The sequence below is a fragment of the Danaus plexippus genome (assembly GCF_018135715.1).
Source record: "Danaus plexippus chromosome 9 unlocalized genomic scaffold, MEX_DaPlex mxdp_26, whole genome shotgun sequence".
Lineage (NCBI taxonomy): Eukaryota > Metazoa > Arthropoda > Insecta > Lepidoptera > Nymphalidae > Danaus > Danaus plexippus.
In genome coordinates, this window is record NW_026869848.1 from 2,422,764 (window position 1) to 2,491,291 (window position 68,528).

The 68,528-nt window shown below is 29.9% G+C and overlaps 3 protein-coding genes across 6 annotated transcripts; 1 reads left to right on the forward strand and 2 right to left on the reverse strand.

The window, feature by feature from the left end:
- Nucleotides 1-316: 316 nt before the first annotated feature.
- LOC116767209 (armadillo segment polarity protein) lies at nucleotides 317-11,487 on the reverse strand. 3 transcript variants are annotated; one of them, XM_032657429.2, is made up of 16 exons: nucleotides 11,347-11,487; nucleotides 10,985-11,052; nucleotides 10,490-10,614; nucleotides 9,579-9,684; nucleotides 9,145-9,355; nucleotides 8,478-9,060; nucleotides 7,944-8,090; nucleotides 7,303-7,425; nucleotides 5,581-5,751; nucleotides 4,927-5,109; nucleotides 4,456-4,653; nucleotides 3,960-4,074; nucleotides 3,192-3,346; nucleotides 2,890-2,956; nucleotides 2,630-2,662; nucleotides 1,894-2,031 (listed from the first exon to the last, which is right to left on the reverse strand). In XM_032657429.2, the coding sequence occupies exons 2-15, from the start codon at nucleotides 11,019-11,021 to the stop codon at nucleotides 2,658-2,660; spliced, it is 2,226 nt and encodes a 741-aa protein (XP_032513320.1). In that variant the 5' UTR covers nucleotides 11,022-11,052; nucleotides 11,347-11,487; the 3' UTR covers nucleotides 1,894-2,031; nucleotides 2,630-2,657. The 3 variants fall into 3 exon arrangements, with proteins under 3 accessions (XP_032513319.1, XP_032513318.1, XP_032513320.1); XM_032657428.2 differs by lacking the exon at nucleotides 2,630-2,662 and having other exon boundaries at nucleotides 317-2,031; nucleotides 4,927-5,097; XM_032657427.2 differs by lacking the exon at nucleotides 2,630-2,662 and having other exon boundaries at nucleotides 317-2,031.
- A 574-nt stretch (nucleotides 11,488-12,061) lies between these two features.
- Nucleotides 12,062-22,623, forward strand: LOC116767544 (uncharacterized). 2 transcript variants are annotated; one of them, XM_032657913.2, is made up of 8 exons: nucleotides 12,062-12,441; nucleotides 13,201-13,356; nucleotides 13,733-13,856; nucleotides 14,178-14,281; nucleotides 16,065-16,214; nucleotides 17,520-17,600; nucleotides 20,486-20,644; nucleotides 21,602-22,623. In XM_032657913.2, exons 1-8 carry the CDS (start codon nucleotides 12,097-12,099, stop codon nucleotides 21,968-21,970), a joined length of 1,488 nt encoding a protein of 495 aa, XP_032513804.2. In that variant the 5' UTR covers nucleotides 12,062-12,096; the 3' UTR covers nucleotides 21,971-22,623. The 2 variants fall into 2 exon arrangements, with proteins under 2 accessions (XP_032513804.2, XP_032513805.2); XM_032657914.2 differs by lacking the exon at nucleotides 12,062-12,441 and adding an exon at nucleotides 12,661-12,982 and having other exon boundaries at nucleotides 21,602-22,622.
- A 28,913-nt stretch (nucleotides 22,624-51,536) lies between these two features.
- On the reverse strand, nucleotides 51,537-52,677 carry LOC116767611 (dynein light chain Tctex-type 5). Its single transcript, XM_032658015.2, has 3 exons — nucleotides 52,262-52,677; nucleotides 52,023-52,169; nucleotides 51,537-51,876 (listed from the first exon to the last, which is right to left on the reverse strand). Exons 1-3 carry the CDS (start codon nucleotides 52,442-52,444, stop codon nucleotides 51,640-51,642), a joined length of 567 nt encoding a protein of 188 aa, XP_032513906.2. The 5' UTR covers nucleotides 52,445-52,677; the 3' UTR covers nucleotides 51,537-51,639.
- Nucleotides 52,678-68,528: the final 15,851 nt, after the last annotated feature.

Below are 68,528 nucleotides of genomic sequence, written 5' to 3' on the forward strand. Positions count from 1 at the left end.
ATACATTTAATATACTTAATACAAATCCTTAAATATATTAAAATTATAATAAAAAAATGATAAATAGTAATATTGACAATTTACAAGCACTATATTTTATACGCTGGTTTTTGTTCGAGTACTATAAAATTTATTGCATTCTCATTATAAAAAAATGTTATGGACTTTTTTATAACCTTGATTATTAATTTATTTTTTCATTGTTACAGGCCAAGTTATCTCAAGCTGATTTAACCCAAATGCCAACTAAATATTTTATGTAATTAAAATTTTAGAATTAATTATAAATGTAAGGGCATTAATAAAACAAAATACATTTGTATTATACTTTAATATCCATAACTAAATGGACAAAAAACATGCTTCAGCAATGTCTTCATAATCGAATCGGTATAAAAACATTGGTAAAGATACTTAAGATTATTAAATAGAAAAATTATATATGAGGACCCTAGAGGAATTACGCAATTAATACTAGACCTTACGATATACGATTATAATATACTAATTCTACGTGTACGTTACGTTAGTGTGCATCTCCTAATATCATAACTGTAATACACAAAGCTACATACAATGTTAAGGTGTGTGTACATTACCGTTCATACAAAACGATGTTTCCCATTAAACTGGTGAGTCACTTCAGAAATGCCCTTTTATGCAGAATATTTTGAAGTTTACGTCCAGTTTGATGAGAACAAAATTCTTCGTTTGTTTTTGGCACTTGTGTAAACTAGTGTGTACACACCTTAACACAAACACTGATTTAGTACATTTCAAATCTTATGTCAGAAATAAAACGATTATTGTGAACTACATGTAATGTTCTCAGAGAAGGGTTAGTACGCACTGATTATTAACACTACATAATATTGATTGTTCTACTAAAAAATGTTTAAAATATTATATACTAGTACATTGATTATACTTCAGTGCGTGACATCGGAGTTATATGATATTTGAAATTATAATATTACTCCTAATACAGAACTAACCTGTTTAAATAGCGTATCATTCGTACACTGAATTTTTTTCATCTGTTTACACCACACTCACAGGCCAAAGTCGCTTGAATCGAATCAAGTGACATCCAATGAGGCGCTCATTGTTATCAGCAAACGTCAGTGTAAACCAGACGATGGTAAAATAAAAACAAAATGGCAGTCAAAAGCAATATAAAATACAATTCTTAGCAATCAAACAGTCTTATGAATTATTTAAATAAAACGTCATCCAGCCAATAGTTGTAATGAAACATATAAATCACACATCGTAAATGCACGTATTAAATAAGTCGAATTACGCTAGAAAATATTACCATTAAAGCCTATATCTTATAATGTAATGTATACCCTATAGTCCGATTACACGCATTTCATACGTTCCCGTACAAAACCCGATGTAACCAATGCCGGGGCGTTTGTTCGTTTAGAAATACAATACCGACCCAGGTATAGCACCCATCGCTTCCAATTTTATAACAGATGTTAAAATTGTTACGTCGTGAGACTATCACAGAAGTTGAGGATCGACGGCGTTCTGTTCGTGATTTTGGTAACGAATTGTTTTATATTTAATTATTTTGTGATAATAAAATATTGTGAATAAAACATATTTTTTTTATATATATTTTGACATAAACAAAAACTAGTAACTAGTTGAATTTTCATTACATATGTTTAGAAAGCTTTTACAACCGATAATTACACTCGAAGTGAGGTTTTAATATAGTTGACGAGTTGTTTGTTATGACAAGAAGTCAATACATCAGTTTACTCTACAAAATTATTACATTAAGTAAACTTAACTCAATAGTGTTACACGGGTGTCAAGTAATTAAAATGTCCAGATAAGCCAGGTCCCTCTAGAGGTCGGTGTCGTACCAGGCGGCTACGTTGTTGTTGTCGTGCGGCGGTTCAGGAAAGGCTAGCTCGTTGGTAGTGGCGCCCTCCTCGCCGATGTCCATGTCCATATTGAAACCGCTTCCGATGTCCAACCCCTGCATTGAGTCTATCGGGATTTGATCGTAGCCTGCAATGTGTTTAAGTTTTGATAATATTGTGTTATTAGACGTTAACAATCCATGTGGCGTGATTAATTTATCTTTGAAATTATTTAATGTTATGGAAACCTAGACTTACAATGATACGTACAAAATGTAGCGAATTGAATTAAATAAGTTATTAAATGTGATTTGTAAAATTTACTTATTATTTTTTAGAATATAGAGTTTAGAGGGAAAATGAGTGGTGGTTTACAGTGTGACTGAATGTGATGGAGCTGTGTGGTTACTTTAACTATACAAGAGACTGTATCTAAAAAACACACACACAAAATATTTAATAATAAAATTACAAACTATCATGTGCTTCAAGCAAATATGACTTGTTACAGTTAATTTTGAATAATTAATTGATTAAGTAAACATATTTTATATTAATTTGTTAGTAAATTCGTACGAATTCTCAACGACTGGTTACGCAGCGATCCAAAGCAGTTAAAAACATAGTAATCGGGGACGGATATCGGGCATACATATTAAATATTTATTACAAATATATGCTTAGAACACTCACAATACATAAATAAAAAAAACACACACACACAATAATAATAATATTCCCATCACCTGAGTTTAGTGATAAATAGGTCCCGGATTAAGCTGCGTGTAAAGAAGAGAGAAACATATTTTAAAGTTTACAAAAACATGTGCTTCATACTGGACATCGATTACTTAATATCAAATCAATCAATACAATGTTAGCCTACTCTTAATACATGTAACAGAACAATGCATATACTATATATCTATTATGAGATATTCTTATAATGATTTATCAATTTTTTTACCTCATATTACATATGTCACATAGTCAATATATAACTCACCTTGTTGGTGGAAAGATGGTCTCGTGCCGTATAGACCTTCGTAGCCCTGTTCCGGCCCGAGCATGTCCTATATGATACAACAGCAAACATACATCACACAAGCAGGTTCAAAACAATAACGCAAAATAATTAACAATAATTTTTATATGAAAATAAAAAAAAAAAAAATGCAAAATAAAAATTAATGTAAGGATATTAAAATACCTTGATACATTTAAATGAAGCTCACATAAATGTACATTTATATTTATATGCAAAATTTTATTGTTACATTTAAGTGTAGACGTGGGAAAGGATTATACCTGTAGGTCGGGTTGCATGGCGAGGTCGCTGGGCCACATCTGATGATCGTCTCTGAACAGCGAATTCGTCAACTCCATAGAGAGTCTCTTCTTGTAGTCGTGAGGTTTGTCTTCTGACATGCGGAACAGAACAGCTGCGGCGTATGTAGCCACACCTGGAAATTATACATCAGTGTGGGTTATATATACATACGGTATGACTCCCACTCGTGATGACGCTTAAAATCGGAATCGGGATGAAAAATTGCCTATGTTACTCCTTATAACATCAGCTACCTCCAATAACAGACCCGTTAAAACCCATCTAGCTACTTCAGAGATCAGCCGGAACGATCAGACAGACAAAAATTAAAAAAAAAGTTATTTATTTATATATATATTCATATCAATAAAACAAACAGACATTCCGATTTAATATATATGTGTAGATAATAGAGGTATGATTTTTAGGGTATATATATATTTTTCGTATTTTAGATTTTATAAAATCACTGATACACAGTATTGAAAGCTAATTCAAGTACAGGGTGGTCGCTTTCCTTTATATTGGAAAACAAATATAAGTAAATTTGTCTGGCAAGAACATATTTTACACTCATAATAGAAAATGTTGATGAGGCACAATTATTAAGCGATTTTGCGTAATATTTTGTATATTCCATTCAAGTTATTTTCATACAAAAATTAAATTTATAGTTTCTTCACAGTCTGATTTTGTATGTATATTTCATATATATGTATTAAATACAGGATAACTCTTACACATACCTTCATTCCTTGAATGCAGTAGTTCAGTGAGGGGTGCGGTGGCTCCCTCTGCTTCTATCATTTCCGCGCCCTCTTTATCAGCCGCGAGCTCACAGAGCACGCCCGCCGCTACACGCTGATAAGATAGACATTCAATATGAATAAAAGAAGTAAAATATTATCGGAAATGATTCATTATTGATTATACACTAGAGATAATGCTATTTCAGCTCAGACTCAAGTGCTTTCTGAAATAAATGGGAATTCTGCTACGGGTAGTGTTTCTAAATCAAATCTTATTACCTTTTGTATCCGTGCTCTATACCTTTTTTACTTGTTTGTACAGGAGGGAGGCTGGACTTGATTTGAGAACGAAAATATATCACAGCACTTAAAAATTGTCACAGTACATATCAAGGCGGCTTTTTCATCCGATATACTCAATCTTATAACAAGTACGAAACATTTATACGCTGTCAACATAAATTAAGACAAAAGTAAATTTAACATAACAAACCTGTATGTTTTCTATCTCATTGAACAGAAGCTGCACGAATATCGGAATAACGTTCTGTTGTCTTATGAGAGTGCGATTTAGTCCCTCCCTAGCGAGAATATGCAGGGCACCGACCGCGCCTTCCACAATCTCCTCCATACGGACGCCGTCTGCGTAAGCTCCGCCAGCACCCCCGCCTCCAGTTACAGATGTACGTTGCTGGAAAAATTTACAATTAGATAAGCGATAAAATTTTTCTTAAATTATTTATTAAGCTTTTGGTTGCTATATGAAAATCCTACTAAGGCATTAACAGATGACTAACAGTTAATATTCATTAATTACTAAATGTTCACATATATGGATATTATTTTAAATACAAATGATATAAACGAAACAAGTTGGCTACTTTCAATATTTATTTTTTATCATTAGCAATGAGATTTAAAACGTTTGTATTGCTAAGAGCTGTTTAATATTTAATTTACTAACCCTCTGAGTATCATTGAATGCGCGCAGCAGGAGTCTAACGAGATGATGTACAGCACCATGTTCTCGTAGCGGGGCATGGTTGGCTGGACACAGAGCCAGGTTACGTACTAGACCCACTACAGCCTTCACCAGCGGCCAGCGAGACGGGGGCTGCAGCAGCTTCACTATCACCTGGAAGAAGGACTTTCATAAACTATGTTGATTAATAGGAAAATTAAATGGTACATGCACATGACTGATATAAATGGAAATGAAGAGATTAATGAGCCGATGATATGGATATGATTGAATTCAAGAAAAAAGGGAATTTAAATTGAAATACTCGGTGTGAAAAAATATTTACAAATGATATTACAGATCAAGTAACGTCTCTACTTAAAACTTTAAATAAAGGTTAATTACTACGCTAAGTGTCATTCTCACAAGTTTTATTAAAGTTTTTGTAGCTGCTCACGATTATCACTACAAAAATTTTGTGTAAACATTTATAATGATCACTGAATTACAAAAAAAATATAAATATATATTAATATTATGGATTACGCATTAAATTCCTACATTACACTAAAATGTGATACTTAAAAGAAATATCACAAGTATTAGTTATTATGGATTTTTTTTTTAATTAATTAGATTAACTTTAATACAACATACCGGTAGTCCGTAGTGGAGTCTGACAGCGTTCTGAGCCATCTCACTCTCAACGTGCCTGGAGGTGAGGTGGCGGAGAGCACACACCGCTGGCTCTGTGATCTCCTCGCGGTCCCCGGCTGACACCACCGTACGGACCAGAGCATCCACACCACCAGCTTGACACACCGTCACCTGGGAAAGAAATGCAGATTATATAATTGTAACCTTTAATATCAGGGCAATATTTAACTATCTGAATTTTCATTGGAATAATAAGAAAACATAATATGAAAATTACATCAGTTTAATGAATCTAAAATGTATATGAAAAATTTTAATCATTATAAAACTTAATGAGATCTAAGACTTTCGCGAGTGTTCATTTAAATGAAACTAATATTATTGATCACGTTTAATAGAAACGTCGACAGTATGTAGGTTTTAAAATGATAAAATACACGTAGTCATACGAAAAAATATTATTTTCATTATAAAATGTTATAATTTCAATAATTATATTTTCGCCGTATTTAGCACTAGACAGACGGGGAGGGGTCTTTTGACCCATTTTGAAGTTTCCGATCATTTCGAAACTATTAGTTTGGTGCTCAACCACCCGTGACTTTTAATGAAATAGTTTATATCTCAATGTACTGTTGATGTTATTGTTATATTATCATCCTGAATTAAATTAACATAACGTTTACGTACAGAGACGGTGCCGGGTCATTGGACCTAAGCGGCGTTTATTAAGATAAACAGCATCCATTTGAGGGTTGCTCATAATATTTACATTATTTTTTTTCTAGCTGTGGATGTTACCTGTGAAACTAATTGTATAGAATCATACCAACTGTTACAGCGTCATTTAGTTATTTTACAATGTCTAGGCTGAGAGACCATCAAATATTATTACAAACAATCGTTACAATCGTTGCCTGAGGATCAGTCAGACGGTCAGACGGTGCGGGTGAAGATGTAGAAAGTGAATGCGATTCAGAAGAAGAGATAATTCCATCCGAAACGAGTTCTTCAAGCACTGGCGACTCAAACGACCACATGCCACTAGGATTTTATTATCTCTCTTATTTGATAAGAATATTTGCATCTATTGATTATTAGAATTACCGACGTAGATGATTTGACATATTATACAATAACTTTTAAATGTTTTTCGTTGTCTTTTCGGCTAATGTACAACGGCAAATAGCATAGGGGAAGAGGACGAAGGAGGCAAGTGCGTGAGATTCGCGAAATGCAAGCTGCGGATAATGCGGATGATAACAGTATGGTGTCGTCAGTGGGAGTGCCGTGGAAAAAAGCTCTGGGACTGAGCTTGGTCAAGTAGGTCGACGAGCACAGCACAACATTTTGACTGAACAGTCTGGACCGACTCCGTATGCAAGAAAGCATATTGGCGAAAAGTTTATTACTGCCTGGAAACTTTTATTGGATGATAATATTCTGCGTCATATACAAAAGGATTAAAAAAAATACTAACTGTAATAACAAATCCAATAAAATGTGTGATATTTGCAAAAAAACCATTATGTGGGTATTGGAATCAATCAAAAATATATATTTGTCAAAGTCCTAATTCGCATGGTCCAACTATTGAAATGAAGATATTTTAGTGCTTGTGATGCAGTGTAAAATCCATGCATCCAGAAAACATATCATATGTACAATGGTTCGATTTTGTTTTACTTATATGAAATTAAAAACAAAATCCTTTGACTTTACCTTATTGCGTTGATTGTTGCATGTCAAGTTAGAGAGTATTCCAGCAGCACAAGTCACAATGTTGACATCAGTCGAAGCGAGCACCTGCACTAGGCTTGACAGCAGAGCTTCCAAACCTTCCACCTGAAATTAATAATCATGAGGTGTTATATTCAAGAGATAACAAACCAAGCAATGGTACGGGCCCAAAGACCCGTGTAACATGACTTGAATTCCAAATGTGGTGAAGGAGATATATATTACTATACTAAATTTATTAATTACTTCTATAACTTGTTTCTTATCGACTTTTTTAAATTAAAATAAGCATATTGAAAAACATTAAGCTCTTTGAACGCCTATATAAGTGTAAATATGAATGGCATTTAAAGTATAACTAGAGGTGAAGTGAATATAAATTTTTTGAATGCAATCTAAAGCCGAGTCACAACTGGCTGACTTTAACTGAAAACTAATAGTTATGTGGTTCGTAAAAATGACTGCAATGATTAATTAATTTATTTAACTTTTATAATACAATTGTGATTGTACAGATTAAAAACTTGCTATGCATATATGTATTTCTTAAAAACATGTACATATAATGTAAAATCAGAATGTTAAAATATATTGCATGTTAAATCGTTCTTGGTTTAGCTTACCTTGGTGGCAGCATCAGACAAATTTCTAAGAGTCCAAAGACAGTTTTGGACCAAACGGCCGCTTGGGTTGCCGAGGTGCATGGCGAGGGCTTGCATGCCACCAGCTTCCACTATAGCCGGCTTATTACTAGAGCATACAGACAGCACCTGTAAGTAACAAAAATGATAGACTTCATAAAATCTTGAATAGTTCATATATGATTTTATTAGAAGAGAATGTTACTTCGTTACTGAATAATTTTTCACGTTATAGACTGATAAATAGGCACTGCATATGTGAAGTCAGTTAAGGTAGGAATATGCCTTTAAATTTGCTACAATATCATACAGTGCCTTCACATTAGAAAATGTAAATTGATTACAATTATTGTTTTGACTATAACATACTTCTGATGATCTAGAAAAGTACTTCTGTTTGAATTGAAATTGCTTACCTTTTCTTAAGAATCATGTATTGGTTTGATTCCCATATACTTTTTAGGTGTTTAGAAATATATTTGTATGTAAAAAAAAATCTGTTTTATTATAATTTACCTTCAGAACTCTGGATGTAGTCCACAGCAACTTCTCATAGTCGTAAGAGCGCATGATACGCACAAGTTCGATCGGTCCTTGAGACGCAAGGATGATTAGCTTGGACTCTTGGTTCCCGTATGCCAAGATCTGGAGACAATCAGTCACTATAGCCAAGAACTTGACGTTATTCCTCTGCAATAAAGCAACCATCTTTTGCAGTCCCCCAGCCAAGCGCACCGCCATTTTTGAACCATCTTGGTGCAGTAAGAGATTATGGAGTGTGGTGATAGCATAGAAGAGCACCGACTCTACAGGGGAACTTAGCAACTTCACCAGAGCGGGGATACCACCGCTCTTGAAGATTGCAAGTAAACCTTGTCTGTGGTGAGACAAGTTATGCAGGGTTCCCACTGCACCTTTAGTAGTCTCCAAATCATTGCTGTTAGAGATTGCTCTAACTAAAGCGGCAACCATCTGAGGTGAATTCATGATGGCGTGACGGGACGCCTCCTTCTTGGATAGCTGATGTACCATCATAGCAGCTTGAGACACAACCACTTGGTCTTCATCATTCAAGAGTTTGATCAATTCAGGTATGGCCCTGGAAGTTATTTTATTACTCAAAACCAATTTTCTTAGTGCATTAAACAATATATAGTGCAGAACAAATCATTTTCATACAAACCTTGTAGCCAAATCAGCGTCGTCCTGATAGTTAATAAGGTTAACAACAGCATGTTTAAGCATCTGAGATGGCTCAGATAGGCGTTGGACAGCAGTCGGTTGAGCGGGATCCAATTGGGTCGAAGGAATCTCTATACCTTCCTCCAAAGTCTCAGGAAACATAGCAGCGCGAACACGCTGGGACCGCGTCTGAGATAACTGCTGGTTCATATCTGTACAAGGAGATATACATATTATTTTTAAAAAATTAACAAATTCTTAAATTATAAAATGTTGTGATATAAAACTGTTAGTGTCCTATAATATATACATGTATGATGGCTTGAAGGAATTCACAAATTAGCAGATGGGTAATTCAGAAAGAAGGGACTTTCTTTTCTTGTTACCTGTTATTTTACCCTTAGTTGCAAAAAATGATTTATTTATTCAACTTACCATCAACCTGTTCTTGAGTAAAGCCTTGGGCAAAACCCTGGTCCAGGTCAAACATGAGCTGATCTCCTTCCATTTCATCATCTTCTTTGCCAGTAAGAGACGGTACCTATGAAGATACAATGAAATATAAACCTTTTTGAAAATCTTATTCTAAGCAGCCGCATGATAAAAGTTTATGAAATATTGTTTTAATTTTTAATGTTATATAAAAAATATTGCTAAGTTAATGATTTCAGCGTTAAATTATATTGTTTTTTACATCACACATTTGTTTACATAACTCATAACTTACTTAATTTTTAAATAAATATTTCTTAATAAAATCAATTTTTACAAATAAAGAAAGTTATAAACATAAAACGACTATTTAAATAAAAATACACTAGAAATAATTGTGATGTTAATTTGTTGTACATAGGAAATATGAATCCCAAGTACTACATAGTGTTTGATAGAGTATCAGATTTATAAACACATACTCAATAAGAAGTTCATGAGATGAACATGTTGACTTATCATTTTGTAATGTTTTAAATGTGCTGAGTTATAACATATTTACTTGTATAAAGAATTAAGAAAAACCACTTTAGCATAAGAAACAAGATGAATGTTATGAAGTCTAAGACTTTAGCGAGTATTCATTTATAAAAACTAATACTTTCCGATTACTATGCATTATTTTATTATTTTAAAAACTACATACTCCCCATGTTTATGACATAACAATGAAGAGGATTTCTTTATGTCTGCCTGTGATCACAGTTACTGCAAAGTAACCGAGATGTTGGGAGTATGTAGTTTTTAAATTAACACATAGTAACCCAAAAAAAAATTAAATTATTTATGATAAGCATAATTAAATAAATTTCATCAATCAATTGATCAATAGTTCGGAAGTAATAAACACATACCTGAGTAGCTGCACCAGAATTGATACCAGAATCCACCAAGTACGAGTTCTGTTGCCACATAAGGGTCTGCTGCTCCTTACTAGGTGCCATCGGCACATCAGACCCACCATAGTTGCTATGAGACACTGTAAGCATAATTATGATTTGGTTATACTAGGTTTATAAGATCAATAAATAAATAAGAGTAAATACACGAGGTTAAAATTGTGTAAAATATTAGAACTAATTACAATAGAATTTTATGAAGATATTTTTTAATTTTACTTTGTATATTTATAATAGTTTTTATAATTCCCAACAATTTTGATTAGACAGACATATTTCAATAGTAATTTTATACTCAAATAATAAATATTTATCAATGATTTTAACAACTTTCATAACTACTTTAGAAATAACAATATTGAAATATGTGATGTGAGTCACAAAAATACAAACTAGTTTCTGTAAGTAATTATTATTATTAGGATTATTTTTTTTTATAATATTACTTACTTGTGCGGCTCTGAGATGATGGTATCTGATAACTCATGTTTAAACGGATGCAGCGATGCACCCTGCGCCTATAAAAAATAAACTATGAAACTAGAATACGACGCAGCCGTGACTATCGATTTATAAGCAATTTGTCAATATTCTAAATTAAAGCTCAAGATATACATATATAAACTAATATATAATACTGTTTTATGTAATGAAAGAAAATAAAGTAATAATAATAACAAAATAAACAAAGTATATAATGCCCGTGTATCAAATGAACTAAATACCACACCCGACAATTTACACTAATTTGTTTCTTTATAAGTCTGCAAAATTGTTATACTAATATTAAATAATGGAAGTTCATTACATACCTTAAGTTTTTAAGTCCTAATCAATTGATAAATCACCAGTTTAGACAAATATAGTAAATAAAAAGCAAGTGCTTTCACCACCTTCACCTAACCTGACATTACAATATGGCGTCAACATCGGCAACCTTCGGTTGACTTCGCCCAGTCAGGACGCTGTTTATTTTACTCACTCGCTCTTTTGCTTATATTCTACTTCTATCTCTGTCCTATTTTTTTTTTATCATATTGGATGCCCTGTCAGATAAAAAACGTTCCATATCACGCATTAGAAGAACATTATCGCAATTTGTGATTGGTAAATTCTTTTAACAAGTTTATCTGACGGGTTATTTCAATAATTAACTTGTTAAAAAACTTTTCATAAAATGAAGTCGTATTTATGATACCATTTATTTCCACGAATAATGGTCGGCTTTAACTTATTTATTCTTACTTTTATATATAAAGCCTTACTATAATCCTCTCGTCTACCCTCAATACAATAATTGCACACTGCAAAGTAATCGAATTGAAAATCTAAGATATATCCTTTTATTTAAGACCATGTTACTCAATATTCATTAAATATCACTAAAATCCCTAAGTATTATTTCATAAATAATATCGTCATAAGTAAATGTAAAATATAAAAACTTTATTAAGTATTTTTCTAGTATTACTTCTTTACCTATTGACAGTTTTAATTTTAGCTGTCTCATATTTCCTGACGGATTTGTAAATAACTTACGATTATTTTGTTTAAGAAATAATATGGCGTCTAATCTTTTTAATATATCAACATACAGTCGATTTAATTTGTCAGAGAGTGAATCTGATATTCAAGTTTTTGTCAAAGAATATGGGTATCGCATAAAAAAACAACTTATTCGTGAGGATGAGAAGGGTCTCTCGGGCTTTGTTTCTTTTGCGGAGAGAAGTTTAAGTTTAACAGAATTGACTTGGTTACGAGACAATGAAGAAAGATTTTTTAAGGATACTCCTAATGAGAATTTGCTACGTTTGGACTATTTGTCCGAAACTGGCTTTATTACCTCTATGATATATAGTCCTGATGGCGAATTTTTAATCGTAGGTCACTCATCTGGTCTAATTCAAGTGAGAACATTTAAAACTATTATACTATGTTTTTACCTCCATAATAGTAATAAGTCTAGATATAATTTTAAACAGAAAGCTATGTATGTTATAGAAAATTAAATTCTATGTATAAAATTTATTCCTATTTACAAGGAATCCTTTTTGTTGAGCATGTAACTTAGGTAAACGAAGATTATATTAAACCTTCACTTTGCGCTTCATCGCAGTCGGGTAAAAAAAAACAATCGTACCTAAATCTAGTATCTTTAATATGGAGATATACAATGAAATCATTGCGGAATACGGAAAAAATATTCATTCATATTATGAAAATGAGGAATCTCCAAAACTTTGGTATCCAATGTTTTATCAAGGTCCAAAAGAAGAGCACAATCGTTTCGCATGGATGAAAGAAAACAGTGATAGATTTTTAAAAGGCACTCGAAATGAGATATTGTTCAATCGATGGTATTGTTCCGAATTGGGCGCTATAACGGCTTTGACCTACTCGCCTAACGGAGGCCACATTATTGTAGGCCATGCGTCAGGGATGGTGCAGGTAGTATTGTTTAGTTGAGCGGTTTACTTTTTGCAGATACAGGGATTGTATTCTTATTGATGATTTTTTTTTGAATTATTATTGAATGCAATGATTGATTCTATTTTAAAGTTATTCCGCTATCTAGAACTTCACATCTAAATGTGAATTTATAAGAAATGGGGCGTACAATTCATTCATATATTATTAATATTTATTGTAAAATAATGTCATTTCAGATGCGTCATGGTACTACAGGCGTAGTTCTCTGTACTCTGCGTAACATACAATTTCCCCCGAGACCCATCTATGCTATCGAATACAGTCGTTTAGAAGAACGTGTGTGCTATGCCGCTTGCAGCGATGGTGCCATATACAGAATTGAAATACCTAATGTAGTTTATAATTGAGATAACATAATCATTATATAGAATTCTGAGCCAGATCAGTCACATTTAGATATATACTTCCGCTTTTAACAATTTCTATATCGTGTGGGTAACCACTGACAGTAAAATACAACGAGGCCTGTGTATATTTTTAAATTTACCACGAGACTTGGTATTGTTAATACATGAGAATTTCATAAAAAAAAATCATTTTGTTCACAATGACATGAAATTTTATATACTCTTATATATACCGACTCAATTGCTAATCTTTTTGCCTTCACGTAAATGAACTTATATCTGCACAAAACCATAATTCCGAATATGTTCTGGCCTTAAGATCATTGCTCATCAAGGTAGTAAGTACTAACACAATAAACAGATCGCAACATCAGTGGACGATCCTCCCGGGTATTGTATTCGTGCCGATCCTGCTTTGGAATGTCTTAACACACAGTTTTATGGCTCTCCTGGAATATCTTCCGCCTCTACCCCGCTTATAACACGTAAGTTTATTTTAGCTAAACAGATAAGTAATATGAAGTACTTTTTTTTGCTTTTATTATACTTTATGCTTAAAATGTGAGGGAAGTTTTAAAGAATAATTTATGGTTTGTATTCAGCAAACCAGGTTTTTTTAAGTTAAGATGTATTATTACACACGAACGTTCAAAAACACTTGTAATAGGACTTTAACGTTAATAAATCAAACACAATTGGAGCAACTTCAATATCTCTTAAAAATATATTCTTCTTTAAGAATACGAGAATCAAATTACGATCCTTTGTTACGAGAACACGATCCAACATTCTGTTATTTACTTTAGAGAGATCGCCGGCTCTATCCTTGGGCATATCGGCTGATCAGGCGAAAGTCATTGTTGGGTACGCTGACGCCTCGATAAAAGTGTACGATATGGAAACTCTAGAGGTTAATAAGTATACACTTATTTATTTTAATTTAACAGACGTAAAGGTGATGTTTGTTTTTTTGTAGTTTGTACATTAGTGATGGAATTGCTCTATGCATATCTATCGATATAGCAGCGGTTGTCTGTATAATTTATGTTGGTGCGTAATATTTATGTCAGTTAATTTGGCTACATAAATTACAGAAAGTTAAATAAATTCGCTTTGTTGTTACGAGTAAAACGTCAGGTACAATGCAATTTATTGTTATTAGCTTTTTAACATTTTCGGTTTCTATTCAACTTTTCATGTTCATAATGAAAATTCATTTTTATTTCGTAATATTGAAGTGAAATACTTTAATCTAGAGGTTTTATATTGAAATAGAAAAACATTAAAAATGTATAATAAATTATCCCACCGCTCTTTCTTGCCTTTAGGCAGTTAATGTATGCTTACGCTGAAGTTAATGATTTAAGTCTTTTATTTTTTTCTATTTGGTCTTTTCTAAACTCTTGAAACAAAATGTCTCAATAAGAAGTCTTTTTCAAAATTAAATAACTGAACAGATACATATATGATTATTTTGTTTTTAATTAAAGTCGCCCGTCCAGTTAAAAGGCTATTAAATTGCTTTTAAATGAGTCCAAAGTGTTCATTAAATTTGGTTTTACCTTTTAAATAATTTTCAATATTTTTTTCATTTCATTTAAATTTTAAACCTTAAATTCTATTGTAATAAAATAAATGCTATGGGTTTTTACATAACCAATTTGTTAAAAGGGAGAGATTTGTGAGGATTTATGGATCTTTGTTGCTCTTATACGCAAAACTACTTACTAACTTTACAATAATGTAGCTTAGACTTTACAATAAGACGTAGGCCATGCATAAATTATTCCGAAATTCCGTGTAGTTACCACAGAATCAAGGCATAATAGTTGTATTGTGCATGTACTTATGTCACGTAGACTATAGAAGTCACTACCGATTATTACCTACCACAGCTATTGTTTTAATATATTTTACACATTTCTCTCTGAGCCTAATAACGAACGCGGACGAAGACGCGGTAAAATCTAATACTATTACTATAACAAAAATACTGTATGTTGATTTAATAACGAAAGGAAAGTCAAATATTTTTTTATTTTGAAATTTTGCTATCAACATTAAAAAGAAGTGTTTCCCGTAAAACCGCCGATCACGGTTTATTGGCAATATCAGTGTAGGGTTTACGATTTATTCAAAAGTAAGGATACTTGTGAAAGTAGGTCGGTTCTGGTCAAGGATTCTGTTATCATGTTACAGCGACGCCAGATGACGAGGACATCAAGACTATCCCTTATTTATTTTATCTGTACCCAACCATAAAATGTATTAACTGTCGGGACTAAAATCCAATGTTATAGTTTGAAAGATCTCGAATAAATTTCTTGTTTGCTTTGCAAATTTAGGCTTTTTTGAATGTTCATGAAATAACCTATCTAAATTTCCTTGTAAAAGCGATAAAAGCGGTTTAACAGTCTAAAAAGTGTATAAATTTTGTAAATCGACCAATATAAAATATTTCAAAAGAGTCTGAAAGATGGGACGTTAATTTTATTTTCATCGTCACAATTATTCCACAGAGTATATAATTCCATTGAACGCAATTAAGTTTGTTTCATAATACTGTTCTAAACAAAGGGGCCGAAACAGAAACATTCTTGATGACAAGTTTTAGTTGTTTACAATGGAATATCCAAGTAAACACAACAACAAACAAACAATTCCATACCTATAACTTAGTTGTGTCCTTTCAGGCGGACCTAACATATAAGGTCCACAAACTGCGTTTACAGTTTATACCTAAGAAACTTCAGAGAATGCATTTTGGGCAAGTCTGTGCTCTAAGGTGCCACGACCAGAAGCCTTTTATATTTGCATCAGGAGCCTGGGATAATACTTTGAGGGTAAATATCAAAAACAATAACTTAAATGTTAATTGTACCTACCAACAAAAGACTTATCTTTTGAACCAAAAATACGAATTTAAAATTAGGTATTTTAATTTATATATTTATATTCGGGCAGATAAATAAAATTAATATACACAATAAGGCATGATATTATCAAAGCGTAACAATACCATGTTATCTAGAAAATATATTTGATTTATTTTGTTTCGTTCTCTGTACTAATGAATACACTTATAGTGAAACTTCTGAATAGAAAATAAATACGTTGCTTAAACATTTAGAATAATATAAATTAGATTAATTAAATAACCTTGAGCAAAATTTACTTTGTAGTCAGTATTTTTATCAAAGTAATCATTTGCCAGATATATCAAATAAACTTTGTGTAGTATTAATATTTCTGAGCCTTAATATTTTCTTAATAGGCCTTAAGAATTTATTGTTTTCAGTTATATCAAAAATTAAGATTGAGAATCAAAACGTTTTGCAATCCCTTATGTACCAAAATATGATATACATTTTATATGATTATACTTTTTAGAAATAAGTAAAAATGTTGAGTCATAATGACTTAAAAACCGATAATGATAATGACATTACAGTAACTTTTAATGAAATTAATATGATAATGGAAAAAATATATTTTTTTACTTAATAACTTATTAATAGAAAGACTTTTTGAACATATAAAGAGGGTTCTTTGTAAATGACCGTAATGGAGTATTTGCGGTAGGAATTATACCTTGTCGAAAAAAAAATACAATGTTCTAACTGAACGCGGCAAAGCAAAATAACAAAAACGAGTCGCTTTGAAGCAGCTCTGTGGTCGACATGACTATTAAATTTGAAAGAGTTTTATTCCCAAAGCTCCATTTAGCTGTTTCTAGCAAGCAAGCAAGTAGACATAAACTGTTGTATGTATATCCTATTGTTATGGCTCTCCACACGTCCCTTGATAAGAAGTATTAAGTACTCGTCCGAGTCACTTTACTGGAATCGTGTAAACGCTCCCTGAATAAAACATATCAGTCAACGACCGCGGACCCGGAGCGCCTCTGTCGAGATTAAAATATTTTGCTAGCGGTTAACTCAAATTATTTATTAAGCGCTTTTGAGCGTTTAACATCAACAAAGAAAAGAGACTGTGTCAATTTAAAACGGCATACCTACATGATTGCAATATTTTAAGTGCTTATTATGAATTCTCTGGATTAAATATTGTTACTTCAAAGAATATAAATATTTTAAACCTTATGACTTTACAGAATAATGAAACGAATGTTTTTAACTTGTTTGCAGATTTGGGATATAAGATGCCAAGTTGGATGCATAATGACTTTCGAAGGAGTAAATATATGTGGTGACAGCATTGATCTGAATGTTAGTATTAGGCATACGTGTATTACATATTCTGTGGGAGTTTTAATGTATTTTGGTCGAATAACCATCAAAACACCACCACTTCTTAAGTAAAAGGAATGTATTCCTTTTGGTAGATTCAAATTTATTTAATGTATTATATTATACAATGCATTGTCAAAAAAAAAACGTGTAATTGTAAGTAGAATTTCAAGTTTACAGAGAGAATGAATCTATTTTGATCGGTAATTATAAGGCGGCTTAATGTATCATGCGTTTCTTAAATTCATGTCATTCTTACAATATTAACAATGTGAAAACATATAGGAATGGATAGACGTATTTCTGCATTAATTAGCTCTGACGTGATTTACATATCAAATAGTTGTAATAACCTTCCTTTGCCTTTCCTTTGGACAATCGACTTTTGGAATAAAGAAGAAGCCTAACTTTATTACCTAAATATGTCTAATAACTTTGTCATTGACAAACAAAAACATCTTTTTTACTTTTAGTTGAATTTTAAACAGTTATTTAGTGTAGTTTGAGTCCTATTTTTAATGTTGACATTCATACATCTATTTCATTTAATTATTATAAGAATATTCTTCCTACTTAAACAGAATTGATAGATTATTTCTCTTATGTATGTATTTCTATACACATGTGTCTCTGAAAGTGTCATTCTATCATAATTATATGTAGTTTGAGTTGCAAATTTTATAGAGGAGAAGAATTATACCTACATTTTTATATAAAACAGAGAAACTGCATTTTAGATTTCCTATTACGATCAGAATACCTTATACCAGTGAAATAAGTTGTGATACCAGTTATTAATACAACCAGTCCAATCTTATAACAACAATTATAACGTCTGACCCAAGTTATAATAAATTGAAATAATAAAAAGAATAAAACCAAGCATATAAAGATTATTCATGGTCATTACTTTTTTCTTATTTTTGTCTGAAGTAAGAAATGATAGCAGAAATATTTTTGTTGAAGAATACGAGTATAGAAGAAATAAGATAATTTATATCTGGATCCTACGATGAATGATAATGTTGATTGCCGGTCTACTAGGTTTAGGTCTGTGGACGTTTTTGTCACTAGTATTTAGTGGACTTAAATTTGCTCGAGGGAAAATTTACCACAGATGATACGGATAGAATATACGGTAGATATATTCTTATGCAACGTCTTATTATATTTTTGATGATTGTATATAATAATGCTATTGTAATATGTACTTTATGTGTTAAGCAATTAGTCAACTTTTTCTTGAAACCTAACAGAACCGAGTTTGATATTCGGGCATTCTCTTTCTTAGAATAACAAGTTTTTAATTGATATGTACATTCTCTTATGAATTTGAATATATTTATGTGTATTCAAAATATTTTTGTTATTTTATAAGTTTAGTATTTGGATTTTGAACATAAAGTAATACTTTTACATTATTTGCACAACTTTTTATGATTTGAGTTAATTGTATTTAATCACAAAAAAAAAAAACGAAATGATCATTGTTTATTATAATATTGTACTCATACTTTCCATTTCTAGCGACTTGTGAGATGAAAAAGCAAACATTCTTAAATAAAAATAACAAATTTAAAATGTTGTATAACAAAACAACAACAGTTTCAAATAACAAATATGTTTATTGTTTAATTGTGAAGGACTGTTACACGCCGCCAAACTATACCTTTTAAAAACATCTTAATAGATTTAGTTTGAGTGAAAAATATAAAAAGTTAAATAAAATTGATAAAATTATATTCTCTGTAATGTTATTTTGCAAATAATTATTAATTTCATTACGTATAAAAATAAAAACATGCCGCGCATTTGCTAAGATTAATTGAAAAATACGTCGAGTTTTACTTAGAACATGAAAGGGAGTGATAAATGAAGGTTGGTACAAAGTTAGGCCGTGGTATTCGCGTTGCGTATTATAATATTTAATGGATTTGCCAAATTGTATGCTACTTTATATATATCCGAAAGTTATAACTCCTTGCATTACTTTACATTTTCAGCTTTCCTTTTATTATTTTTTAAAGTTTTTTTTCCATATAAGAAGTAGATGCATACAGATGCAAACAATATACAGATGCAATAATTTGACTCTTCCGTCCAACCACTTAGTTTCCGTTCCAACCGCTTAAAGTGTTTGTATAGCGAAGACCATGAGGTAGTTTTAATTAAAAACTGTGCCTTTGTCGACTTGGTTCAAGTTTCATCTACAGTTTCGTCTCCCCTCGTTATCAAGTTTGATATTCTCTCATAGTTGGTAGCCTTTGAGGTGTGTATATTATTTTAAAGTTTTTCATAAGTGTGTGTCTGGTTGAAATTTTTATTTTGTAACAACTTTTTAAGCTCTTAAAATGTTACCAACTTTCGCGATTATTAATTTTAATTAGTTGTTATGAGCAAAATTTTGTAAAGCATGTAAATTTTTATAAAACAATATTTTTTTTGCTATGAGCCCCCAGAAAAAATGTAGCGACTTTGAGTCTTTTTACAAGTCTGCCAATTAGATGGCAATATCACTGATGAAATATTATTCATAATATGTATCAACTGTTACTTGCTAAGGTCCACGAGTATATAAGTTCTAAAATTACCGGGTAAATTAAAACCTTACTTGATATGGGCAAATAAATCTGTTTAAAAATATGATTGAGGGAAAAAGGTGTAAAATACTTATGAATCGATTTGTGAGATTCTCACAGTTGTGCTTTGTTAAACTAAATTGTAAATTTGTATTGTCTAATAAAATTAGTGTTAAATATATCAACAAAGCCGTCATGATGTGATGCAAAAGGGATCCGCATATGTTTAACTCAGCAAAGTCTGCGTTGGTCACCAACGATGTAATGATCTAAATGATATTCCAGAGGGATTATTGCATTTCTGGAAGTTGGCAGCCAACTGAAGCGCTGTCGGTTTGGGATTTGACTGCCAAAAAAAGATTGAGCACCATCAGAGTACAAAACCGACGACCTGATGTTGATGGGGAGTATATTTACGGTTGCCGCTATTGGAGATCTTCAAAGGTATTTTATTCCTTAAAAATTTATATGTACCACCTATGTTATGTGACGTAGAGAAATGTTATGATATTCCTTATTGAAACTTTAAAAAACCACTACAACGCGATCACGTGTACAACGCGATCGTAGTGCAACAATACAATGAGTTTCATGTTACCGGGTACCAAATAAATAGGAAATCAATTTGCCGATAAAAATGGTTATAAATATTTTTGTAATATATTATACATCTTACAATAATATTGGCAGACAAAGATAATTTGGACCCGTTTGCTGACTGTTATCAGGTATTCCAATATGTTATAATATTTAGTTTGGGAATACAAAATAAACAGCCATATTATTATAAGCCGAGGTTTTGGGCAGATTGTTTTCCTTCCATCCTATAAATTGTTAAGTACATTGAAATTTGAAAGCAGGTATAAGTTTTCGCTTTGTAAGGCCACTGCGGTTGAATATTGTTGAGATAGTTAAAACGACTTGTTGAAGTTTGGATATTGCAATACAGGTTGATGTTTTTATGTAAACTTCTGTGTATTACTGGTAATTTAAAATACATTTCATATTTTATGAAATATTTGTTAGAAAGATTATGAGTTGTTCAAATTACTTTGAATATCATCTACTTTGCTTTCGAGATTGAATCTATTGTTGTTGTTATGGAAATCTCTATAACAATAGCATTTAGTACTATTGACAGTTAATTCCCTATAAATCTCTACTTTATATTTTTATTCATAACGTATTTATAATTATAAATATGTAGAATAAGCTTATCATTGTATGAATTTTTGTTGACTATGATATAGCAGATATATTGTATTCAAATATTACCTTAAAATATTTATCTCACTTCTATCATTTAGTGGATTGGCGCTGGAAGTCTAATTGACGCTTTTCCCTCTTCTTTATTTTTTCAAAATAACAAATAGTTCATTTTAACTATATTTAATGTTACAGTATAACCGTAAGGGCAAATACGGTATCATAGGCGGTAGTGGAACAAACTGTGTTGAGGTCATCAATCTTCACAATCGCTACATAGCCTGCTCATATCCGTGTCCTGGAACAGTACTAGCAATAACCAGTCACGAAGAAAGAATAGCGTTCGGAGGTACAGCTCCTTTATTGAACATTGTCAGCTTCCATGATCCAAAGCACGAGAAATATAAAATAAAAGAGGAACAACAATTCGAATTTACCGTGAAAGATGTTACGTGGTTCGACGAAGATCAAAGTTCTGAAGAAGTTGTTGAACATCCACCTAAGGTTACGCATAGTGTGAATTGTCCGGTCATATCTAAAATGAGTACGAAATCAGTTACTTAATTTGTGAACTGCCATAAATGAAACGGAAAATCAGAAGATCGAATTCTTACGGCTGTCAATAAGGAAATCACGGTATAAATCCAATACAGCCAGTCATTGCGCTCTATAAAATTACTGTCGATATTTGTTAGGACCAAATTAAATCGACCTTCGCTGCCAGTCAACTGTAACGTTGATTACTTAACACTTAACTTAAATGCTGTTTACGAAATGTTTTATATTTTATATATAATTTAATGGCTATATAGTTTATTGGTGTTTGTTTTCTTTATTTGTGTATGCATATTTTTTTCTGTAAAGTAATTTTTATGTAAACGCCTTCATAAAGCAAAAAATTCAAACGATTTGTTCACGCACGCAAATTGCCCATCACGGGTAAAAGTAATCTATTTTAATTTTAGGGAAAAGAATGTCACATTTTTTAAATTACCTTCACCTTCAAACTCTTGTTTTATTAGATTCACGAATTTTTCCTCTCGTTTCAAGCGTTTAATTAATATTTATTTGCCATGGGCAGTAAATAAACATTCAATGATTAATTTTTGGTATAGAAATGTTTGAAATAGAATGAAAAATAAATATTAAAGCATTTTGTAACTTGGTTTGGTTTGGCAACGTAATAAATTTTTACAGAATTGGTTATATTTTGTTGGATATTTGAATAGTCAATATAGTATAGAGACACCGAATAAGTTGAAGTAAAATTTGAATAAAGAAAACATTTTCTAACAGTGCGAACACATGCTGGCGCTGGTGAACTTTCAACTTTTACTCGCCCATGTAGCTGGAGACTGTACCCACCTGACCCCCCATGGGAGGGGGCGCTTTCCGTACTTGGAGCGAATATTTACAGCGCAACCTAAATATAGCGTGCCGCTGCTCAGCTGGCACGGTAGAGGAGGGGATAGGCGGGTAAACATTACCCCTCCACTCCTAACCAACGGAAGGCCATTCGGGCGTCGGGCACTGAGGTGTTCGGACGTCTGCATTATATGCTTGCGTATAGCGACCATGACCGACAGGGGTGGACGCTCGCGCCAGCAACAAACCTTCTCAAGGTTACGACGCCATTGTATAAGACCACTACAGAATTAAAAATGACAGCGGCACTGTTTTACAGATATATAAATAGACATAAGTATTATCACATAACAATATACAAATTGTGCTTTAGTGAGAATTCAAATTGCAAAAAAATTATTCCAGCTTTTTTATTAATTGCATCCGTGATACTCAAACGATTTTTTTTTACTTCATAAGTATAACTTTGTTTATGTTATGTGATTTTTTTTGATTCATTAATAACAACATTTTAATATTTTAATAATAAAATCACAGAAAACACAGAAAACACAGACGCAGATAAAGAATGATACAGAATCATGAAAACGTATGTAAGCTATGTGTAAAAAAAAAGTACTTCAAATGAGACACGTTTCTAACAAAGTAAATGACTGTTTGTTTGTTAAAAGCGTACATGTTGGACATGTTTTTATTTTTATTTTCTGAAACCCAAAACTTTCGTGTAATTCAACTGGACTGACTGAAATTGAGGCTTTTAATATCCTTTTCTCTTATATTTGTCCAATGAAATTTTATTTCGCGGCATAAAATAATTCTACGTATTGAATTATGTTTAAAATCCTCTTTAATGACATTTAAATTAAATTGTTAAAATGTTAAATAGTCATACATGATTTGATAAAAACTGTGGTAGATGTGGATTTATTGCTTCGATATTGTACTTTAAGCGTTCGTCCGATTCTCAAAGAGATCTGCATACACTCAGTAATCGGAGTACGGTTTAGTTGCCCTTTGTTGTTTAGTTTAATAATAACTGAAGCTTTAAATGAATGTGTGTGTTCCTTTGAATAATATAATTATGTTAAGGCTTTGAAATAAAGAAGGGTTTTTGATCAAATACATATTATTACAATAAATTATTCTTATATACTTTAAAAAGAGGCCTATTAAGTCAATATGTAAGTACATAATGAAATAAAAACTTATATATTATATATTTTTATCCAGCCTTAAAAGACATAAAAAGGTATTAAATAATATTAGAACAGAAAGATGTTATATAGCTACATTTACATTACATTATATTACAAAATTATAGAGAAGTAAAAATAAATGCAATTACGCCATGAGGTAGTATGACAGCGGATGGATGTTTTAAAACTGGAATGATGCCTTAAGTCATCTGAAAGTTGCTTCCAGAATTTTTTACAACAAAAATATTCCAATAACGCATATAAAAGAAAACATTACCATATAAGATTATTCCATAACTCAAATTCGGAAAGAAATATAATGTTATCATATACTTCAATACGCTTACAACCATACATTTTCCATTCGAGTAATATCTCAAAGCGTAGGTATATTATGTTATTCGTAGCGCTTTCGTAGCGGCGTAGAGGGGGAAATGTAGCGGGGGCGTAGCTGCATCGATCCTCGGGCCGTGACCTTGACCCGGCCGCGTTCCCGGATGTGCCCCTTGCCTAGTTGCGCCATTGTCGCTTTATTCAGCCCTAGCTTTTATTAGCCCCGGATTTTATATAGCCAGCTTTGAATTTGAGTTACGTCGAGCTATTGTAAGAATAGATTCGAGCTCAGGTGGTTTTATAAATGTTTTGGTTTGTAAAGGGTAAGTGAATTGTGATTGCGTTTTGTGAGGATAAGCATAGACTTCGGGTTCTACTACCATTCTTTATTTATAGTTATGGCATAAGGAATAAATGAAAAGCAAATACAACAAAAATACTGAGATTTCGATGTCAACTTTAAACTAAACAAGAATTGAAATGTTAATAGTTTGGTTAATAAAAATATAATAATGTCTATTATAAATGAACTACTAAGTGAAATATATTAATATACAATCAATTTTGAATATTATCATACCGTTCTATAATGTTATTTTTTCAAATTCTCAAACAATATCTCCATGTTATTTTATTTAAGCAGACAATGTGAAATACTGTTAATTAATTCGGTAGTTCACTTCACATGTTCCTAATCCTATTTTTTCTAATACAGATGGCCATAAACTTATCTCATATATATATATATATAACTCTACTTTATAAATTTTATGAATATATAATATATATAAATATAATAATATATATTCAGAGTCCCAGTGAGGATGTTTAAAACAAACACAATGTTACCTCCTCAGTCCTGAACTAATAGTGTTGGGACAACTTTATACAGTTGCATTTTACTGGCATATTTTAATGAGAAATTTACAACTAAATCATTCATTTCTTTCATTATATAACATATTCTTATAGTGTAACAAATACTAATAATACCGAAGTTTTTTCACCAGTGGTTCATTTGATATATTAAAGTCTTCCATTAGAAAGGTTTTATATTATAACTGTGTGATTGGCTGTTACTGGAGCGTAAATAATTATTATCTTTATTCCATATATCTCAGTTATATGACATGCTTACAGTAATTAATGCATATATATGCAATCTGTTGGACGGTCGCATTTCGGTGGCATCGCAGTATATGCTAATAGATACGCTTGGGCACTATTCACGTATAAATATACCATATCATTATTTAACATAATAAATGTTATATAGTATAATTCAACCGATAACAAAATGTATAGAATGTATAAAATTAAATCTTCGAATGTACAATTGGTAACGGAATATTTTATTACTTTTTAAAGGCTCTCTAACATTAACGCTAAATTGTCCGTCGCTATTCAATACAATATCTGAATTAATCGAGTTTAGTGGTGGTTAATACAAACTTTGTAATTTAAATCGTTTAGTAAATCGATTTTATAGGTTAAAGTATCCGAACGAAAGTATGTGTTATAATACGAAATAGAATCAAAATGAAATCTAAAAGCAGCTTTATGTCATATGAGTGTATAATAAAAGTCTATTACCATAATAATAAGAACACCTAACAGCAATTAGTACAGAAACAGAGCACAAAAATACTTAAGCACCTTATTTAAACATAATTAAACCGTCCCTTCTATATCATTAGTGAATACACTGCCAGGAGATAACAATAATAATTCGAGAAAAAAAAACCAATGAATCTCGTCTTTACACAAATGGAATAGGGTTTCTTTTCAAACATCTCATCCAGATAAGTGTATATTTTATTGAGTTGGTTTACAAACCACCTCGTTTTCAGTTTCGGTTTATGGTTAGCCACGAAATTACCTTTGTTTTGTAAAACAGGAATCGCGATCGTGCCGGGCCTGCTTAATGTATTTTAAACGAACGAATCAATTATTCAAGTATAGCAAAGTATTCTTCGATATCTATATACGAAGGGTTACGCAGTTATTAATTTGAAACAGAAAAAGCAGTAGTAGAACCCTAAATATTACTTAATTAAAATTCTTTAAACTTTTAATCATTGATGTAAAAATTGTATAATAAATTATAAGAGAGCTTTGACGAAAAAATTGCTGGTTATAATTTAAGATCTCGCACATTAATGAATACAGCTTGCGATCCACAAAATGTCATTAGTTCTTATATGTTAATATCCTGAAAATTAATGGAAGGAAGGCGAAAACCATTATTATATTTACATAAAGCTGTAGCCCGGAAAACTTCTATTCATATTTGGGACATAAATAGTGTTAAGGACGCTTTTCATCAAAGGTGGTACAATATATTAACGACAATATTTATAGAAATGTCGTATAGTGGAAGAATAATTGAGAAAAGTTCACTGACTAAGGATAGCAAAAAAAAAATATGGACACTGAAAAAACGTCCATCTAAGAGTTATGCTTATAACAAAACTTACTTAAGGTGATGAAAATAACTAGTATAATTTTCCTAGAATCTCAGCCTTTATTTGCACATAACTTACTTCAGCAAGGTTTGCTACATTTTATTTTAATACCTTGAATATGTTTCTGTAAGACATGACTTCATTATTAAATGTCTCTTTCCGCTTCACGGAATTATTATTTGAAGTGGTTTGAAATTAAAATTAAATATCATCAAGACATAATTTATTCATTTAATTTGCTTGCTTTATAAAATAAAATTCTTATTTCAAATTGTGCTGACAAAAATTCAATAACATTTTCGGACCGAAAGCTTTCCTTTTTCCGTTATTTCACTTTATTATATTAGCCCTTACTGTCATTGAATATTATCAAAGGTTCCATTTACTAGTAAGGTTTTTAGAACTCTTATACTTATTAAATATTAAGTTTACTTTGTATAAATTTAGCATTCATGTATTTTTGTTATTTCAACTTACATTTAAATTATGTTTAAGAAATACTTCGGTTTAATTAGTGGTTATGCAGTTCGTTATATTACTTCGAAAGTTCGTAATATAAAAAACTCATTAAATCTTATTTCCAGATTATTACAGAGGTAGTACTTTAACAAAGTATTAAAGAATTTAGCTGGATGTCTAAATGTATAAGTATTAAAAATTTTATGTGAGAACATTTTCTTATGTAAGTATATTTGCATATACTTAATATTTGTTCGTCACACAGCAATATTATGTATATTAATAAATTGGGATAAGAGCGGTGTAAAAAAAAATCTTTTGGACTCAGTCTAGAGTATTCCTCAATCTCAATTCGCCTTTATTAGAATATTAAAATTTTAACGATATAATATATATTATTTAATTATAAACACCTAAGATCCAAAATCGGAATTCGAATATTTGATTTTTATATTCTGCAAATGTCTCCGCCATCAAAACAAGTTTCAACACGAACGTCACTAACATGTAACAAAAAAATATCACACACTGACATAAAGAAAAAAGTAATAAAAGTATAAAGAGCATCTTATTACGGCTCGTAATACAGAGACAGCGAATAAAAAACCTCAGCGGAATTAATCTCGAATAACGGAGTTCAAGGCGAGCATAAAACATTCTTAGCGAGATTTATGTATTAACCACCAAACAATATTTTAAAGAACTTAATGTAGAATAAACTGTATACGTTTCGCTATTTACAATTACGTTTTGTATGTAGCTCCAATCGATTTGCCTACAGGCACATTTGGCTCAGAGCCAACTGTTATTGCATTGAGTTCTGGGTTGGATATGCCACGCGTTATGAGACTATAGAGGACCGCACTATTTGCAAGTGTAAGTACACCATATCTGCCATGTGTGAGTGCGTCGAGACCAATTTTATTTTGAAATAATGTTAATTGTAATTCCATTAACATAACAACATAATAATAACACAATTAAGGCATGTTTTTATACCATTATTGATTAATATCTTAATCGTCCCAACAGCATGTAATAGAAATTTAATAACTTTTTTAAAATACATAGAATGCTTTTTTTATGACTTATTTTAAAAGCCTAGACAATAAGTACAGATCCAAGAACTATTTGAATGCATAAGGAATATTGCGATGTGAATATTACATACCATACAAATCAGAACTCAATTATGCTTAGAAGACATATCTTTTTTATGACTGAAACATGTAAAGTTATCCGTTAAAAGTCTATAATGTACAAATATGAAAGAGTGAACGACTGTAAATTAATAAACCTTTTGGCTGTACTTCGATAATGTTTCTTTGTATTTGATTCAAATATAATTTAGAAAACTATTCTTTCAATATTATAGAAGCTAAATTTTTTTTATGTTTAAAGATGATCATGATTCTCAAACATAGTACTATTATAGTCACGATTTTCATTTTTCTTGTAAGTTATCTATGTTTTCATTACGAAAACAGATTTTTGCCAGAAAATTTATTTTAATCGCACGCACGATTTGGATAAAAGATACTAAATCATTATTTTCAAACAGACTCTCAATCTAATAATATTATAATTGAAATATATTGAATGTGGAAATAATACCACGAAAAATAATCTCTCATTAGTATGTAAATTATATTGAGCACAAGGAATTTTAATAGCCATCGGAATTACTTTGTACGTTTCGACCTGGATATTTCAGTAGAATTTCTTATCCTAAACGTCAATGGTTTGGAAAAGGGGACGACAAATATTAATAGCTGAGGTTTTCGAATAAAAGCGATAAGACTACTTAAACTATTCTCCAATATATGGTTCACGCGCTGACCGTGGCTTCAATAGTTTGGAATTCGGAATATGGCCAACAACGCAATGCTAAATTCCGATAGCCTTGAGCTTTTCTTTGGAGGTATATTACTTGCAAAGGAACACAGATTTTTTTATAGCTGGTAATTATGCTTCGGTTTTTTAAGATTGTTAGTTTTTAACGAGTCACAGTGTAGAGATTAGTATATACATTAACTAGTTATTTTAATACTAAGTAAATGTTACAATTTAAAATTCATGCCAACATAAATATAAGTTTGTCTATTTGTTTTTGTCAATTAAATTGTTTAATACACCTTTGTTTTAATGTAACAATGTGATGTTAATACGCTATTTCCCTTCTGTATTGTCATTCAACTATATTTGTATGGTCCATGGAGTAATCTTGACGTAATATCTTCCAACATTGTTCCTCATATTATAAATAAACAACATATGCCCGTATATTTAAACAGTATTATCTCTAATAACAACCAGCTCCCTACTTTGAGGTGATTACCTCAATTTTCTCTCAGTCTCCACAGCTATTACAGATACGGAAATAATAGAACTGTTCTGTTATAAATACATGTATCTTTAAAAAGATTATTCTTGATTTATATACGAGTATTATTTATTATAATAAAACAATATTTATTTTTAAATAAAGACTGGACTTTATGTGTTTTATAGAATTTATATTCTCCACTTACATACTTCTTGTATTCCATGAAAATATTACTTTCTAATCAATTTTTTTTTTATTGATTTAGTGTTCACTTACACCAGTCTTAATTTTTATACGTGTCAATATAAGGGCAAAAATATGAAACATAATTTATATTATTTTAAAAATAATATAAATACATTGCTCTAGATTCAAAACAAGTACATTGTAAATTCGTATCGTATTTGAAACAAGGAAAGTTATGTATTCATATATTCGTAAAATATCATAAGATATCAACGCGAATTTAGAAATGATGAAACGATATTTCTCTTCAGAATATGTGTTAACAGTACTAAACCCTTGAGAGCAGACGAATCTGGCAAGATGCCACTGTATGAATTGTATAAGTTTCATAATAAAGATACAAAAAGCATAAGAATCTTATGTTTGTAAATGAAATGAAAACTAAATTTTTTCACCATATAAATAATTAACACGTGAATTTTTAACTTCTTTATATAAAAGAAACAAATTTAACGTTTCGTAAAGGAAGCAATGTTTATATTTGCTTCCCTCGGCAGCCCCCTAGCAGGACCTAATGACCCATGATAGTGTGGTTCAAGCCTAAATAGCTGCCTCCATAACGACATGGTGTAGACATTATGTTTTAATGTTGTTTTTATGGTTAGTTTATTATTTATTATCAGGCTGTGCATATTCATAGTATAAGAAAACTACAAATAAAGATATTTTTTTAATATCGTAAAGTACTATTGCGTAAACTACTTTTGCATTATTAATTATTAATACCAGTAAAATGTTTGCGTTGATGAAGATAAAAATGTTTATTTTACAAACATAGGAAATAAATTTAGATCCAATGGAAGAACTAATTGTTTGAAAAAGACATTTGAACAGAAAAGACACTGCTTTAAAACAGAACAGCTTTGTCCTTAGTCCTTTATTTTATTAGATGGCTAATCTTATTTGAAAGCACTACATGTCTTACATCATAATTACGAATCGGGGTGAAATTCTACATTGACATTAATTAAACGGCAGGAACATATGAGCCATTGTTCTGTGGCTTGGGATAATGGGAAGTGTTACCCAGCTTCAGATGACCTCTAAATTAAAATTCAAATTAAGCTTCTAGCTTTTGTGTTATAAGAATCTGAAAATATAAAAAATATTGCTTAAAATTTTGTTTTATAGTCAAAAAGGTAATTGACAATTACAAAGAGATACCGATTAATTTATCTTCCACTAACTAGTATTTTTCTTTGTATGAATAGGGAATTGGTTACCTGTTTAATAATTGTTTTTTCATACATCAGTTTCTTTAGTTTTGGGGGTTGTAGTAATAAAATATGCAATTTGAAATTTTTACCACATTACCGAGACGAAAAAAACAGAAGATAAAATGTGCGAAAAATTAATTAGCCCATATTGTTCAGAATAATTCTGTTTAAGGGGAAAAAATTAAAAGCTTCCATATGGCGTCTTCAGCGGCAGGATGTGATTTTATCGCGAGTATATGAGGTGTCGTTAAATCTAATTTAAACGGTTCTCTTTCGGATATTCCGAGAAACATCTACATAAATCGGCTTTAGGATTTTCAATGAGGAAAAATAGTAGGTTTTATCTAAGAGACCTTTAAAAAGAAAACAACATAACGTGAAATGTAATGCAAATGTTTGCTAACATTATTTCTGAGGCCGTTTTCTTAAGAACGCCAAGAAACTTTGCTAATTCCCTAGTAAATTAAAAAAAGTGGACGGAGTCTCTTTACAGGAACCTCGGGCCGAAGTTATCGTTCTGAAAAGTTTAATCGACCCTAAAGCATTATCTTTTGTTGAAGTTCTGCTTAAAATGATTTGGCTTTTTAAAATTGTGCATCATATTTTTAATTTCTTTAGAAACCTTTTGATTTGTGTATTGATTTAAGTTATTTCTGTTTCGCAACGTAAAGACGGAGAATGTAAGAAAATACATTATGAAGCGTACTATACTCGGAACAAAATAAGTAACAAAATCTATAACTATAACTTAATCGACAACGACCGAAGTAACAAACTTTTTGGTAATTATTGTTTGCATAATTGTTCAGTGGTTAAGTAAAAACAAAAGTCGCCTCTGGATCACTATAGGATAACTAAGTATAAGTATAACTTTTGAAGACACAGCTCACTTTTGTTGTCAATCAAAATGTTACTCTTTTGATCAGAATTCGTTTCTTCTATGATTCCAAATGTATTGTGAAAAACTCAAATAGACCGAACAGATATGTTTAACATTCATATCACAGAGCACTCATTCAGAGCACGTTTCTGATAGTGGTGTATCAGAAAATAGGAATATGAAAATTTAATGCAAACATTTAAAAGTATATCGATATAATTAGTTAGAAAGAAGATTCTAAGAAACATTTTTCACAATCAGACACCATTAAAACTACGAAAACAATAAGCGTAAACATTTTTTTCTGAATCCGAGATAGATAAAGTAAAAGTATCATAAAGTTCGCAATACCATCTCGTTTTAACAAGAAACACGGAAAATTCTGTTTGTTTTAAGAGGAAAGTAAATGATCCTGGATTGTGGTAAGTAATATCTTCTCTGAACGTTATCTGAACAAAGGCAGATAAATTAGACATCCTTAATAAGAGGCCTGTTTGTTCCCAATAATCTTAAACCTGAATTGACTTCAATTGAAATGGAGGCTTTTACATTGTTCTGTAATTTATTTGAGGTCCGTTGATAATTTATATTCTAATGAATAGATCCCGGTCTGATGTATCTCCGTAATACGTGAATGGAAATCGTGATGCTAAATTACGATCTCCACCCACTTTGTAATAGTAATATATAAAGAGGTCTTTAATATTTATGAAAGAGTGTTTCACTCAAGCTATGAAAGCTACTATACAAAAACTGAAAACGTTTCATCGAATGATTTCCGAATTTATCATAAATAAATCTCTCAGCGCCATTTTCCCAAACTTAAGACGATTTATAGAAATATTCATAAACTTCATCATTCAATAACAAGTTCCAAATATTTAATTATATAATCTCGTATCTTTAAGTGCGATTTATTTGTTTTGCTCTCGAATAACTATGGAAGAGGAACTAGGACGGGACAAAAGTATTTCTTAAGAATATCCAATTAGAAGGAGACACAAGTATTAATGAGTTCATAGTTTTGCCTTGTTTACTTGACGCTTATTACTTGCTCTTATTCTTTGGAAGCTTTCTGATGCTTTACTAACTAACTACTTACACCGTCAACAGATAACAATCTTCATTGACGAGTTCATTTTGTTTTTGTATAACCACGAAATCTTTTTTTTTAATTGACACTAAAATTTTTACCCCTATATTGTACGCTCTCCGTAAAATCGGTATGGTATGAAAGTTTTTTTTTTATTCGTTTTGTTGTTGCAGATTTTTATTTTGATTGTTAAAGACTGTTCATAAAAATATCGATTCGAAATACAGTTCCATTAATTAACTGTAGAATGTAATGATATAAAGGGTTTAAGTTATTTATTTTTAAGATAATTGAAAATTTCCACCGCACTTAAAGTTGGAAGCGTGGATGCGATAACTAACTGCCTAAATGGAATGTCTTAAGAAAATATTAAGGTTAGAAAGAATAGGCAAAGAAATGCTGAAATCGCCCATAAAGAAGAGCTTCTTGAATTATAAAGCAGGGTTTTTATTTGAGCTGGAAGTGAATTTGTCTCGCTTCCGTAAAATGGGCTTCCTTAAATATTTGAAAATGGAAAAGTTTTCGTTCCAAACGAGTTTTTTAGACTCTTTATACACTAATAAGACAAAGCGCTTCTTTCGGTTCGTCGAATATCTTTGTGTAAACTTTCCATTTCAGGATATAACACATGTATCATATTCTCTAAAATATGTGTTATATACTTATACTTATATCCCGTATATTAATTACAATCTAAATAAAAATATGAACAATTTTTTTCTGCTCAAATATATTTTATACTTATTTTAGCCCTCAGTTATTATTAATTCGTATACATATTTTTATTCATCTGTTTGAATGATACTCGTCGTGTACATTTCATTGGAGATAAGAAATTAACATTGCTCGAAAAATTTTCATATATTACGACTCGAATTCCTAAAAGCGAGTTAGGGAAATATGTCCTTAGGAACAAAGATATTGATCAGTAATAAATAATATGGAATGTGGGTTTCGGGCAGGAGTATTGCCATTTACACGGTAGGGAAATCCATTAATTGGTTTATATCGCTTAATATTTATCACATAATAAATTATACTGATATATTAGTTTATACGTATTTCACATTTGTAATATGTAACAGTAAACTGAAGAAGTTTTTTTTAATACTAAAATCAAGTTCTAATAAAAACTTTAATCGGTAAGAAACAAGTCGACTATAAAAGGGAAGTCGCATTATTGTCATTAATAAAGATTGTCGTTTGACCTTTTCGCATATATTTTTAACTGTTTTACGCCTACGACACCGCATCTGTGCGACCTTTTCGACCTTTACATAAACATACGTATGTATATCAATCTGACACATCCCTCTCTTACTCTTAATATGAAAGAATTAAAAAGAGTCTCGTTTCTTAAAAAATTGTGACACATCAAATCCTTTTTTCAAAATTTTGAAGTCTGAAAACATTATAAACTAAAATCATGTCAAAAAATAACACTCAAACTTTTTCTCTATGTATAAAACGTAGTTATTCACCATTGAAAATGATTTTTATTACGTCAAAATTGCATTCTAAGCCATATACTTATATGCGACATTTGATATAGATCTATGTACAACATCTGGCATGACTGTTAATAAAGGTGAAGGATTTAAATAAAACCTGACAGACAATTGAACTAGCCACTACTTAAGTTAATACCTTCCAATATTGAAACTCAATGAAATTATATAAAAATTAATATAAATCAGTTCTAGATATTGCAAATAATGATATATTTAATTTAATAATATATTACATGTTGCTCTATTTACAAATTAGCCGTCCATATACAAACATTAGTATTTTTTATAATACGCATAGTAAATTCTGGTTCACGGAAACAAAATACATTTGTAACTTTTTATTAGATTATTGATTACGTATAAATAGCTTAACGGTGCTCTGTTGTGAATGTTTGTGGTTCCAAGGTCAGCGTCACAATGCCGTAAATAAATAAACTCATCCATTAGACGGAATTTATTGTTCCATTGAGCTCTGTGTTAGATGAATTCGTAAGCTGGTGGAGATTTATAGCTGCTGTGCTAAGCTTTTTCCGATCGCTTTTCTAGAACACTTATAGCACTATTGATAGATTCCTAAAACGTTCGTGCGGACTTAGATTATTGTTAACTCTTTAACACTTGAGATTTATAGTTATTAATACTGTATGTATATTATAAAGGTAAGAAAAAATTACAAATTTAAATATGTATGTAAAACCTTATAAATACCACACAACAGAATTTATTCATAGAAATGCTTATTTAAAGTTTTCCCACCACTTTATTCCACTTCTACTCATACTATAATCCGTTAGTTTGTTTTTTTTTTAATTGTGTAAAGAGTATTTAACCGATTTCGATAAAGTTTTGTACATTTTGTATTAGACCGGAGTCACAGACTTTATGATAACTAGTTTAAATATTTATAAATTATAAAATAAATCTTTTATATGAAATATTATTATTAATAGATGAATTTTCACTTCTGGAGTAATTCCAATTCGATTCTTCATAAATTGGATTGAAAGGAAATAAAGACACCTATATTTTACTAAGTAAAGGAATAACGGACGGAAAAAATAGATTAAACTATATATTTTGACATCTGGAAGGAATATTTTAATAAAAGATCTAAAGAAAAAGGCATTTGATATAAAAGCATCCAATGTTAAGCTATCCTTGCTGTTTTGTGATAGTAAATTAAACAAAAAATTAAATGTTACAGCCTGTAGGATTAGTTACGGTCATATTCCACTAAATTAATTTAAATATTTTATGAAAAAATAACATACGCCCATCTGTGATACAAGTGAAGTCCCCTAAGACATTCACCTCGTGTTGTTGGAATGTGAACAGTATAAGTTATTACGAGAGATAATGACAGAAGACAAAATAAGCCAGATACACTTACGATGTTTTGTTAAGTCTCGACCCAAAAAAGTGCTAAAAATACACCACTGTTCAGTCATAATTAACAATGTAGTGATGTAACAAAAAGGATATGGGACTAGTGTATACTGTGGGCAAAAAATATATTAAAAAAATACGTAGTGATTAATTTTTAACTAAAGTCAACGTTAAGGTGTATAAGATGGATATTAATTATTTTTAAACTAGCCAATCTAGAATCTATAAAACAAGCATCCAAAGTAACAGAATAATATATGAGAAATTTATTTACGCCTCCAGTAATTTTATAGCAATGACACAAAATTTTCTTTTTAAGAATTCCAATCATAAAGTGTACGTCTACTATAAAGGATAACACTACAAAATTTTTCACAAATACATATAAAGTATCGAACGCGTCAAACCAGTCGTCCCTGTAAACATGCAGCAATACCAACGGCAAATGATTGCTATGTGCGTTATGTAAATAGAAATAGGAAAACCAATACATGGAGCCATAAAACAAATATTGTCTAGATATACTGTGCTCTATTGACTTATATTTATTATTCAATAGTCTTATTTCATTCGTTACCTAGAAATTTGCATAAAGGTCTATCGTTTCATTTAGTCTGTTTCTGTATATCTCACATTAGCGCTGCTCAAAATTTATTTTAGACTTAATTTTTAAATATGAGCCTTTTATTTTGGCAGTATATTCATAGTTCGACATCATAAAACTCAAATAAACTTATACTTATATAGAACATCCGAACTATTGATCTACTTTTTGGTTTTTAGAAAAAAAAGTAATAAATATGTGCTCTATATTCAAATAGGCATAATGGAATTAGAATTTCCAATTCAAAACCATTCAGTCATTCGTTCTCCATTCATTCGCTTCTATTTTATAGATAGTATCGATCGTAGCGACCTCTGACATTATAAAGACAGCGCTCACGGCTGTAGCTGTCTGGTGTTCCGTTTAATATTGTGTACTTTGTGCAACTTCAAAATATATTGTTATGGGATGTGTTACACTTATATATTACTTATATTTATTACATATATTGTGCTTAAAAACTCCTATTAATATAAAAAAATTAGAAAAATTAATATAAAACTTTTAATTATTATGCTTGTCCTAAACTGCTATTGTTTTAATCACCATTGTCTTAGAATTTTTGTCTTTTAAATCCAAATAAAGTATAACAAAAAATTACAAAATCATGTTCGTGGCTTGTATTGAAAGATATAAAATTTGTTTTCGAGTTAATAACACTATATTAATTTAACAAGTGAACAATAAAAAAGTAAGTCACAAGCTGGAATAGGCCAATGCTAATTGCGAAGTTCATATTTTTTTTATATAAATATTGATAAGCTTTAGGTAACCACTTTTTCTATAGAATGTCCAGATTACTGCTAGATATCAGTTATATATTTAAACATATCTGTACATAAATAAAAAATTTGTAACCAAAAATACACTAGCTGGCTATTATAAAGGCTCGCCGAATTTAGGTCACACACACATACATTAACAAACGCACACATAACAGAGTCTACGCAGCCGCGTAGCACCTGCCTCTACGAGTCTACGGGGACTGGGAAGCGTAGTAACGTAACCATCGGAAGCTATATTTAACACAGTATAACATTTGATGCTTAAATGTTTAGTTACTGGTTGTTTGGTTTATAAAGTTCTAAAACATTTTAAACTCGTATCTAATTAATAAGCGACGTTGAAAGGCTTAAAATAGAAAACTTAACATTTACAACTTTTCTTTGACATGTGTCTTTTTAAATTATTCTATAAATGAGATTTTTTTTTTTGTCTAGGAACAATCTTTTTGGCCCCTGGAATATATATATATATATATATATTGTTACAGAAAACGGATATAAAGAAATATAAGGAACTACAAAGTTTTTTATATCAAACACCTATAACTGAATATTATGAAACACATTAATATTTATTAACACAATGTTTCATATATATATAATATATACAGAAATCGTTAGTTTCAAAATTTATTTTCTATTATATACAAAGACCAGAAAAAAAAATAACCCAATCATGTGTGAAATCGCTGCCTACTTGTCTATGCATGTATTATATTCGGGGGAAAGATAATCTTGTGAGACGGAAAATTGATCATAAAGTATAACCGAAATATTAAGTAGAACGAAACAGAGACATGATAGGAATATGTTTGGCGAAATAAAAACATGAGCTTAATTAAAAATTTCTTACTGATAGCATATAACACAGTTATTTTAATAAAAATGATAATTATTATATTGAAAGACATACTTGAGTTAACATCAGTACTTTATTTGAGAATATATTGAAGTTCAAGATGAAATTCAACCAAGAAATAAATAGGAGGCAGTCAAATCACTCTTGAATGTCGTCGCCTCCGCTAACGGATTTCCATGACATTTCTCATTTCTGAATTATTACAACAATTCTTTTATATTAATATATCTAAGCGTCACCTTCTTTCACTTAAACATTAATTATAACACTATAAATTGGCCGTGAAACATTTGTATGAAACCACTGAATTTATTAATAACCGATATGAAACTAACACTCCAAAAACTATGAATCTAAATCATAGTGAACAGTAAATATTTGACACGCTTTTTAAAAAGCGTGTCGCTGGAAAATACATTTTATTTTTCGACAAAAAATACATCGTCCAATAAAATTAGAGCCTAGTATGAAATATTTGGAATACTATATATTATATACTGTTTGTATTTAAATCCGACCAAAAACTGAAAGTGTGACGCTACTTGTTAGTTATCTGTGAGTCTTGACGTACGCTTATCGCAGTCCGCGGTACAAACAGCTTTCTTCGGATTCTTAAAGATAACCCATTCCGTAAATATATACGTACATGACATACTTAAGATGCTTCAAGAGGTTGAGATGGAGGCTTTTGTCTAAGAGTTTTTGACACGCTGCTTTGTTTATACCATGCCCCAATTTTCCTTTGTTACACTTTTAACTACATACACGTGGGTGGAATACTTAGACTTGCAGCATAAAAACCATTATCGTGCTTAACATATATTAATAAACATTTATAACAATTTCGAAGGCGTAAAGAAAATAATCATATGAGATTTGACTTTTAAAATGGAAAAAATAATTGTTCTCTTGTTTAAAGTTATGAACTTTGACACATTGTTGCCTTTAAGTGTAGCACCGTAAAACGTACTGTAGTGTGGGAGGCTGTGCAAAGTGCAAAGGTGCAATCAATGCTTCTATTAATAGCAAGCCCGGGCAAGCTCTAATACAGCTGTGAGATTGCTTCAATCCAGGACATAAATCCAATATGGTTGTTTTTTATGACTCAAAGTAAATTATTTTTTGAAGTCATAACACTACTGAAAATAGTTATTTATATGTTCCTACTAATTATTTTTAATATTACCTTTATTAATTGAACAAGGTAAAGGTGAATAAACATTTTATGTGAAATAAAAACCTAATGCGTTTAAAAAGCAAATTCGTTTTTATTGTAATTGGTCTTCTTTATTTTCATTTAAATTACTTAATTTAGAAAGAGTAAAAATCAAACACAAAGTTGTTGTAATCCCCTTAGTCTGTAGAGTAATTTTTTTCTAGTAATTAAACACTAACAAGCTTCCACTTCTTTCAAAAGAAAATAAAATATTTTCAACTCTTATTTAAAAATAAAAACATTGTAAGACGCTTTATTTAAAAAGTCTTTGTTCTTTTTATCAAAGAATTACTTGTTTTTTTTTTATTCGAAAGAAAAATCAAATTTTCAAATAAAGAATATAAAACGATGCAATTTCGAAGATTCAAAACGATTTCAAACCACTCAAAATGTCGGAGTGCCTTCCGACATCGAACCAATTTGCGAACTACGTCATATCCCTGTACTGAGCTATCCATCTCACTCTACAATCCCTGGGAAACCTAGAAACCTGTGCAATTCGTAACGATCAATTTAGAACCTTAGCTTCATAGTTATAAAGCACACTGATTGAGGCTATACAATTGTACATGACCTGTTGCATGGACGTCACACCAGTACATAATCGATACAAAATGTTTGTAGGAACCTGGAAATTGAGTAAAGTTTATTTGGACAGAATATGTGTGTCTCTAATTAGTTTATTACTTCAAATAAACTGATAAAACGTTACTGAACGCTGCAACAATTGTATAACAAACTTTTTAATGAAATTGTTTCCATAATAGAATTTTAAAGATGATATGAGACTAACGGATTTCGACTTTACAACAATTTATTCTGTTATAATAGTTTTATATTTATATCATAATAAAATACAAAACTAAAATAAGTTCTGATGTAATTTTTGGTTAGGTGGTGATTATAAATACTCTGTTATATTACTATACATCACTATTACAACATATTTGTATTTCATCCATATCAAATAACAGTCGAAACTGTTTTGACAATTATTAATAAGCTATTTGTAATATAAGCTGCTCGTTTTAGACAAATAAATAAATCAAGAACGAACGAACACATCGAATATAAAACATGTATTTTTTCTTCTTTAGAAATTAGCACACTTGATAATATATTTCCTATTTTTTGCTTACGGAAATAAATTTAATTGCTTAATTAAAGATAAACTTAGTGTTATAATTAATAAAGTAAACTTAACATCTACAAACATTGATACTTTGTTGCTGTTTAATTTGTTTTGTTTATTGATAATGTTGTTCGTGAATAATTTAAAACATACATAACAACTTAATTGACATAAACAAGTATTTAATAGTCCTTTATTTATATCTTTCTTATATATAGTTGAAAGTCAAATTACAACATCTGTGAGGCTAATTTAAATGAAATAGAACTTGGGATCAACAAACAGGTTGCTTTGTGGCAAAGTAAACGACATCCACGCGGACAAAGTTGCTTTCACTAGCTAGTATTAAAATCAAGAAATTAATTTTATTTACGTCCAGAATAAAGGTATTAGTAATAGTCTCTATCTAATAGAATATTCTTAGTATTTTAATTTATTAAAAAATCTTTAAAGTAACGTAAATAATCAGTTAAAGGAATATGTTAAATTGGATCAAAAAGTTTAACTTACATTCATGTTAAGATATATATTATCACGTTAGAAATAAGATTCATATTTCAATGACAGTATAAACATTTTGAAAGTTGTGCGTGTCGTCAAAAGCAATAAATAACATCTGTGGGTCTAGTTAAACTTTCTAAATGAAACCAGCTGAAACGAGTGGTTCTGTGCTGCGATTCAATGATAGAACGATTTCAGCCGACATATTGTATTACCTCTTGATTCAAAGTTTTTTTTTTACTTTTTTTACATTATTTTCATAGGGACCTTAGTACGTATTTGGATTTTTATTTGTATTTCTCTAGTAAAATTAGATTTTAATAGAAAATTTAAATTTCTCTAAGAAGTTGAACATTTATATTCTTAATAGTGCATTGATTATATTAAAATATAAAAATAAAATTTTTAGTGTTATTGCTATTTGAAATACATTTAGGAATGACTTACAAACTTTTGTTTGGTAAAAAATTTTTTTTTTAAATCTTTGCCTGTTAAGAGTATTTTTTGATTATTTATTCAACAAAAATGTACTAATTTGGATATAACATATATACGCTTTTTAAATACATTACTTTTATTTACAACGCTAAAGAAAAACATTTTATTTTCTATAATGATCTAAGATGCCTAAACATCATAATAAGGCATTTGAAGAGAAGCTAAATAATGTTTTTTTTAATGGGGATTATCTTCATAGATAATACATGTTAAATACAAGTAGATAATAAAAAACATAAATTACTTCCTACACTTTTATATTTAACATCATAATATTATAAAATAATGTTATATATTAATATAATTATAACATAATTAACAAGAATTCTTTAAACTTCCTAAGTTAATAAAAAACATAAACCAACGAAGCATGTGAATCAATGATATAGGCAATATGACGTTAAAATAAGTGAAAGGTTAAATTGGGGTGTTATCGGGTCAAGGTCGGGGTTACGTCAAATATTTTGGAAGTCAACCGTCAACTTACTAGTATTCCTCAATGTTACCCCAGCTCTGTCAGTGCCATTGCTTTCATGTTAGCTACCTACCTTACTAATGCTTAGGCCTACCAAAGAAATTAAGATCGATTTCGATCCTATTTTTTAATTCAATAGTTTATTTATAATTGGTAGTTAAATTTATATTAAATTATAAATTCTAGATACAATAGCTTCCTACGAACGAATAAAAGGAGATCTGTTTTTACACAAAAACCTGAATAGCCAAGTCAATTCTATAAGAGACCCTTAAATTTAAAATATTATCTATTAGCTGATATAATAATATTAGCTTATAATTGTATAGTACAAATTTGTGAAATCTAATATACTTGAAGTATTAAAAAATATATATAAAAGATTTAAACCAAATATATGTTTGCAATTAATGAAAAATCATATACTTTTTGTCTTTGATTTCGATACAACTTTCATTCTGTAAATTTTTCACATATTCTCATATTAACTATCAAACAACAGGTCAATGTTATAATTACATAGGAACAATAAAGTAAAAAACCCAATAACAATCACAAACATAATTATCAGACTTAGATAAATAATAAAAGGCACTTAATTAAAATCTTTATCTTGAATTCTTTTAAAATTAAATTATAACCGTTTTATTAACAATGCAGTAATATTATAAGAATTCTTCAAAGCTTCCAACAACAGAGTTAACTTTTGCAATAACGAGGATGTGTTCACCAACAACTCTTGTTTCGCCTCCGCTCGCCGACGAACGCAATTCACACGAATTATATCATTGTTTTCTCATTGTAAGAACTTTTATTATATATGTAAGAATAATAAACTTAAAATGTTTTTGTATTTAACAAAATTATTTTAGTATTTAATTTTTATGCATATACTCGTACTGGTGTAATTTCTAAATATGATACAAAGTAGACATAATCCAATAATGTTTTTTGGAGTAACCCTGGAACCAAAGTACTTTTGCGTCTAAGCCCAGCTTGCCACATTGAATACTGATAAGCCATACACCCTCGTGTTTTTTATGTTAGTCTGGATTCCAAGCTTTTTTTCTTAACATACATTTTTCTCATACCGTTCCATTAACAAACACCATGCGATATATACGGATGTATAATATATACAAGTATCTTAAACAATTTTATACAATACTTTATAATATAAATTAATTCATTTAAATACTTTATAATATAAATTAATTCATATAAATCCGTCTGAAAACTTAGTTGTCTGTTCACCCTGACATTTTTGTTAAGGTCTAATAGACAGCAATCATTTTGTGATAAATAAACTAAACAATGAAAGTACCACTCCTTTTCCCAAATTCGATTAAATTGATAAAAGATATCACGAATTTTGCTTGAAATTCAAAATAATTACGAGCTTGTTTTACACAAACAGAAAAATTAAAAAACATTTTGTAATCAACGTTTTCATTTCACATTATATTTGTCTGTGATCTCCATCACACCCACATTCAGATTTGGCTATGAAATTAACAAATCAAATTTTTTCGTATTTCTAGCTGGGATTAATGAATTTGTTTGGTTTGTATATACAATTTAACATTAAATATATTATTGTTAAATAAGACATTCTTTTCATTATACATTCATTATAAATATATATTGTTGGTTGTTATACGGTTACTCTAAAACATGCTATATTTTTCTTTTTACTATTTAAAGCTACATTTGAACTTACCATCAAATGGCATAACTAAAGCTCTAGCAATTCTTATACGTAGAACAAAAATTGGCACTTTACCGTCTTTTAATTTAATATGAAAAGAAACTATTTAATTTTATCTTTTTATTAAAGTAATAATCTTAATGTACCTAGATTAAGTTATTTCATTACTACTTTGTCGTGATGGAGTCCTGTTTAATCCGAAATACCATTATAAATATATGAATTAGAAAAATATGAATATATTTGAAATTGAAAGTATTTTAAAAGAAATTTCCAACATTCAATAGAGCCTGTTTCAGGAATCTTTTTTTACTCCAGATAAAATCGATGACTCTAATAAGAACGTCCGAAATTACCTTTTTTATCCTTATAAATATTGAAAGAATGAAATTACAAGTCGCTGAAAAAAATATTTAAGTAAAGCTCCGAATAGATATTTACTTTATAAATAAAAATATTTTTTATTTATTTGATAGATATAACAAAAGTTTTAAATGAAATAAAATTTTCAAAAGATTTCCACACATATACGTATTTGATCTTAATATACCTAAAAATATTTTTACGTTCAGGTAATGGAAAACTTATATTTTTTAAAGCTATTATGTAGTAAGTAGTATAGTGTATTAAGTGGTAAATATGTTACGTTTTTTAGCACAAATTTTCAAATTAATTTCCTAGAATAAAACTCGATAAAACAAAAGACGGTAATGAAACCTGTCGTGCTAGTTACACTATAACTCACAAATGGATATACCAATTTACCTGAAAATTGATGGCGAGCCACCTAAAAACCAAGACATGCACAGTATGAGCATGCCTACTTCTCATGCCGTTGAAATGAAAAAGAAAAAAATTACTTATTAAAATCCAAAATCTACTTATTTACGACCTCTAGGGTAGAACAAAGTTCGCCCGGTCAGATATACATTCTGAAATTGACGCGGAATAAGTCGAGGGCAAAAAATTTATTTATTAATTACAATTTATATTCAATTGACATTATTTTAGTTTTGTTCCAACAAAAGTAGTGATTGCTCCATATGTAACAAGTAGGTTTTTATTCATGAGAGAAGTCTTTATCAGACAAAGGAACGCTTTGTTATAATTTTTTTTTTATAATGATTCAATGATTTTAAAACGTACAGATATATTCTGAAATATAATATTTCAGCCAAAATATTTTCCGGTTGCCAAATACGAGTCTTCTTGGGCTACCGTTCCTATGAAAATAACCTGAAGGAAAAATTTCATTGTTACTAAATAAACATAATCCTAGACAAATAGTACACTTAAATATAGAGAAATATAACCTGACCCTACCAATAAATAACCTACTAAAATATGACGCAATGAAATGATGAGCGTTCAATCTAGGACGTTGAGTAATTAAAGACAAAGTTATTTTTATATGTAACTATAAGATACAAATATGCAATTACAAAACAAATATACAATTAAAATGCCATTAAGACAAGGTTATTCAATTCAGTGATAAGATATGTTCATATGTATTTATATATTTTTCAAATAATAGATAATCCCCAGAAAGCAGAGTAAGCCAGGTGGTTTAGTTGCGTGCTCGAAGTTAAAAAGGATCTCAAGTTTGTTTAATGTCAGTAAATTTGTTAAAATAATTTCCAAGTAGCTATGATGTTTCACTAACACTTAAATTTTATTAAACACCTAAGCCGAATGAAACTGTGCGGAGTTTATGTCCAGGTTTTACGAAATAAAAACAATTTATCGAGTCTTTAATATTTACAGTAATAGAAACTGTATTTTATTTATTACGGTGTTCAAAAATAAATTTATGTTAAATAAGATATATAATCAAAATCTTATAATACTTATTGCATGTCAATGAGACATTTCAAATTTTATAAATATATATTTTTTAATTAATAATAACAAAACTTAAATTATACAGCAATCGCTCAAGACCACATTTCATTTGATGACTTCTTCTTGATTATCCTCATCAGCCTATCGCAGCTCTCTGCTGAGCAAAGGCCGCTTCTCACATAAAGAAGATTTGAGCATTCATAACAAAGCTTGCTGAAAATGGATTGTCGATTTCAAACTTATAATTTGAAATTATAAACCCAGGTTTCTTCGCGATTCCTTCACCGCCTGTGAGTGGTGTCTAAATATTCTTAGACAGTAAATATGACTCGAAAAAATCACATTCGACTTGCCAGGCTTCGAAACCACACCTTCATGCACAAGAGGCGGGCCTTTAACTTCTAGGCCATCCCGACTTTCTTCTTTATAATTTCCTTGAATTGAACTTCGCCAATTAGCGATCCTAATGTAAGCGTGATTTAGATTTTTCGTCTTTATTATTTATTCATTGTTATTTCTTAAGGACACGACTAAGGAGTGTAAATAGAGATCATTTAAATTAAAATTAAAACTCTCTATTATTTGAATTTAAATTAAAACTCTCTTAATTTACTTTTATCAAAAATGTTTATAAAAATTCGTACCTTTGAGTACAATTACTTATGTCATTAAAAAGGGAAATACCTTTTTTACCTCAACACTTCACTAGGAGTAACATTGTGAAAAATATTAAGATAAAAACCAGCCTACATTTAAATAATAATAAAAATATAATAGTATTTTGCGTCAAGGAGTGACCCAATTCGAGCTGGTGTTACCCGGGCCGCTCTATTGACCCACATGCACACTGACGTCAGAGCAGCGAGTGACGTCACTGACGCCACAGACTGCTCTTTGTGCGATACGACGTACACTGAAGATAGACTTATCTAAAAATTTAAAACAATTATAGTTATTTATTTGATTTATATTTATAATACATTTGGTTTATTTATATATGTATTTTATACGAATCTCAGATCTGCATGGTAGTGATGTTTTAGAATCATTATAGAACAAATGATTTATATGTATGCATTAAATATATGATGTAATTTTTGTGTTTTTTCATGTAGAAACATATTTATTTAATAATTTTAATATGAACACAGGGATTAGATGAGGATAAACTGGCCTTGCGGGCTAAAAAATTAAAAAATAAAAAAAAATCCTAAACACAACGATAAATTTCATTATAAAAAATTCAGTTGAAATATAGACATTATTAATAATTACTCATACACATTCAAATGAGTATGTTTTATATTTTTTTAAGTAAATCTCGAGTATAAATGTATTCTTCAAGAGCAGATTTCACTTTGTTACAAAAATTTAATTAAATATTAAGTTAAATAAAACATTGAAAATAGAATACACTTCAAAAGAAAAATCATTTGAAGCATCGAGCGTAAATATTCTTTTTCCTTATTTCATTCGTTCGAGAATCCATTAGTTGTTCATAAAAAAAAAAATCGCTCCGGAACGTAGTTTTAAGCTCAGCAATTCTTTTGCTATTCGCGTCTCTCCCTTAGCTTATGTATCGCAGATAAATCAAGGAGAGCATTGCAAAATTCTGCAATATTTTGATTTCACTATTGCAGTCAGTATTTTCATAAAAAAAAGGATTGGATTGTATTTAGTATATGAAACATAATTATAGATCATAACGTATGCTTACTTATTATGTATTTTTTTTTTTATTAAATTTAATCCTTCGAAATAGATTTTATAACATATTTCTTGTTTTTATTCAAGTCTCTGTCGAACTCTACTCTGAGTAAACTCCCGTCCAGTCGTCATGGTTGACTTGTATTAGGGATAAGTGTTCCAAAGACATCCCGTCGCCTCTCATAAAACTACTTCGGATTACTCTTTTGGCTTATGTTACTTTATACGTATTAATGCCAAAGCTTTATGTCTTCTAGAGGCTACTGACTGCTCGGGAATATAAATCAGGTTTATTAGTTATTTTCACAATTTTAAACAATTGTGTTAGTCTGTCTTCCTTTAAACTGGTTCTATCCATTTCTTCCAACATTTATAAGCCTATACTTGCAAATATCAAAGTAACATTAAAACTATGATAAAATTGTTTTTGATTAACATATAATCGTACCAGTATCGTACGAAAGTACAATCGTATCAAACTAACATAACAGCAACATTTCAACAACACGAAATGTCGCTAAACCATGAAATTGTGTGTAATTATTTGCTTATCGGCTCACGTTATATTATGGTGCAATATAACGTTGTATAACCTCGTTATCACGGCAACAGAAACCTGTATCGAAGTCACGTGTCGATGATCCGCGGTTTATTTAAACTTTCAACAAATTTGATAAAAGGATTTGGATCTTATTTTGTCTTATTATTTATATAACACTTACGCATTTTAAAGGTAGTGACGTACGTGTGTATACTATCTTAAAATTATTGTTACTTTGATTTTAAAAATTTCTACGATCATCTAATCTTATGTAATTGTATTCAGTTTCTTAGTCTTTTAAAAACATTTCGTTAAAACAGCAACATTTCTTTAAAATTTAACAACCACTTATACTAAATCTATATAATGTTTAAAGGTGATGTCCTCAGATTTATTCCCCCAGCTTTATAGAATGAATTACAATAGAAATTTTGTCCTAAAAAAAACTTATTTTTCTGAGGAATCGTCACTTAAAGAATGTGATTTGGTTTATCCCGATCCTGTAGATATCTTTCAATAGCAATTTAGTCACAAAGGAAATGTGTTAAGAAATGTGCTTTGAGAATACCGACTGAATATAAATAGAATTATATTGAAGAGCAGAAGCAATAAGTTCTTTCAAATATTGATTTTATATATTTCTATAATTCTTATTATCACTTTTGCTTCACATATCTTTTAATATTTTAACAAAAAAATACTAGAGCCACTAGCTACATTTAGTCTTGAATTTAAATGTGAGATAAGAAGAATGAAGGTCGTTTTTGTTTCATATGTAAAATGGCTTCAGTACAATCGACATTCCAATAAAGAAGTCAAAGAGACGGGTGATTTCACTTCTCAGAGCAGACAGTGTTGTGATTTATAAATAAAACGGTTGATTACATCTCGTCTCTACTCTAATTTGAAGGGGTTTCAAAATATTTTCTTATGGTTACAGTGTCTAGTGTATAAATTAAATTATTATGGTCTTCACTTGATGGACTTACAGTAGTTGTGATAGTAACGTAGTTTTTGACGAAAACAAGCTCGAATTATATGTAGCTTTATGTGTGTTCTTTTGTCAAAAATGTTATAATAAGCAGTAAAAACTTGATTTCCATTCTGTTTGCGAGAAAACTGTGTCGTGTGGAATGCCATTAGCAATGATTTATACCGTAGAATAACCTTGAACTTGGGCAAACATTTGGACTATTTTTTAATAAACAATACACACAGCGATGTTAAAAAGAACATTTTCATAATTCGAATAATTTTATTTCACAACTGATCTTTATGTTTCAAATCTTACAATAACATTATTTGAAATCTTACAAAAACAGTATTTTGTATTCCATTTATTTGACATTTAATTTCTTTGCTCAAAATATTTGGAGAAAGTGCCCGCGTCTTCGAATGAATAAACCTCTGGATTGCTAACGTTATAAATATTTAACAAGAGTAATCTTCCTTTCGTTGCTAAGGTTCAGGTAGCTTGTAATAAACAGTCGGTATTTATTGTCTGGCTATCCAACTAGTCTTCGAATAACAGCTTGTTGATTAAAGACAGCATCTTAATTAAAGTATAGTGTCATATTGAGAAAATTCCAATTTCGATTTACCGTACTTAAGATAAGGGGATTCTTGCTATCTATAAATTCATTGAAGAATGAAAATTGTAAATGTCAGATCGAATGCAAATTATGTAGTTCTTAAAAATTGCTAATAAAGTCGCTGTGGTGCATAAAAATTAAGTATTAAATAACCTATACCGCTGACAGTGTAAGTTTCTATTTAAAATAATTATAGTAACAAAGTAATTAAGTCTTGGTATTGTCTTCTATCCTTTTCTTTATACTTCCTTGATCTACAATTCTAAATTAACCACTTACTTTCACGTGGTGCGCCTACTTTTTCACGTCTTTCTTTATAAAAATCAATTCTCCTCCCTTGAAATATCGCCATAAGTATCGACTAAATTATTTATCATATTATGAATAAACACAATTGATGTTTATTCATTAAATGAGAATCATTTCAATTGTTTTATGAAAATGAGAAAATCAAAACCAAGTTTCGTGACATTGAACGAAAATTCACTTTAAACGTCGTTTCCTCGTCACGCAAGTTAGATTGCTTTGAAGGTCCTTAGAAATAGATTCATGTCTTAATAATTAATCGAATATCGGTTTTGCTGGTAATGTATGCTCTTTGTGTGTGAAGGGTTGCTAGGATATTTGACTGTCAATTTCATTAGTCCGTCACATTTGGAACCATTATAATAACTCATAAATTATTAATGATATGATAATATCATAACGAGAAATAGTTGTCAATCAGATGCTTGTCATTCTATACATTATGTAAATTCTGTCTGATCTTTTGCATCCAATTTTATTTCGTCGAAGTAAAATAGCTAAACGAAATTTTCTTTACAAATAAGGTTACTTATTCGAGTCAAAATCTAAATAGAGAGCAATAAGTACTGTTAAATTCATTCAGCAAAGTATATCGTTGAACGTTCACAAAAACATTTGCATAGAAAATATTGAGACTGAAACAATGAGTGAACTCAGACTGTTTAATAAATAACTTGGGTATTACCTCAATAAACAATCCTTGATTAAAAGTTTACAACCAATTCGTTTGAAGTTCAAATTTTAATTTAAGTAAATCAAAACTATGTGTTGATCCTGACTGCATTTCGGCTAAGTGAACTCAAGTTTGATACTAATAATGAAAGAAATTTATTTAGAAACTGTTTGTATACTAGATTAACTTGTGCTCATTTACATTCAAGTTTCATAAATATGTGCGATGTCAGCGATGATAAAAATTTTGTGTAGTTGAAAAACGTGCCGCAGAATACACGTACCCATGTTCTTTAACGACATTCCCACCGGCCAATCACCTGAGAGCTAATAAAATTTTATGATTGCAACAAATGTACCTCGCTGTAAAAGGTTTAAATGCAATTTTAGACAAAACAAATTGCACAGCGTAACGTTTTATTGTTGCTAATGTGTTTAGACGAATCTTCAGAAATATTTTTTTGCTCGTTTATGTGCAATTAATTATCTTTATAGATGTTTAAGTTTTTGTAAAAATTACGATTAGGTACTTTATATATACTAGAGATTAAACCTCCTTAAAACTCACTTATTTCTTATAATTATAGCTGAAATAGTTCCCTAACTCACTGAGAAAGGCTTGATCCTTCTCATGCGGGTAACGACAAACTTGTTCTCGTTGGTGAAACGATAGCCGTAAAGTTTCCTTTGAATTAGTTTGTACGAACAAAACTTGAAATACGATTTGCATCAATTTTATGCTTAGATATAATCTACAATGTCTTAGATGAAACGAATTTTTGCTTTCATTGTTAGTATTAACGCTGGAAATGTTGAATTGTCAGCATTTTCAGAATTTCTTTATACGGTTAACATTCAATTATATGATCCCGTCTAAGGCAATGTCGTTAAAAATGCACAGCATCGTCCAAAGAAATAGGCAAATTGAAAAAACAAATACAAAGAACGAACGTATCGCTCCTTCTGAAATGAGGGAATGAATTTTAAAGGAACCAAATTGAAACAACAGATGTACCTTGCAATTCTACTGCTCATTTGAGCATTTACAAGTATGCATACCGCAATTTCAAACAGCATAATAGTTAAAAGAGAATAATGAGATGCAGAATTGAAAGGATTTAAATTAGTTCATATTTCAACGCTAAAATATTAAAGGGGGATTTGAAGGACTTATAAGTACATACCAACTATGAAACTGTTTATTATAAATATATTTCTTTCAAAATTTTTCTTCCAACAAATTCAAACGGCATGATGTAAATGAAAATCCTAAGAAAGATATTCTGTAAACGCACCCTTACGGTCTAATCCAAATTCAATCGAAATACACACCAAAGGTAGTGACTTGAATGAATGCAGTATGAACTTCCCTTTGGACATCTACATAATTGTCCCGCTCGTGATCCCACAGAAACGATATAATGTTGTTATAGGACTGAGCTCGTTTTTGGGCGATTGTAACGACACTGATGATGCGATAGCGGTTGAACTGCATCGCCTTGACTTTGCGCATGAGTTCTCCTGCTATTCGAAGAGCTAGGGCCGGAGATTCCTGTATTATTTAACAGACTTACAACAATCTGAAGAAAAAGCCTCGCAAAATCAAAAGGACGACACTTCATTAGACTAAAAGATTAGTAGTGTGATTTTGAGTTAATGGATATATCAAATCTTTACGATAAAATTAACAGTAAATACCTGCATGTTATACTTATGACCCGTAAAATGTTCATCAAGCGTTTCATCCGTCGCAAACTTTACCGACGGTATATGAAATGGATTACTGGATTCCAACTGGTAGGTAGGCAGGTAGTACAAAGGTGGACGTTTGAACTCTATTGCTGTCTAAAGATACACATTAGGAGGCTCAAATAAATATTACAAGAGAACTTTCTAATTGTCATTTTTGATATACAATAATAATGAAAAAAATTTACCTGTGAAGTCCTTTCAACTGGTCTTATCCCAGGTACCCCTGAGAAACCAAAAGACTGTCTTCTGACCTTCAGCCTGCTGGTTGATTTTGGACCAAGAATCATTTGTGATCTTGTAGCCGATTGACTTTTAACTTGGTGCATGGATACCTTACTTTTACTTTTCTTGACGTCTACTTCAGTCATGATTTCAGGTTATTAGTTTTTGTCGATAAATCAAAATTTTTGACTACTAGACAAAATAAAGAACTTCTATTCTTCTACTCTATAAGTTATTGGCGTCTTCTCGTAGATTTTGCCAATATCAAGTGTGTTTTATTAAATTGACCTACATACATAGAAAAGAATTCGAGAATAAATAAGGAATAAAATTCTAAATATTATGCTTCCAATTGAAAACAATATGTCAGAAACTGACAAATTATTTATTTTTTTATTTCTGATGCGACTTTTTCTTCTTATGAGAACATTTCTTACAATTAGTTAAAAATTAAAAAAAAAAATAAAAGAGTTTTGAACTTAATCATGACTCATTTTTTTTCAAATAAAAAAAACTATCGGATAAATAAATTACCAATATAAATTTCGTGAATTTCGTTTCGTGAATCTGTCTTAAATATACTATTAAAGAGCCTTACAAATATTTTGAAAACGAATTTGATTTCTGTCTTTTCAAGGAGTATCTGAGTACCAGATTTATAATTCTATTCGAACATAAAAGTTCTTTGTTAAGCTTTAAATTCAATATACGCCAATGGTAGAGTTACTTGCCGCTTCCAATTAATGTATAATTTAATTCTATAAAAAACATTACTTGTGGATATAAAAGATTTTAAATAAATGAAAATGGTTTTGCGGATACTACTCTTTTTTATTATTTTGTATGTACATAATCCTGACGTATCGGTTCCTTTACAGCAACCGTTATCATTTTCAGACAGGATGAGAGAGTCTGACACTTTCAGGAAAACTCAGTTTCATTTAAACATTAGCCAACATTTTTAATCGAAAACACTGTTTTCTACGGTATTTAATATATTAGTAATTTATCTATAAAATAATTCACATTAATACAAAACAATTCGTAATTTAATTCATGTTTATAATATAACGTTACATTAATTATTTCTGTCCAATCATTCGCAAAACAATAACAATATTTTAGTTTCGTTCATGTCTAGCTACTAATTGGTAACATGTTATATTAGATATATGATCAGGATTACAGAGGTCAACGTTAAACAAGCCAAAGTAAATGATACGTATTAACTTTTTTTAAACGAATTACTATGTTAAAATATACATTACTTTGGTTTTTCTTGAAAAGATTAGTTAAAATAATTATGTCTCCTAATTCCTAACTAATAATTGTTTGTTTCCTAACTAATAATTCCTAACTGATAATTATATATTGTTTAATACATCTGAAATTATATTTTGTTCGATAAAAATGTATCCTCAAAGTCATATAAGAGGCTTAAAATAACATATTATGTAAATCAGATATGCTGGCAATCTTTGAAGTGAATATCGGATTAGTCGTAATTAATGATTCAAAAATTTTTATTTCCCAACCACAATGAGATTTCGAATGGATAATGAAAAAAAATTCCATGCACGCTGACAAAGGAATTTTCGGCTAAAAGCTTCACATCCACATCTTTTGAAATGTACGGTTCGACCACAGTATTTTTTGATGAATATTTCGTTGACGTGTTACCAGAAATGGATTTCATGGAGTTCCATTTTTACACACGAAAAAAATAAACTATCTTAGCTATACGCTTCGATGCAATGAATAATAAAAATCATGGTATTGAAATTTCCTACAGGATAGCTATAGTTCATAACGTAGAATAACAAAATAGATTGCATACCTCTGACTTAACTCCCGGGTAAGCGATATTATATTCAACAAACAAAACATCTACATTTACTGCAACATACTTGGCGTGACAACCCTTATCTAATTAAACATATCTCGCAGTTTCATCGTAATTTTCCGAGCGACAACCCTAACATGGATATTCTACGGATACCTCTGTTGTATTTATGCTTCCAAGTCTGTCAGGGTGTTCACCCCGCGATTGGTACAGGATGGAACATGATGAAACGATAACATTTATTTAAATTGAGAACGTGTCGCATGTATTCACGACACAGCCATATTGTGACTTGTTTTTTCTGTATCCATATATTGGTTGTATTCGGTTTTTACATGATTTTTTTAAAATAATCTGTGTATTATAATATACTATGACGTTTGTATATGAAATTTGATATACTGATTAAATTTTGCCTACCGTCGGAACCGATCCAACAAGACTTCATTGTGTACGTTTTATGACGTTCTTTTATAAAATTGTATTCTGAATTTGTTTCATAAAGAACTTACATATCGGAATAATATTAAATCGCCTTCGTAAATATTTTATACGAACTTTGATCCGCATCTTTGTTCATTTTAAATGAGTGTGGAACGTATATTTATACATTTAACGAGATTAATGTATTTATAAATTAAAGAGGGGAAGTTCACGTTTTAAAATAATTTTCTAAGTAACATTTTTTTAATATAAGAATATACGTAACATGTATGTATAAATAAAAGCAGTATGTCCCATTTAAAAAATAAAGGGATCAAAAAAGAGTCCAATTAGTAAATTAAAAGTCTCATATATAGAAGAAAAACTTCAAAAATAAAACTTAATGTTCAAGTATTTTTATCCTGTAGTTTTTAAACAAACAAAATAATAATACCACTTGAACAATAAGTAAAATAGAATATATAACACCCGTGTGTCATCCTTCTTATAAAAACCTCCAACTTCAACCTGCTCAGGGTCAACGGCTGAAGCTCAGTGCAAGTGCAGTGGAGTGCATTCAACTGTGACGTGGAAAATATAAGAACTGGATATGCAATTATAAAATGTGTTGCAACTTGGAAAATTATACTTCCTTCCACATAACGTTGACTACAATAGACACAGATGATCGTTTATTAACTAGTTTATGTCAGCTTTTAAGGACTTTGGTTTTTGGATTTAATCGAGTGGTAAATGAGTTAATATACAGAGAAATGAATGAAACTATCGGTATGTTTGTCTAAAGAAAGTTTTTTTAGAAATCGTAACATTTTCTTAGAATTAATTATTTGTCTATTTTAACTTACCGCTTTCTAGAATAAGAAAGTTTTATCTATAAATAATATAACATCTAGTTCAAATGGCTTCACTAGTAACACACTCAGAAACTCTAATAAGATGAGTAATGATATTTTTATATGGCAAAGTTGACTAACAACAGAGCTAACCTCATTTCCAACATTTTACCCGGCCGTAGTGAACTCGACAAAGGTCACTGGACATAAAAGCGAATTTATTTTCAGACTAATAAACATCATACCTGAGGAGAGATTGAATAATATATAAGTTCCAGAGTAGATTTCATCCCAAAGGGCCGGTAATTCAGCGCAACGCCCGGCTTTTGTACGGTAAACGTGAAATATTAATTGCTATTACATTTTTATGTTCCTTTGTATATATTTTAAACATAATTTCATCTGATAGTTAACTTATAATGAATCGCAAGTTTTGTATATAAATTATATTAGAACAAACAGTCGTCTTTTCTATTAGAGACATACGAAATCACCAAATAATCAGATAATAGATTCCTAAAAGCACATCCAACAAATGAGATAAAAAGAATTATTATTTAAATAATGTCCTGATATATATATTTTTCTATACTTTAATATTCAATACTTCAATAGAAATAAGAGAGAAAATTTTAAAGCACATATTATGCATATGCTATTAACCAGAAGCTTCATATAACAATTATGCCATAATACTAGTGTTGCTTATACTATAATTATAGTAATTGATATATGAGATACGTTACGATAATTCAATTACATTAATAATAAACGTAATATAATCATAATGTGACACAAAGATATTGTCACAATAATAAATTGTTATAAATTTGAATATATTTTCTCGTTAGTGACTTAAACATTTCAAAACTACGGATACAACTGTAATATATTTCGACAAAACTATTTGAAAGTTAGACGCGCCGCAAAATCCAGTAGACTCTGCAACACAAATAAATACAAAGGTAATATCTTTCAAAACTATATAGCATTACAAATTTACTTGACGGGTTTCTTTATTATTTATACAAAACTTTTATTCCATAACATTGAATGTTAAACAGTTTAGGTGCGATTTAAATAGGTCGTGTATATAATGTGTATACATAAATAATCCGCCTATTAATTAATACCACATTTGGTTCATAGATTTTATTATTAAATAAAAAAAAAATGTTCGTATATTTACTTTATCCTTATGAGGTTTATCGACTCGATAGTAAGTAAACGTTGCGATCGACATCTGTAAGTGTAGCTGTAAGTGTTTGCGTTTTCCGCGAATGAAGATTAATAAAACAAAAGAAAAGAATATTCGTATTACTGCAGAAGGAAAAGGAAAATTATTTAGAGATGCCGATGCTCTTAGCCGTAAAACTTAAATTTCTTGCCTTATATACGTTTTATTAATTTCCTATTACCTGGTCGATCGTATCCATTCACTCCAAAGATCTACATACTTAAGAATTAAAAAAGTGCCTAAGATTTTCAGAAGTTTTATAAAGATTATAATAGTTCGGGTTTTCGCTCTTGTACATTTGTTTTAAATTTCTCAATATCACAACGGAAACAGTTTCAACACGTCTTACCGTGATCACGTCGCTTCAAAATCAAAAACGTTATTCAAATAATGGAAATAAAATACAGAAATTTAATTATTCATTACTATTTTTAATGTTAATTTTAAATATCGAAGCCAATACGTCAAAGCCTACCGCTTTGAATAAACAAGCCTCTCTGTTCAATAGATATACGGTTTGTGGGAATCGAACAGTTGATGCTAATTGATCTTCATGATGCAGCTAAACACGCTCGTCTATCAATTAATGTTTGTACTATCGGATTATGATAAGTAACATACATACACATAATGACTTTCAAACATAATTTTCATGTTGAATCATAAATTAACTTAATTAATCCTATAATAAAGTGTTATTCGCTTTTAATGTTCGATTAGTGAAAGTGCGGAGGTCTGCGACCGCCTTAATGAGAGTTCTAATACTATATTATTTTCTTTTTAACTAGAATTAGCGCAAGCGATTTCAATAGAGAATAATTCTAAAAACAAAGACACCGTCTGTCACATATGTTGCTATTACCAGGGTCTTGCAATGCCAATTGTAAAAAAGTATTAACTTAATTCATATTCATTGGCTGCCCGAAGCCTTTCATCTCTAAGAGCTACAACATCTTTATTTTTTTAGGATTATTTCACGCAAACTCTGGGCGAGATATCACTTTGCTTAAATTTTCAACGCAGAAAGACCTTTGTTTCATTAAAGCTGTATTTAGATTAAGCATTCGTATTTAGAGGAAAAAAGGTGGACATATGTGAAATTGTACTTTAATTATGAAACCATAATGAAACCTTTTTGGTTAATTCAAATAGACACAGAGTTTGCATGAATTAAAAAGATATTGGCATAACAAAGCAGGGACATGGTTGTTATGACCTATATTTTTCCAGAATATTTTTGTTACGAATTTAAGTTTTAAAACATAATTTAAGAAAGTTTCTAATTGATTATTGATCATTATATTTTGAGATTTTTTTTTTTAAATACCTTTGTGTCACAAACCTAATAATGTATTTAAATCAAATGTTTTATTTTAAAACTATCACTCATTGGTTGATATTTCAATTTGTTTCTTTACAAAGACGTAGAGATAATTTCCGTTCTAAATTACCCTTGACTGAACGTAGATCCCATTTGATAAAATAATATCAGCTTGAAGTAAATAGTCTGAATTTCTGGCAAAGTTCATCGACCTAAATATTTCAAGACATAGGCAGCCCCTTTGCCCCGTTCAATCGCCTATGACCCTGTTTTCTTAAATAAAAGAATTTGTAGTCAAGACATTTTCTCAGACGTCTACGTTTTGTCTTGCTACATACGTATTTCTTTGCTATCTATTTCACATTCTTTTTATAAGCCATATCCAACTTATATATAATGTCCTAAAAATATAAATGAACAGAAAAAAAATTAAATTTTATTAAATAGTTAATTTTTTTTATTCATAAACCTTACGTTATCCAATGAACCAATATAGGTTATATTGTATTTCGTTGGAAAATATTTAAATTTAACCTCTTTTTCTAAAGTTTTCAATTTCTAATAAGCTTAAAATTAAATAATAGATTAAAAAAAATATTTATTGTCTTTGTAATATCTACAAAAGCATACCTACCGTAGTATGTAGATAAGTACTAAGAGCTTTGTGTACATACCTGAACAGTCTGGTAAGGGAGAAATTCGATTGATTCCTATCTACATTACTGTGAGTTAACCAATATGAACAAGACTTTAAACTCGTTTACTAATTTGTTACGATCTGAATGAAATATTTTACTGATTTCATTATTAATTTTGTAAACCAGTACCAAAACGAGAAATGTTATTATTAAAATAACATTTTAACAAAAATTACAAAAAAAAAACTTTAGAAAAGATTTTTTTTCTTTTCAATAATTTGAATTGTGATATTTTTGACGATTAAAATAAGATAAATCGATTGTATAGTGGTGAGCTATAAAGCGATTTAGAAGTCTATGGACATTTTCGTATAACCAGTGATGCGATACCTGGAAGGTTTATTAAAAAAATATTTTTATTAGATGGAGTCAACAACCTCTAAAGCATCTGAAAATTTTATACATATATAACTTTACAGAATATGGAATTCGATACAGACGTGCGTTCCATGTGGAAGCCTTATTTTTTTTTTAATTTGGGTTACGAAGACATAAATTTTATATTTGATTTTGGCTTGATTTTTAAAAATAGTATTTCAATATCTACAATTATTAACTAAACCTGTCGAAAGGTATAAGTTCGTCGTCGACAACATTTTGAATTGTATGTTGGCGCAAAATATATAAAAATTAAGAAAATATCGAATACAAAGTGTGTATATATAAGCTAATATATTTTTATAAGCGTATATCAGATCCTTTAATAATTTTAAACTACTTTTCTATTCCTATTTATTTTGGGACTATTTTCACATCACAATTAGAAACGCCGCTATAAAATATGCAGGACATTAATTTATTTTCACCCTAAACATTGAATCGATCTCATATGTTACACGAAATATTACATCAAAAGACTAATAAATGTATTGTAAATTATATATAATATCAGTTTATCAAACACTAAAATTATTATTTTTTTCAGACGAACAAATCAAAGTCTACGATATCATCGTCGTTAATCTCAAAAGTAAGAGTAGACGCTCGTTTGAAGTACTGGGATTATATGTATATATGATATTATCATTAAAATAGAATAAATAAACAGGACACAGATAAAACCATAAGTCTTTATAAATGCCTTTAGGGCAACAAGTGAGTAAGATTTTTTCTGCACAGATAACAAACCCTAAACGAATTATGCTATAATTGTTAGGCAATAAAAACTCTTATCAATTTTCTAGACAAACAATAAAACTGCTAATTTCAATTGCATATAAGATAAAGAGGCATGACGCCAGACGTGAAAAATTTATATATTTTATAAATAAAAAGCCTTTTCTTACCAAAGCCATCAAAATTCATCAATCTTTTCGGAGTCTTGACAATGTTTATTTGACAAATGACTTGATAGGTAATTTTTTTATCTATTTTCTGGGATTATTGTTTTTTATTTTATCTTGAATACTTGAAACCCTTTAAAACTAAAAAAAAAAACTTTAAAACCTTCACTCAGTGCTCACCAATTCACCACGAGATAGTTGAACCGACTAAACAGGATTCTTACTACCAAATCAAACATTAAAATTAGCTTATAAACTATATCAAATCTAAGTGTATTTTTATAGAAATATTTTCAGCTTTAATCAGGAAATACCAATATAGTTTTATTGTTGTTCAACATCCTACAGTTAGATAGTGCTGAGCAATCCATCAAGCAATCCATCATTGTCGTAAAGCGCTGCAGCGGCCTTGTAAACCTGATAACGAACAATCGAACTTACCCAATGTATAAGATTAATTGTACTACAGCCTTCGGGAATTGGTGTCAATTGAATGGAGTGTACTGGTCACATGAAAGTCGATTGCTTTTCTTTCACCTTGTACCATTTAATTTTCTTCCAAAGCTATTAAATATGACACATTTGGTAGCTTTTTACTTTGTAATAATTACAAATGAAATTAATATGAAATTATAACAGGATGTTCTGTTGGATTTTCATATTAAAATTTAAGGACTTGGTCGTAATGATTAAATCTATTTATCATGTTTCTCATAATGAGTAAACTGTTCTTGTACAAAGAATATTAAACACCTCAAATACTAACAAAGACGTTCATGAGATTTCGGCTTACAGTTTAATCCACTTATTCCCTTACGCTTTACAACTTAATGTTTTAACGAGAGTTTATCTTTGTCTTGAGACTTGTTCGTGATTTCTGCAAGAACTAAGAAGTAATTACTTTATACATTCTGTATTAGATCTCCCTAAAATTTATCAAGATTGTTTATTTATTTGGAGTAAATGAACCGAGAATATATTTGATTTATTTATACATTTTTTTTTTGTTTTGTTCTGTTTATAAGTTACGAATGAGCTTACAACGCATTTAAGTCTTCACAAATTAAGAAATCACAAAATAAGAACTATCCAAATGGTCTTATGTATGGGCGAAAAATTTATACACAATATCTATCATCTTTTTTTGATGTTGTACTAATTTCGGGGAACTTAAAAAATACGCACAATTAAAGTTGACTTGATATTGGATTTAATTGATAATTACTTATCATAATCATTACTTTCAATTTTATAAATTTTAAATATTATAGTATACAAAATTCAATAACACTCAAGCTATATTGTCAGACGATTATAAAAAGAATATTCAAGCCAAGGACATATATTCTAAAGATATTCTAATTACTAAGTCACCCTCAAAATAATTCAATAAATTCAGTTTCAATTTTAATATAAATGATATATATTGCCTTCATAGCAGTTATAATTATTAACCGATGAGATTTAGGTATAAGAAGAACATCAAGTAGACTTATATTTTATCTAAACACCAGCGTTAAACGTGTTGCACAGAAGTGTTGCAATTTTTTATTTCATCCTTACAAAGAAACCACCCTAACCGTCTTGCAATCATTGGCCAAAAGACAAACTTGGAAACTAGAGCGTTTGTCTTCCATTATTTATGACTTAAAATCCTCTATGAATTATGGGAAAGTGTGTCACTATACATATCCCCTGATAGTTTTCTTTACCAAACAAACAGATAGCTTAGAGATATGTGTTCTAAAATGTACTTTGTTGCGTGAGTTACGAGACTAAGAAAAGGATAAGGAGTGAAGGACCAAAGATTAAAGTTAAAACTACGTTTATTCGATCTATTTTACTTAAATTGGTCTGTTATAACAACATCAAGTATATTTCTTGTACATCTCCGCTGAATATCGATAAGTGCGTCAAAATCGATTTACCAAAGCACTTCAGAACAGACAGATAGGAGAATTGAAAGAATATTGAAATTTTTGAGGTCATGAAAATAAGTTGTTTATTTTTAACAAGCCTGAGGTGTGAGCGTTTCAATGGTCTTACTAGAGACAACATTCAAGATAAGATATTTGCCAAAATCGTAAGTCCAAAATAAATTTGTTACAGATTGGAATTGTGAAAAGTTCTTTATTCAACAAAAACTTTTGACATTTACGTTTAATTGTCCTTTTAGGGTATTAATTTGGGTTGTGATAATCCTGGTTCTGCGGAAAACTGTCAAACGATGCCGCCATCGCCTCATTCATATTTATGATTTAATTAAAACCAATGACTAGAAATATTATTTTAGGCTGGCCCGACCGACGAACATCCTGTATTGTTACTACACTATAGGATTGAATGGGAAGTTTAAGAAATTTAAAATTGGCATTCAGTATATAAATACAGTAAGTAACAACCGCATTTTTATTCCAAATTCATATGAAAAGTTGGTTATTTAATTAAATGTCAGCTTAATTTTTGTTTTATTAAATGGGAAAAATACAAGAATAAATATTAAGAAAGATGAATAAATATTAAGAAAAGATGTAAGACACAATCAAAGCTCTAATTAGACTGTCAGGCAGAATTCTAATAACCAAATAATCCTTCAAAATATAATGCATATTCAAGTAACAGTTACTTCTTAAGTTATCGCATACGTGTAAAATTTTGTCAACATTCAAGGAAACAATTACGAGACTTACGTAAAACTAGAAATAGCAGCGTAGTTACGTAAAACCTGATAAGTGCGAAATGTAAACAAACTATAACCGCTTAAAACTACTGTTACACGAGTTAAACATGAAAAGTTATCGAAACTAGGAATTAATTAAAATGACTATAAATATCTAGTATGTTTGTGAAAGTTAAAAAACAAATTTTTGAAAAATACTTCTTGTTAAAATGTCGAATCTGTTTTCGATATCCAAATTTTTTGTTGTGGATAAAAATTTTTGTTTGCCCAGTTTTGACTTCCGTTGTATTTTATCTAAACAAATATAAAACTCATTGTTTTTTTATACTTGACATATATTATCTATCAATTAATGAATAATAAACACTTTCAAACAAATTCAATGACATATTATTATTTAATGATTCCACTTCGTTAATACACTAAAAACTAAGGTCACGTTTGATGTAACGGAAAACATTGTAGATTATCCGTGACCTTCACGCCCTTTAGATTTTTAAATCTAGTTTTTCTGTGGTTAGGAAGTAGGAAATGCATTTCTGTATGACCTCCAAATGCACACAATTTGCCACGGATGTTGGTTCTCCGCAGTTTACAGTTAACTGTATATTAAGTTAAATAACAGTGGAATTTAAACTGCTACGTTTAAATATAAGTCCAAAATAAAATTTTTATAATTCTGGTATTATTTAATTAACGAACATGCAGCTTTTTAGATTCATATAAAACATTGTCAATAGATTACGTTTCGGTACGCGTCAATGCTATTGAAATCTATTACATTTGTATTGCCTTCCTCGTAGCCTGGTTCTGAATTTCACATGTCATGGCGCCATTAATCAAATTCACCCTCGTGACCTGACCGATTTAATCAAAACGATATAGAAATATATTTGTGTCATATTTTTTATTCATAATAAAAAAAAACATTTACTAACTAGAAGATAATTACGAACGCTTTACGACCCAAAAGTTTTACTGAAATAAGTATCAACACCAGAACGTAGCACAATTATTTGTATATTTTTTGGTTAAATATTCGTAAATTCTATCATTGTCTTTCTTCCAACAAACCGGATTCCGCTTTATTATAATGGTGTATTTAAAACCTCTTAAAAGCTTCAACAATATTAAAATATTGATTGAGACTCGATTGAGGTTGAATTTTTTTGATAAAATTAATTATCTTTATTCATTCCAGAACAGTTACGTACCCTAATCCATCTGCAACATCCTAAAGAGTATATCTATAACTGTCTTAACCCGTCATTCTAATTACAAAGGTCAACACAATAAGCCACGAAAGCTGTTAATCCCAGTAGTCATATATGTTGTGGCCGCAAATTACGAAGGACAGAACGTCAATCCATTAATTTCTGGGATATAGGTCAATTGGAAATGGCTACAAGGGACTGTACAGTAAATTAACTTATTAGTTATCGTAGTCAATCAAAGAGTCGTCTGCGATTGATTTGTGATGCAACGGTAATACAATCACTTCAGTTATATGTTAGACAATTTTCAAGATTTTCGTACCGAAAGCATCGAGTCATTAAAAGTAGGTGAATGTAAAAAGATGACTTAATAGGTAGGTATGTTTAAATTATCACACCTGTTAAAAAAAAACGTGTGAAATATAATTGAAAAAAATAATACAACACGAATATTAGTGAAATTTGTTTCTTGTTAGTGCTTGTTGTTGATTGGCTTATTCACAGTCCTACTATAGTGTATTATCGCATGATATACTTTTAACTGTTCAATATATATTAAGCCCTATCAGTTTCATCCACACTGTTCAGGATATTTAATAGGGTTAATGAGAGAAGTTATATTAAAGCAACCGAAAATAATAATCAGTGGAACCAAAGATGTACAAACTCTAGATTTCTGGTTTTACTCTTGATGTGATCTCTCTAATAACCATTACATTAGGATGACAGGAATTTCATTAATACCCATTAGGTTATCTCTGAAACCAAGTCGAGCTTATCTAATTGAAGTCTTACAAGCCTTTTAATTTATAACACTGTCTTGAGGCTACAAGGCAATTCATGTTTATATCACTTTTAAACAAATCTATTTTATTTTTGATAATATTAAAGTGATACTTTTAAAAATTCCATTGAAATAGAGAGAACAATATATATTTTTTTCTTTTATATATATACATATGTACGTATTTTGCAAAATAACCGAGACCCATTTTAGGTTTTGAATGCGTGGATGAAGGTTTCTGGTGTTCGCAATTTGGCTAAAACAATCAAGTCGGCCTTGAGCACAAATTTAAAATAGCAACCCTATTGGTATTTTATAGAACACATTTGGAAAAGTGTGCGCAGAAATTGTAAAATTTAATTTCTGTATCCCCTTTTAACCATTGTACGATCAGACGCAATCTCATTCCTTTCATTGTATCAATATGATTGAGAAGATATTACATAAAAAATACTCTATTTGGTAGAAAAAAAAATAGACAGCTTTGTAAAAATATGTTCACGAAGTCCTATAGTACAATAATATATTATATAATTTACGCACATACAATTTTGAATGGTTGATGTAAAAGAAATTGAATATTTGTTTATTATTATTGTAAACGGACATGGCATGAAGGTTCTATAAAAAGTTAAATTGATTTGTTAAACAATTCGTTCAAACACGAGTATAATGAAATGAATTCCCATCGGCGTTCCTTTTTGTTCTGATATTTACATATAATATATTCAACATAAATGGATTTCCGGCTATAATGTACAAAATTGTGGAATATTTATCGAACATTTTTTGTAACAGTACCTTTTTTATACATCTTCCTTTATTTTAATTTTCATATCCATTATAATAAAGAATTATATTCGAGCCTTTTATAATGTTAATGCCAATGAAACTCGTTTTAAGTGCTAAATTGGTTCAAGGAAACTTTTAAAAACATACATATATGTACGTATATATACATAAATATATACAATACTATATTATAAAAAATATCGAAATAGAAATAGGAAAATATGTTATGGAACAACAATAATTTGAGAAACGAGATCAGCATCAATTTTCTGCGCTGTGCGTTTGAAAAAGTATTATATGTATATTGATAAAAAATTTTGCTTAACTATCCATAACCAACAACGGCTTTCTAATTTCTAAAAGCCAATATCAATTTTCTACACTCTATACATTTGGGATGAGGTTTGAGGTTTCTTAATTTCTAATAGAAATTAATATCAAAGTGGAAATACTCGTGGAAGAGAAATTGGGGGTTAAAAGACATCTGTGGATTGGGTATGACACCATAAAATTTGGCGACGAAAATTACTATATGACTTTTACTCAAAAAACCAAACCCATCTAAACAGTAACACGTAGAGACCTTCCTTCTTAGTAAAATATTGAAGTATTCGAACGAAACTTTAGAAAAATTTAGAATATAATACGTTTAAAGTAGGGTTGAACTTTATGTCAACATAGATAACATATTATACAAATATATATCTTATTAAGATTGTTAATAAAACATAAGTTTCTAATATATAGATTATGGAAATAATCTATCGGTAGATAGTATGAAATAGAAAATTTATTTCATCTATTTTTAAAGTGTAACATTTATTGTACTACTTCAGTTTATTTTCACTCTCCTATTGCATGTCTTATTACACCTGGATGATAAGTGGGAGTAAAAAGAAATGCACACGACTGAGCGGCCAAGGCCATTATGAAGGCCATTATGAATTAGTTAAACTAATCGTACAAGATTCATACTGCAAGTTTTAATAATTAATTTGAATAAATATTGTACTCACTTTTTCGTAAATTTTGTAGGTATTTACTTTAGCAACACAAATTTTATTATTAAATTTATATAAAAAAATTATCTCTTGTTCGAATAATATTCCGAAATGCATGAGTAAAAAGAATGTATTACGTAAAACATTACTAGATTTTTAAATTTATTTAGATGAATTAAAACTTAGCATAGAGCAATGCATTTTTTTTATATGAGCTTGTCTATACCTCTAAAACAAGCAATGTGTCTTATTAGGAGTTAAAAAACATAGGTTTATAAAGAGAAAATATATATATATTAAAATAATTAAAAGACGAAAATGTGAAATTACAATGTATTTTTTATTGAACCTCAATAATCTGAAATAATGTTGACATGCATTATGGTTTTTAATAATTAATACATTGTAAACATAATTTTCGGTTGTAAAAATGTTATTTACAGAACTATTCACACTTTGGTCCGAGAATAATGTAACAAATTACAGAGACAAGACTTGGAAATAGCAATTTTGTTTATAATATAAGATCATTGCACTTTCATACTTGCTTCTTTTGATTAGTTTTGAACTAATCTTTTCATCTGCGATGTCGTGTTCTCTTAAAAGTTTGAAGCTGACGATAAGCTCACTTCATATAACCACACACATTTATACTCATTTCAAGAAACTATATAGAACTTATATAACAACTTTAAAAGCCTTCATACGTATAAATCTTACAGAAGTAACTGCAATATGGTTAGGATCAATATTAAAATGTTTTTTCAAGGAGAAAATTCAATAAAAATTATTTGTATGTGTGTTTTTGTGTTTGTATTACTTTAAAGTTTATATTAAAACAAAAAGTCAGATTTATTCCACCCTTTAAAATGCAATTTCTTCAATATCACAGTTCTTCGATCTTTTTTAAAATTTGTTGAAGATCTCTCTAGCAGTTGAATATTTTATCGATGCTCTAATCATAAAACATTTTTCATATATGCAATGAAATAATAGCTAAATAAACAGAATTTTTTTTGAATCTACGAAATCGTATAAAATCGTGTTTTTAATTTTCGAATTATACATATAATGTACACATGAACTGACATAAATCAAACAAACACTGAATTTCGTAACTGACAATGACATTACGTTCAATGCTTCATGTAATAATAGTAAATTATGCTAAACAATGACAATCGACTGGCCTCGGCCGTTAATACAAGTAACAACGAGTAACAACTAATTCCACTCACAATGCCATATTGACATTCGTTTTGTTTATGCAAAGCAATCATGAAAAATAATGATATACAATTAGACTGTGCCGAACTATTTGGTCCAATTAATACCCTCCTAGCTTAACACTTAATTCAGATATTTCGATATAATTTTTATGATACTATATATAGGCGTTTTTAACTGAATGAGATTTATTTTAGACATAATTCTTTTAAAAAATATACGAAGTTAGTGAAAACAGCGACTTATTATCGTCTACTACAAAATATTATATAAATTGACTGTTCATATATCAATATCATATTTGTTGTTGAGATGAATTCAATAGATGTAAATTTCACATTTAGTTCATGATTAAAGATTTTCTACGAGAATCTTAATAGGGATTGTTTCTAAAATTTTAATCAAAAATACTATACAGAGTATAATAATATACTCGTAGATAGAGTTTTGAAAGCGTCATTATGTTAAATGATGAGCCGCCCCGGTATTATTTGAGAGGCAAAGATAACTGAATTTTAAACTCGTCGTCGAGTCATTCGCAGTTACTTTTCGAATTTTCAAAAACATTTTCCTGAAGATGAAAAATAAAAGCATAATTAATTTACACAGTCAACGAGCTATGAAACGCGTTTCATATCTAGATACTTAATGGCGGTCCACGCGTTCAGGCAATCAAGTTATAACATTAATTTTTCTCTTTGATAAAGTTATTTGGTTGTCCAATTTCATACGAGATGCGTAAAGTTAAATATTTCGTCTCTAATTGATATTATAATTGCGGAAGTATTCTAACTAAGAGTGTTCATGTTTTTTTTTATTAGGCACTCATCTACAAATTAATTCTTCAACAAAACAAAATTTCTCGTGAGATCA

Coding starts and splice junctions, on each gene's coding strand:
- LOC116767209 (XM_032657427.2), bottom strand. CDS start 11,021: ATGAGTTATCAGATACCATCATCTCAGAGCCGCACAA. Junction 10,615..10,984: donor ATCATCTCAGAGCCGCACAA/GTAAGTAATATT, acceptor TTATGCTTACAG/TGTCTCATAGCAACTATGGT. Junction 7,426..7,943: donor TGTCTGATGCTGCCACCAAG/GTAAGCTAAACC, acceptor TATTAATTTCAG/GTGGAAGGTTTGGAAGCTCT.
- LOC116767611 (XM_032658015.2), bottom strand. CDS start 52,444: ATGACTGAAGTAGACGTCAAGAAAAGTAAAAGTAAGGTATCCATGCAC. Junction 52,170..52,261: donor CAGTTGAAAGGACTTCACAG/GTAAATTTTTTT, acceptor GTGTATCTTTAG/ACAGCAATAGAGTTCAAACG. Junction 51,877..52,022: donor GTCATAAGTATAACATGCAG/GTATTTACTGTT, acceptor TAAATAATACAG/GAATCTCCGGCCCTAGCTCT.
- LOC116767544 (XM_032657913.2), top strand. CDS start 12,097: ATGGCGTCTAATCTTTTTAATATATCAACATACAGTCGATTTAATTTG. Junction 13,357..13,732: donor ACAGAATTGAAATACCTAAT/GTAGTTTATAAT, acceptor CACAATAAACAG/ATCGCAACATCAGTGGACGA. Junction 20,645..21,601: donor GCTATTGGAGATCTTCAAAG/GTATTTTATTCC, acceptor TTAATGTTACAG/TATAACCGTAAGGGCAAATA.